At 40.2% G+C, this 70,808-nt stretch overlaps 6 protein-coding genes across 9 annotated transcripts in view; 2 read left to right on the top strand and 4 right to left on the bottom strand.

Annotated features, from left to right (window-relative positions):
• Nucleotides 1-19,521: 19,521 nt before the first annotated feature.
• On the bottom strand, nt 19,522-30,507 carry trmt11 (tRNA methyltransferase 11 homolog). Of its 2 annotated transcripts, none has more exons than XM_080470783.1 (13): nt 30,408-30,507; nt 29,341-29,414; nt 29,127-29,200; nt 28,860-28,941; nt 28,644-28,736; nt 28,051-28,185; nt 27,810-27,966; nt 27,529-27,609; nt 27,271-27,435; nt 26,826-26,898; nt 25,746-25,880; nt 22,295-22,415; nt 19,522-19,825 (listed from the first exon to the last, which is right to left on the bottom strand). In XM_080470783.1, exons 3-13 carry the CDS (start codon nt 29,147-29,149, stop codon nt 19,706-19,708), a joined length of 1,185 nt encoding a protein of 394 aa, XP_080326909.1. In that variant the 5' UTR covers nt 29,150-29,200; nt 29,341-29,414; nt 30,408-30,507; the 3' UTR covers nt 19,522-19,705. The 2 variants fall into 2 exon arrangements, with proteins under 2 accessions (XP_080326909.1, XP_080326908.1); XM_080470782.1 differs by having other exon boundaries at nt 29,349-29,414; nt 30,408-30,501.
• A 495-nt stretch (nt 30,508-31,002) lies between these two features.
• LOC308115066 (actin-binding Rho-activating protein) lies at nt 31,003-33,069 on the top strand. The gene is made up of 2 exons (XM_080472416.1): nt 31,003-31,123; nt 31,471-33,069. The coding sequence occupies exon 2, from the start codon at nt 31,476-31,478 to the stop codon at nt 32,016-32,018; it is 543 nt and encodes a 180-aa protein (XP_080328542.1). The 5' UTR covers nt 31,003-31,123; nt 31,471-31,475; the 3' UTR covers nt 32,019-33,069.
• On the bottom strand, nt 32,995-36,865 carry hint3 (histidine triad nucleotide binding protein 3). 2 transcript variants are annotated; one of them, XM_080472415.1, is made up of 5 exons: nt 36,711-36,865; nt 35,267-35,384; nt 34,850-34,919; nt 34,363-34,489; nt 32,995-33,971 (listed from the first exon to the last, which is right to left on the bottom strand). In XM_080472415.1, the coding sequence occupies exons 1-5, from the start codon at nt 36,840-36,842 to the stop codon at nt 33,924-33,926; spliced, it is 495 nt and encodes a 164-aa protein (XP_080328541.1). In that variant the 5' UTR covers nt 36,843-36,865; the 3' UTR covers nt 32,995-33,923. The 2 variants fall into 2 exon arrangements, with proteins under 2 accessions (XP_080328541.1, XP_080328540.1); XM_080472414.1 differs by having other exon boundaries at nt 33,006-33,971; nt 34,760-34,919.
• A 2,239-nt stretch (nt 36,866-39,104) lies between these two features.
• On the bottom strand, nt 39,105-42,175 carry ncoa7a (nuclear receptor coactivator 7a). The gene is made up of 6 exons (XM_080470832.1): nt 42,017-42,175; nt 41,661-41,804; nt 41,406-41,558; nt 41,217-41,312; nt 41,026-41,099; nt 39,105-40,787 (listed from the first exon to the last, which is right to left on the bottom strand). Exons 1-6 carry the CDS (start codon nt 42,119-42,121, stop codon nt 40,649-40,651), a joined length of 711 nt encoding a protein of 236 aa, XP_080326958.1. The 5' UTR covers nt 42,122-42,175; the 3' UTR covers nt 39,105-40,648.
• A 20,819-nt stretch (nt 42,176-62,994) lies between these two features.
• On the top strand, nt 62,995-67,562 carry LOC308114305 (zymogen granule membrane protein 16-like). Of its 2 annotated transcripts, none has more exons than XM_080471078.1 (6): nt 62,995-63,156; nt 63,291-63,369; nt 63,466-63,589; nt 66,238-66,337; nt 66,561-66,650; nt 66,739-67,562. In XM_080471078.1, the coding sequence occupies exons 2-6, from the start codon at nt 63,318-63,320 to the stop codon at nt 66,877-66,879; spliced, it is 507 nt and encodes a 168-aa protein (XP_080327204.1). In that variant the 5' UTR covers nt 62,995-63,156; nt 63,291-63,317; the 3' UTR covers nt 66,880-67,562. The 2 variants fall into 2 exon arrangements, with proteins under 2 accessions (XP_080327204.1, XP_080327203.1); XM_080471077.1 differs by having other exon boundaries at nt 63,091-63,199.
• The window catches only part of cmtm8b (CKLF-like MARVEL transmembrane domain containing 8b), a 4,084-nt gene continuing 244 nt past the window's right edge, over nt 66,969-70,808 (bottom strand). Inside the window, exons 2-4 of the mRNA XM_080471076.1 lie at nt 69,661-69,834; nt 69,186-69,305; nt 66,969-67,765 (exon numbers count right to left, since the gene is read on the bottom strand). Of these exons, the coding sequence (XP_080327202.1) occupies nt 67,679-67,765; nt 69,186-69,305; nt 69,661-69,834 (381 nt within the window). The 3' untranslated portion in view covers nt 66,969-67,678. The remainder of the gene's footprint in view (nt 67,766-69,185; nt 69,306-69,660; nt 69,835-70,808) is intronic.

The raw sequence follows: 70,808 nt of genomic DNA, 5'->3' as shown, positions 1-70,808 counted from the left end.
TTGCCTCGTGGATGTTCTGACACACACACACACACACACACACACACACACACACACACACACACACACACACACACACACACACACACACACACACACACAACACACACCGTCTCTCAACTGTGCTATGACCTTGTACTGACCTAAACTGGTATCTGGTTCACCTGTCCACAGGGGATCTCCTCATCCTGCCGTCTACTCATCACTGTCTGTCCAACTATTATACCCCTGCAGTTACACACTGAGCTCAATAATTGTTCTCTCTATTGCTGTTTATCTTGGTTTGAAAATGCTTTCAGTGCATTTTTCTAGGCTATGTTATCATACTATTAACAATCCCGACTGCAGACCTTGTTCATACAATACTGTACAACGAGAAATAAATAAATGCAGCACATATCGGACAGAGTTGCAATGTCTCACGTGGACACCTGCAAAGAAACAGGGGAATGATCACTGGGGAGAAATGTCCCATTTGCTCCCTCCTGTGGGCAGAGTCACACATTAACAAGTGCCGATCCTCCCCAGGTGACTCGAACAGACACAAACAAGTGTTTAGAGTTTCAAACATCTCTCAAAATAAGCAAAAATATCCATGCACACACACACACACACACACCCACACACACGCTGGTTATTGTGCTGGTTTTGTTTGTCATTTGAAATATCTTCTAAATCTTAACATATATGGTCTCAAACTGTCCCAAGACTTAGACTTGTGACTTTCTCATTATATAATTTTAATGAGTCTCCGTGATCCTAAAAAAAAAAAAAAAGTGAGATCGGCTCCAGGATGAAGCAGTATTGATGACAGAGGATGGACTGAAATATATGTTTAATAAAACCATTAAGAATTTTATCCTCCACTTATTTTTATTGTAATTTCTTCTCAAAATTTTAAATTACAAACAGGGGAGAAATACCTTTCCCAGACCTCGAGATTCAACTTGTTGTTGTGTCTCTCTTGAAGCGCTCTGGGCTGCCCAGGAGAGGCCCACCCCACATTTTAAAAACCACTGGATTAGACAGTGTTTGATAAGTAGTACAATTATTAACATATATGTAAACAAAACTGTCTTATTACTCTGTTTGATTTGCATTTGAGCATATTGTGTTTTACAAGTAAGAGCTGCTTGACCTAACGAACTAAATTAATAAGGAAAAACACATCTGTGAAGTATGTCTTAATGAAACTGTAACAGAGAAGCAGCTCGGTCTGCATTTTCAACCCGATCTTCAAAAAAAAACACATAAACAAAAAAGGTGGGGGTGAAAAAGCCCTTTCATGTGATATGATATATAGAATAGGAGGAGTTGTCTGGAAGCAATAGAGCATCATCCAGAGTTTTCAGTGGCTCCTGGAGCAAGAATTGAGTGATGTAGAGTGGAGAGCGCTGCCTTCACCCCTGCATGACACCCATCCATCCACCTTCGTAACAGGAGCGCATCAGAGCAGTGGCCAACAAAGGCAGCTGGACTGGTTTGAGCTGTGCACTCACCACAATAAAAGGTCATGGAGAATATCTCTGTGTGAGTGCATGATTGTGTGCGTATTTCATGACAGAGACATCCATGGTTTGGTCTACTTAGCCTCTGTCCTATCATCAAAGGACACAGGTGAGAGCAGCATTGTGGGTCCCGGGTTCTCATGTTACCCTTTCAGCTCAGGGAGGGCACATCAAAGAGGGGGGCTTGAAGAGTGCAAAATACATGCACACACAAACGCACACCCAAAAGCATAAAAGATGCAGGGACATATGTGCGCACATACATAGCACACAGAAGCGCACTGTCTGGGCAGAAGAATGCATGCACTCATGTGTGCGTGTGTGTGTGTGTGTGTGTGTGTGTGTGTGTGTGTGTGTGTGTGTGTGTGTGTGTGTGTGTGTGTGTGTGTGTGTGTGTGTGTGTGTGTGTGTGTGTGTGTGTGTGTGTGTGTGTGTGTGTGTGTGGTATAAGCATCAATTATGTAACGGACGAAGCACCACTTTGAACTAACTGGTCTGTCTCTATCATTCTAAAACCATCGTCTTATATAATCAACCAGTATATTTATCTACACAGCAAAAGTGTCACTGGTATTTGATGGATTCCAGCTTTGTAATCCTTGTCGAACACAAACTTTTTCACATTGGCCAAATCATGATTGATTGTCTCATATGAGTGGATATTTTTTTTTTGGACTATACAACCACCTGAAAAAAAGAAAGGTTTATTTGTTCCAGTTACTTTAGCTTATCTGGTTGATGTACAGATCTCATGGAGATTAGAGCAATGACCTGCCAACTCATCATTATGCACAACCCATCTTAGAGTGTTTTCCTCCTCTGGACCTGCATGAAGCAGACTTGTCAGGCCCTGTGAGCAAGCCAGCAAGGGTATGCCAGGTGCATCACAGCAGCAGCCAATGCATGTTTGAATCAATAGTTGCAGGCATGACTCGCACAGGAAAATAGACACACCGAAACTAATTTATAATACCACAAATCTGCATAAAACTACAAGTTACTGGAGAGCGGAGGAAATACTTGTTGCTGTTTCCAATCTGGAAAATGTTTGTCAAGTCGTAAAAAAGGACAGATAAAGATTAAAAGACAATAAATTTGATCAAGATGTGCTGACTTTATTTTGACGTTGTGCCAAAGAGATGACATTTTGTAAATGTGAGTTTTGCATCAGCTTCTCTCTGACCCAGAGATGAACACAGAGAGTGCTCGAATAGTCCAAAAACTTTGGTGCTTCTTAGAGATCAATGTGTCAGGGACACTGAACAATAAATATCACATATGTTTTTGCACGCTTACAATACCTCAGAGTGTGCAAATGAAAACAAACCATGCCTCAATCCACTTTCCCTGAAAGCAAGTCAAGATGTGATAGAACTTACATGTTCTATTTTAGGATGTAGTATCGTAACACTGAACCTGATGAACTTCCTGTAATTTGAAACGTGACGTGAACGTCCACATAGTGACTGAATTTAGCACGATCATTCATCTGAGCCTCCGTTTCCAAAGGTTACAGCAGCTTCTACAAATAGTCCACTACACGAGTCCTCTACATATTCATGATTAGATGCGGCTCACTGTCTGTGAAGTATGTAGTACATATGATTATTACAGATTTCCCCCCCAAAAAAAATATTCACATTTTTATACGCTACTATATTGGCTTTAGTATCATCACTTCAGTTAGAAAAAATAATGGATGTTTTGCAGAGTTTCACAGAAATATAATCTGAATCATTTAAATGTTTCTTTTTTTTTTTTACAAATAGGCTGTTTCGAGAAAAGTGCTCTTCTATATTTGTGGGGAAACAAAACTCATGTTTAATTGGGTTGCCAATTTAACATTACATCTCAAAGTTATTCAGAGTACATAGATATATGTGAATGAGTCCAGATTTATTTTCAGCCTAACATAAAACAGATTTAAAGGGAAGAGATTATTCATCCTCCTTGTTAGTTGCTGCGTTGATGTTTCACCTCTTCCTTGTAAACATCTGTTTGAAATGTTTTAAAGTATCAAGATTCATGTTATGAGTGCCAGGTAGTGAAACTATCTTTGTTATTGTAGACAATTTAACATGTTTGGGGTTTTATTTTGGTGTTGTTGTTTTGGGGTTTTTTTGTTTATTTTTTTAATCAGTCCTTGATTCCTGTTTTTGTTCTTTTTGACCTTTTTGAATGAAGGCCTGGTAAACTTTCTTCGAAGGTTTTTTTTTGTTTTTAATCCTGTGGATGTAATCGATTTGAAAATTGTTCTGTTTTCTGTTTTCTTTTTTGTTTGTTTTGTGTGTTTTTCTATGTTGTCAGTGCTGGGGAAAGGCCTGAACCTGGTCAAATTTACAGCAGTATGTATAAGTTTTTAGGAGCCAGAAACACTGTACTCCCATTTTTCTTTTCACTTGTAAAGGTGGTGGAGAACTTGATGTGCTCTCAAGGTTAATTTAAATACTTCTGCTCTACATGCTGCGAAACTCTTAAAGTAACCTCAGTTGTGTTTTCAACTCCTTCTAAACGCAGAGAGTTATACTCATGACAACCTTTGGCGCATTTTACAGTTTTTGAAGTCATTGGAACTCATTTCGGCCATGGTCTCCAGGACACTATCTATTGTATCATCAGCCACCAAATGTGCATTTGGACCAATATGAATCATGCCTAAAATGTGAATTCATCCCCTTTGTAGAAAATGTCTCCGACAAACTAAACAAGCAGCTATTTAAAAGAGTTATGGCTAAAAGATAACACTTGTCCTCCTTTTGAGGGCTTATTTTCTCCTCTTCCAAGTGTGTACACACGTCTGCTGATGGACTCTAATGTGTCCTTATAAAAAAATAAAAATAAAGGCTTTTCGAGTAAAACCATCCAGGCACATCATGCAGATAGTATGTTGATGTGGAGTATACTCGGCTTTAAGAAGATTAATTGATTTGGATAAAGATCAAGCGCTGGTGCGTGTAATGTGACTGTAGGACATTTATTGGAAATAGTTTCTGTTTTGTATCATTCCTTCACTCAATCTGCCCTTCAGTTAGTTATCTTCAGCGTGTGAACCAGCTTGTCTCAACATGGGATATGTGTTTTCTCTTCTCCATAAGTCAGATGCTACATAAGATTTACTTTACTATAACCAGGTCAAACCATGTCAGCTCTGAATGTTCTCATAGCTTGTTTTTTCCCCCCCAGATTGGTTTACTGATTATCCATCCATCCATCCATCCATCCATCCATCCATCCATCCATCCATCCATCCATCCATCTTATATACCGCTTTATCCGATTCAGATTTGTGTGTAGCATTCCAATATTTACATTACTCTTTGGTCCTCGAAAACACAAATTGAAGATTTTAAGGCCCAAAACATGAGCTGTGAGGTTTCATTCACTTTCTCAGTAATTCTAATAATGTTTGCCATATGATCGTGGCAGCAAAAGCAAAGAGAAGAAAACTGCTGCAGAAGTTTGTTTTTTTTCTCTATTGTTTCTTGTTACAGACACATCAATCAAAAGTCCATGTTCAGAGCCCAATAAGTGATGTCATTGCAGGTTTTTTTTTCCTTTAATGGGATCCACTGCACACTCACATTTTGTTTATGTGTGCGTGTCATGTAGCTGGTTCCACTGTGTGTTTGTCACTTTGAAAAAAAAACTAAAACCAAATCCCAGCCTGTAGTGCAGCAGCTCTGTTTTATTCCCGAAACATATTGTGTATCTAATTATTGGGAACAACTGTTAAAGTGATCAACGACCCACCGCTTGAGGAGAACCATAAGCTGAGTGCATTTCACAGTAGCAGGAGCTTTCTGGTTATACGAAGTGACAGCAGTAGTAAGCACTGTGGTGTGAGGAAATAAAGGCAGAAGAAGGAAATTATTGGTGGATTTGCAAAATAAAATGACAGTCTTTCCAGGCAATGGGCCAGGTAAGTAATTAAGTACATAGCAGTGAAAATCATCCAGATAAGATATAAATTGAAACAAAAGGAAATTTTACATATAGACTATGATTAAAGTGAAACCTGTGCATATACAGCTTGTGTTTTATGATAGCTTCTATGTTGTGACAGCTCTCCCACTTTTCCGCAGAGGGTTTGCATGTTGATGTACTTCAAACATGCATAAAAAAGAACATTACAGTTTCCTTCTTGTTTCACTTAAAATACAAACCGTATTACAATACTTTCCCGTCAAACTTCCCATCAACAGTTTCTTCCTGAAGAAATGGTGCGGAGAACATCACACATTTGCTTTTTCAATCCAAAACATGCTTTTCCATGAATTTCCAAATTCTGAATTAGTGACGCTCGTTAAAACCTATGAGGGTTCAATTATCAACCATTACTGCCCATTAACTCCACGTTAAATCACCGATTTTCCATCGTCAGTACATACTCTGGCTCTGATTCCTCACTAAAGAGGGTGTCCAAGGGAAATACAGCCCAGTAGTTCATTGGTTCATAGTTTCAAAGCTTTTGCTATGTAATAATAGACATATTATGGATTTTTCAGAATATTCCATATCAATTAGTGCAGGTATTTCATAGTGCCAAGTTGGTTTAGCTTCAAAAACAAAGGGGCGCAGGTGAAAATGCAAAACACATTACAAATGTATTGTATGTGTGAATAGCACCACCAAATCTCTTTGATCTTAACATATCTTTTTTTTTTCCTTTAAAAAAAAAAAACATGCTATGTTCTTTCACAGAGGTCTCCTGCATGAACAAGGCTGAAATCCCCTGTGGCTACCACTCAAACTCTGAAACACTTAAAGAGAACCCACTGCTCACCTGTTTGGGATTATCCAAGCTAATAGAGTTAAAAGTCCATGTAAGACAGAGACAGTTCCACACATCTGTTTGCATTGACCTAACTTTGTGTAAGTGAGTTTTACGAGGATGACGTGTTCTTTTACTGCTGTCTCCTCTACATCAGCACATCACCCTGGCCAATTTCCACTCTTTTTTTTTTTTACATCAAATTTCCCTATTCCAGGGGCTGCACAGTAGTGTGGTGGTAAACACTCTCACCGCACAGGGAGATTAGCAGTTTGAGATTTTATGTGCAGAGTTTGCAAGTTCTCCCTGTACATGCATGGGATTTCTCTGGGTGCACCAGGTTTCTCCCACAGACTAAAAACAAACATTGTAATTGTCTCTGTCTGCCTTGTGATGGCAGCTTCTGTGGCTTTAGTTCCATCCAAGAATCATCAACAATGTTAAATTGTTTTCCCTCAAAAATAGTGTTTTTCACTAAAGCAGTGGCACAAAGTGTTTTTTTGTTTAGTTTTTTTGCTTTGGTCCAGACTAGAATATCTCCACAAGTCTTGGATATATTTCCATGAAATGTTCTACAGACATAATGAATTCCCTCAGGTATCGAACTATGGGTCATCTCCTAAATTTTCCCCTTAGACCCATCACTAGACCGTAATTTAAACTGACCTTAAAATTTTCACAGACCGCCCATGTCCTCAACAGGCCTACATTCTCACAGAGCTGCTGAACTCCTGTTAGAGTTCAGGATTAAAATGGGAAAGCATCGTTGTCATTACAGGTTTCATATGGGGATTGTCAGTAAAACTCTGTTTACTGAATTAATACATTCAGAAGTTTATTAAGACACCGAGAAGGCTGTACATCACAACATATGTCTAGGACACATTCACTTATAAGGAAACAACACACACATGTTTTGTCTCACATTAACATGCAACTTTTGTTTGCACTTTCAGTTATTGTTAATATCCACATGCAATAAAATATGCAGCACTCTCGCTGCATGGGTTGGTACCCCTGTTTCCTCCAACAGTCCAAAAACATGCATGTGAGGTTAATTTATGACCCTAAAATGCCCCTTGGTGTAAATCCGAGGTTTCTGTCTCTGTGAGTTTGCCCTGTGATGGACGAGTGACCTGTTTGTACATGTACTACATTCTTCAAAAATTTAAAAGAAAAAAAAGTCATGTTGAGAAACAGAACCACCCAGATTTTCTCCGCTACCAATTCTTTTGCTTTATGCACATTTATATCAAGATTGAATATTTCCAACTTGTCCTGATCCTCAAATATCAAAGAAAGAGACACAACCTTTGAAGATAAACAAGCAGTCTTTTAAAAGCAAAGAAAACCTATAAACTTTCTGAACTTTTTCTGCTTTTCCACGTCCTTTACGGGACATCTACCTTCTGCTGGGAATATAATCTCAACATTTGCTTGGTGACATCTTAACAGTGGAAAAATGTACCTCAATTCTGGGAACATGGCAGTCGATGGTGATGCCATCCTAGCGAGAGCGTTCAGCTATTAAAAGCCAACCTTACTATGGTGCATTTGGTTCTGCTTGCAGCCTCATAAAAGCGAAGAGCATCTAAAGCTGCCTTTCTGCATCCAAGCCCTAATTCATTCCTTATAATGTAACATTTCCCCCCACCACCGCCACCTCGGGGAGTGCTGGCAGCAAATGAGACGTCACCTTCTAGCCTTCTACATGGCATGTCTGTTTTTTATTACAGGTTGAAAGTTTTTTTGTTTTTTTTTGCTTTTCTTTCCATTTTCCCCCCTCCAAGCTTTCATTACACAAATGGTTCTTTTTTGGAAATAAGTATATGATGATAAATGACTGTTGGAAGCACACACGGTGTTACACTGCGGGCACATGCACCTTTTGATGAGGACTGGAGGGGGAGAGGTCTGAGCCCAGTAAGGTGGAAGAGGGATGAGGTCCTATTTATCTCAGTGAAAACAGCTTCCCTTGAGACCGTTTCACTTAGTCATTGAAAGGTAAATTGGTCAGTTTATTTGACTGAATGAGAGCAGCTTTAAAGAAAGACTACTTCAATACATACAGAGTCAGGGAGGAATTTCTCACCCAACTCCTTCCTTTAAATGCTGCACTGTGTTTCCCATGTGCTGCCGGGCAAAATGTGTGAAATTGTGGTTCACACCATTCTGCAGTGGAGCAGAGCTGTAGTCATTTAGCTTTGTTTTTCAGAAGAACTTTAAATGTCTGATAACTTGAGACAAAAACGGACCACGGCCCATTAAAATCCATTATGCCTCATGAAAGTCGGCACCTTTCAGCAAGCTTTTCTGTTGACTGCTCAGATCACAGTGTAGCTGCTTTTAAGACAGATGTAGCCTGTTCTCAGTATGGTGTGGAGAATGCTGGGAAATATCACCAGTGGAAACACCCACCAACACCTGCCAGTCATACTTGCAAGGGCTGCAGGTTGGCACGCCTCCAGTCATCATTTTTTTACAGCAGCTCTATCTGGAAAGTTCTGATGAGGTGTTAAGAGTCTAATAAAGGGTGAGATAAAACTCCTTAAGTCAGGACACAACTCCTGCCATACTCCTTCAGCAATCGCTTTATCATTTGCCAAAGCCTGAACCAGACCGGCCGGAGACATGGCCAAGAAACTAAGTATAATTCAACTTTGTATTTTATGGACTGGACTCCAGTTTTCTTTCAGCTAAAGGATACATACATTTTTCAGGAACAATTATTTTCCTTAATGAATATAAATAATCCAGAGCCATGTTACACAAAGGATTCACATTTTCAAGTGCATACATAGAGGTTTTCCTCTCAAAAAACGTTGGTCCACCTGTTTGTTGTAATGGTTGGTGAAATACAACCATGAAAACTCATTTGCCTCCCACTGTTTTTTTGCTTTGCTGGAACATGTGCTCGTGGTACGATAAAAGAAAACTCGTCTTCTCTGTGGTCTCAATTTCAAGGTTTAACAAAGGGAATTTGTCACTAAACACTTTATGTGAAGTCTTTATTCAGTGGCAGTCTCCTTGACAGCAGCCAAGGCTAAAATGTATAGTTCCTGTCATGATTTCCAAACACTTCTTGTGGTGGTGTGCTATGATCAGTACACGGGCCACCTTACTCCGGAGTACTCTAAAAATCATCCTGCTGCGCTTCTAGAGCCCAAAGTCATCTGGCTTTGTTCAGTGAAACCACCACCTCTTCAACAGTGTGGAGCCTAAAGCCTGTGTGAAGACAGAAAATGACTAACAAGGATTGAATATGCATTTCTTTTTAAATCTCACTATACTTCAGCTTGATTTACAGAGACAGTGTATACAGCTGTTTCCCCGAGCGTGTAGCTGAGTAGTAACAGAAGCAGAAGAATTGAGTCAAACCACCAGACCTTCTCTGTTTACATATGTACAGAAATAATATATATGACTTAGAGAACCATTTATTTCAAATTTAAAAGGCTTCACTGGAACTATTTATCATGCATTGTATAAAACTGTGTATCGTGGCCTTAATGTTGTGTGCTTTGCAGGTAGAAAACCAAGAGCCACAAAGAATGAACGTGTTACACCTTGATTGAAATCAAATCCAAATAAACCAGAGTGGCGGTTAGAGACTACTGGTGCTGGTTACTATTTTTTCAGAACAACAGATGCTGGATCACCACAAGAGTTTGGCAGGTGGGAGGTAAAAACATTGGTGGGGAGCGCAGAGTGCCAACTTCAGTGGGGACAAGGGAAAGATGGTCTGGAAAGCCCCCGTGATATAAACTGTAAAGATTGTCAGACACACACAAAGGCATGCAAACACGGGCCTGGGTGTGCAGACACCTACACACTCTGACGTTCTCCCTGCATGCACACACACAGTACCTCACACAAACACACACTTTATTTATTTAGATTCAGAAAAACCTCAAAACGGTCAACAAAAGCTACGCAAGAATGGAATTAAAAACAACAACAACAAACTTTTCATCATGCAATATCCAAACACATAACGTAAACGAATGTAACCAACCCTACCACCAGCCTTATGTACACACTATAGGTTGTGATACGCAACTCACATTCACATCAAAGCCCTTTTCTTTCTTTTCCTTTTTTTTTTCTTTTGTTTTCCACGTAAATAACTTCATCTTTTTTCAGTGGATTTTCTCGAGCTCCCTGGCTCCTCCATGTCTCCCTCCACATTGTGTAGAATAAACACACACACACACACACACACACACACACACACACACACACACACACACACACACACACACACACACACACACACACACACACACACACACATACACACACACACACACACACACCAGAACATATGAGGGGGGAGAAATCTATTGCATTTTACATGTACTTGGATACCCCAGCAACCAAACAAGCAAGCCCTGATCCAGCAGCAGGGTCTTGTGCGGTCTGTAAATTGTTTATGTTGTTATGGCAAGAAGAGGTAGCATAGCAACATTGTTTAAAAATCATATGAAAAGAATGATAATAAACAGCATTTCCTGTGGCTTCTTTGGAAATGTTGCTTCTTTGTGTTAATCTGCCCATAACACTTAATTCTATATCAACTATTTATACCTGCAGCGGCGGTGCCTGTCATTATTGAGAAGCAAAACCGAACCATCTGAACGCACGAAAACAAACACACAAGTTAACTCGCTTTAAAAACTTTACAGACCATTGAACCTCAAGATGGCCTCATAATTTATTTATCTTCTCGACGTTCAACGGGAGACAACTAAGAGACATTTCACAAGATCCTAGCTCTCCTCGCTGCATCGCAGTGTAATAGAAAGTTGTTACAGCTTTGGGCAGCTCTGAATGCTGCACGGATGAGAGTCAGTGTTGGTCCTGGCCAGCGCCAAGCCAAAAAGCTGTAACAACAAGAACAAGCACTAACTCAAATCTACGGGGTTTATTTGGTTTGAGGTCCTCACTGTCAGTTACTGGCGAGGAAGTTTTGGCCATGTAGCACAGCAGAGAGAAAAATGAAGTTCAGAAAATACTTCATTTGTGTCTCTGGTGAAACAAAAATATGATGAAAGTAATTTTAAATCATCACGAAAAGTTTTTACTTTTGAGGAAAGTTGATTGCAAGGATATTGTGGTATTACTAAAAACGTAACCCCCCACCCCCCCTTTATTTTGTAAACTAGAAAACATATAAGTCATTAAGCTTCAGTTAACCCTGTATTAGGCAAGTGACTGTCTGGTGAACTAAGAATAATGAAAATGAAAAAGGTTGTGTGACACATTAAAGAGATACTGCTAGTGTAAATATTGACAAATCATCACACGTCTGAGTTAAACTTCTCTCATATGGACATCAACTGCAATATAAGTTGGCCCTCTGCCTTTGACAACTCTTCTTAACCCCATTTGAAGCACAAAGTCAACCCTGCTTTGACACTACATATATTGTGGGAATGTTTACCAACTGTGAATAACAATTTGTATTGAATAGTGAATAAGATGAGTCAATAAGATTTTACAGGCTCTGACAGTAATCCAATGAGAAATACTGTATATCTCGATCAGACACACTTGTAAGCTATAAATCATGCAATATGTGTGTGATTTTGGTTTTACTTTTTTCCCACGGATTTCTTATAAAAGAAAGTCACGTCGCGTTTGTTTTTTATTTTTGTGATGAAAATTGATCCTTAAAAAAAACTTTAAAAGGTCCCAGGCTTTAAAATGTTCCACATTCAAGTATTCATCAAAACGTTAACGCAGATATTGGAAACAAGAGAAAGGCGAGTCAGTGTTTATCTTAATTTATTCTTTAAATCCTCCTCTACTTGGAAACTCCATAGCTCATAAATAAGATAAAGAAATTCTGTAACGGGTATCTGCTGTGATTGCACAATCCACCTCTTCTCTGTCATTATCTCACTTCCAGGACATCCTGGGAGTTGAAGATCGACATTTCTGTTATTTAAGTGCTGGTGTCTGCCTGATTGTCAAGAATTGCATTTTGCAGGCTGCACATTGATATAGTGGTGAGCACTCTAATCTCACAGTGAGAAGATCCCAGGATCCCACCACACACATACGTTTGAATCCTGGCTGAGGGCCCTTTTGTGTAGAATTTGTATGTTCTCTGTGTGTGTGTGTGTGTGTGTGTGTGTGTGTGTGTGTGTGTGTGTGTGTGTGTGTGTGTGTGTGTGTGTGTGTGTGTGTGTGTGTGTGTGTGTGTGTGTGTGTGTGCGGCTTCCCCCCAGAGTATGAAAACATGCATGTGACCTTTGAATGTCCATGGAAGTGAATGTGAATACGTGTGACCACCTCACCTTGTTTTGGACCTGCCATGGACTCGTGACCTGTCCACTGTGTCAGCTGGGATAAGCTCCAGTGCTTTACAACCTAAACTTGTGAATTGATCGATACACATAATGTGTATGGAAAATATTTTTGTTACAGTCTGTCTTTACTCAACATAAGCTCCAAACACGTGCGAAAAAAGCATTTCCAAATTTTATGTAACTACAGACCTTAAAAACAAATTATGTTACTGTTACAGCCCACCGGCTGTATGGCCTCGCCTCCGCCTCTGTCCTGATGTGGAGCACTTTGATTGGAGGATGGCAGCTGATTGGCTCAGCTCCGCCCACCAGCTGAGGCCATTTAGCTCCAGACTCCTCATGGCGGCTGATGCAGGAGGTGTCTGCTCAGTCTGGCTCGAAGAACCTTGGTGTGTTTTTAAACTAGTTTGCTAGATCTTTTGAACTCTGTTCCACTCCGATCTTTGAGGTAGTGAATTCTAGTTAAACTTTAGTTGACTTAGCCAATTGTCCAACAGTTTGGTGAAGGTACCAGCTGTTTGGTATAGAGTTAGTTAGGTGTTTTGTTTGTTGTTTTGTTGGGCAGTACCTGTTTGGTCATCCATTGTTGTATGTGTCTTTGGGTTTCTGTTTCATTATTGTAAACCTGAGAACTACCAAGAAAACCCTCACTTCACCCAAATGCACCAGGTGATTGTTACTTCCGACACCTTCTCCTAGCAGAGCCGGGTCGTAACAGTTACAACTTTATTTAGGCAAAAACCCTTTATTTTTTTATGAGTGTTAATCTGTTTCCCTCTTTGCAACATAAGAAAATAATTTAAACTCTGTAATCCTGAGACGCCGGCTGAAAATGGCCTTTCACTATGTTTACTAACTAGAGAAAAAAGTGAGACAAATGGCAACTCACACACACTTTGGGTAAGGTGTCTTTAAACAGTGAATGACTGCTAAGGAAGAGTGACATGAAAACAAATGAGACAAACACAAAGCAAAACTTGCATAGAATAAGAGATTCACTCGCTCTCAGAGACACAGCCAGTATTTCTCTGAGAGCTACTGAATCTTCAGCTGGCTCACCTGTGCATAAAGAACAGGTGTGAGTGTGTGGAGTGTTGGGAAACACCTCACAAACTCACCCGGCAATGATAGGGGTGATATGATCTCTGTGGGTCCCAGAGGACAAAATATTCAACTGCTCTGCATGAATCCTGGCCTGGACTAACGCAGACCCCCATAGAAAACACATTCCACCAAACTAAACAACCATGAGAGCTGTCGCTGTGATGAGCAAAGCACAAATCCATGCAGCCAGGGATGCTCATAGACACAAAATTGGCTGTTAAACACAAGAACATATACACACAGTGCCCCTACACCTAATCCACCCACCCAAGAAGCACTGAGGTGCATCGCTGAAACCTAACTCTTGCATAGTGTGCTCCTTACTACTGAGGGGCTCAGCAGCTCATCCTGAAAGAAGTCATTTCCCAGGGAAAAGGGGTGTTTAGAGGGATACAGACCCCCATAAAGTGGGTTCATGGTACAAGAGATAAAGATGGGGGCTTTTTTTTAAAAACGAAATGAGCATCTGCTGCTGCTTTTGCTGGTTAAAATTCCAATGGAAATGGAAGTAACCAGAAAAATAATGAAACAAACGCTCTTGGACCAGAGGCAACTGTTGCATGAATCTTAAGTTTGTGTGGTTGTTTGAACTGGATGTCATGTCAGTTTGTCCTTTTTTCACGGATCATGGTGCATTTGATTGGGTCATGAGTGTTGAAAACAATGTCGTAATTTAAAATGTGCTAACACCACATCCGACTCTAAAAGGAAAAGGTTGTGTTGGTTAAAATGCAGTAAAACACATTCAAAACAGCTATAAAAAGTGTTCTAGTGAGAGCCATGAAGTGCACAAAAAACACCACACTTAAAAAGCTGGCAAATAAAGCAAATATATCATGCAAAGCAGAAATTATTAATATTTTCTCTTTGTGGTGTTCTTCCTGTGTTTGCAGATATTTCCTTTGGCACCTTCACTTCCTTCTCACTCTGCAGATACATACAAGTCTGCCGGGACAGGAGACACAAATTTGCTCATTAGTGTGAATGTCAGCGTGAGGGTGTGTGTCTTTATTTGTTCTGTGGCGGATTGCTTTCCTGTCCCGGTTGTTTTCCATGCTTTAAGCCCAGTACACACCGGGATTGGCTTTCAGAAGTTATCAATGGAAAAAGTATGAATGGATGAAAAATGTTCTCGTAATACTTCCTCACCAGTGTCTTTTATTAGGCTCACCCAGAAACATTAGTGCTTTATGGTCCTCACAAGAGGAGAAAAGGAAATGTGTCACATCCACAATATTTGCCATCTTGGCACTTTGTGTGTGTGTGTGTGTGTGTGTGTGTGTGTGTGTGTGTGTGTGTGTGTGTGTGTGTGTGTGTGTGTGTGTGTGTGTGTGTGTGTGTGTGTGTGTGTGTGTGTGTGTGTGTGTGTGTGCCCATTTGGCAGTTAGGACTCATTAAAAAAGGGTGTGAGGGAGCCATTGAGCGGTTTTCTGTCATTAATGAAGAACAGCACTGACAACCACAAGAACTCACACATATCCATAAACATTGTAAACAAAAAATGAGGGACATACTACACACCCAAATACACTCACTGACTGTTGCTCCCTGCTACTCTACGAAAAACATTTTTCCTCCTATTTCTGGTTGTAGAGTAATGACCCCATGAACACAAATACTGACACAGAAAAGCGTTTAGTGTTGTAAAACTAACAATGTGTGCGTGAAATGCTCTGGAGAACTTTAACGTCACTTTGCAGAACAACAGCAGGGGAACGTGGAGCTGCACAAACCACAAAGTGGAATTTTGTGTTGGCTTTTATAAAGTATATCATGAATAGTTTGTGTTGTAACCCTGCGTGATTATGATATAGCAGTCAGATGTGTTGACAAAGAATGGGCCGTGGATAGGTGAAGGACGGACGAGGAAGTTGTGTGACAAGCCGTTCACTCACCCCCTTTACTTTCTGGGCCAACAACCCTCACCACTTCCAGGCGAATATCTTAAAGAGGATGTTGTGCGTTCAGAGTTGCTCTGCATTTTCTCAACCGCAGCCATATCACTTCAAAGGCTTAGCCCCTGAACTGTTTGTTTACAAGCCGAACGGCATTGATTGTATGGCAAACAGCCTGTATGCAGAACTATAGTACATACAGCGCATACAGATCTGTGGCTATCGCTTTGGGGGAAACTTCGAGGCTTTCTCTGCTCAAGGCTGTCATCTAGTGGTATTCATTTCACTGAGGGGGGTTGCTTCATCGCCATCTGTAAAACAATTGGAAACTCTTCCGTCATAAAAATGTCCTGTTCTCCACTCTTCTCCATGTCTCATTTTGTTCTCGCACTTTATTTGAAGCATGGGTTGAGTTTCACACAGCTGCGTGAGATGCGACTGCTGCAGTGATTTGTAGCTCCATAATGACTCTTCCTGTTCTACTCGTCTCCTCCCAGACCTTGAGATAACAGCTCTCACCTTACCTCCATCATCAACTAGAGGAGCTGGGCAGGGTCTCCCAGGGTGGCTGAGGGCATTGAGTTGACCTGAGGGCGGAGAGGCGAAGAGGAGAGGGGTGGAGGACTTGCAGGTGTCCAAATTCCCGTGGCTGCGGACAGGTGCACAACACCTGTGCCACACATGTCCATGCATGTGTGTGTGAGTGTGCTGCTTGGACACTCCTGAATACCAGCTGTGTGTCTATGAAGGTTTTTTTCTCTCTCTCTCTCTCTCTCTAACCATCACACACTTATCGCCTTCACCTCTCACAGCAGAGACACCAACACAGTCTTTACATACGATCCTCCAGTCCCTCTTCCACACACATTCAGAGAGCTGGCCAGCGGCCTTTGGTGGAAACAGGCCGATTTTACAGGTCAACAGGAGGATAATTGCTCACTGTGGAGAATCATTGAGTCGGAGCAGATAGAGACATTGACTCCTCAACCTCGGTGTACATAAACACACATGTACGTAAACAAGAAAAAAAAAACAATGGAATGGTAAAACACAGTTATGGGCTGATTGGCTTTGGACAAATGGAACATTTCTATCGTGCTGCTATTTTGTGAAGTCACTAAACAGATAAACGTGCTAATATAAGCAATGTCTGGACATACCCAGGTCAAGGTAGGCAGCTAAACTGGCTGCTACCTGTCGTTTCATATTTAGCACACTAATGCGCATAATTATTGAAGCCCCATTAGCTAAGGTCACAGCACAGGAAACAGATTTTCCACACCGTCTAAATGAACTTTTATTGTTTCCAGTTGTGCTCCCCAACTTAATGGTCTGCTTCCTGAAGCAAAGTTGTGTGTTTCTGTGCTTTCATGATTTTTTTTTTTTTTAAGTGATTTTGAGAAACTTTGATTGTTCCTAACATCTTCAAGCCACAATTTGAGTTCAGAGTTGCTTCATAATTAGGTTTTGCTCTGACTCTTCTGTTGTGTGCATGTGTGAAAGGTCTTGAGAAGTACGAGCTGATTCAGCAGGTTGAAGGTTACTGCCAGACCAAGGGGAGTTTAATCAGGAATCACCGATCCAAAACGGTGGTCCTCTCCTCCTGCAGGGAGTTCCCCTTGAAAAAAAGCACATAGGAGGGAAGGGCAGAGGTGAAGAACATGACGCAATGAAGAAGAGACGTAGTGGTTGGTAGAATGGAAAGGTAAAAAAAAAGAAAGAAAAAAGCAGAAGTAGAAGCAGATGTATAAAGCCACTGTTACAAATCCCACTGAATATACAGTACACGGCATATAGAAAAATGAAAAAAATTAAACAAATCTTTGTTATTGTCAAGCAAACCATATTTGGGATTTGGCTGTTGCGTTTGAGTTAGGCCTCAAATCATTTCATTATCGCTGAACAACATCAGGAAACGACTCTGTTGCAGTTTGCATCCGATTTAAAACAAAACCAGATCTCATGAGTACACACATGCATAAACACACGCACAAACAGAATTTCCTCAACGTCTGGACAGCATTACGTGGTGTGTAGAGGAACCCCCCCCACACACACACACACACATACACACACACACACACACAACACCCCCCCCCCCCCCCCCCCACCTCCTAATTACAGTCTTCATCAATGGAGACTGAGGGCGCTTGAGAGCACGTTTTTTATTACTGTAAAACAGCGCACGCACGCACGCACGCACGCACGCACGCACGCACGCACGCACGCACGCACGCACGCACGCACGCACGCACGCGATACCAAGAAGAGAGGACAAAAGTAAGATAAGTACAGAAAGGTCTCGTGTGGAATCATTTCAATTTTGCTTGATGATGATGGACAACAAAAGGGCACTGTGGGAACTGTAAACAACACACGCCACAAACGAATGGTGAGCCGGGTATCATGTGATGGTGCCTGGAACTCTCTCTGTGAAGCAGGGGGGGGCGGGGGTGGGGGGGAGGGAGTGTGGTGGAAAGGCAGAGGCCCAACTGATAAACACAGCGAAGGGGTAACGTACATGAAGGCCTGCTACATTGCTCTCGGGAGATGAATAATGAGCCAGGCTGCATGTAAACTGTGGTTGGAAAACAACAAAAGCTGCTGACTAACTGTAGTGGTGTGTGGAGAGGTGGGGACGCCCTGTCATTTGCACTCCAGACTGAATAGGAGGCCTCCCTCGCCTAAACACGCTCCTTTTGTCAGAATTAAAATAGGATTAATCTAAATGTGCATTTAGACTGCAGGTTTTGTGACTTAATAGCAACAAAAAACATCATATTGTCAATCTAGGTCAGTCAAGGTTAGTCAGAAGGAAACAACTTGTCCACGTAGTACTTTATACATTTAATATGTATCCTTTCCTCTTTTTTTTTTTTTTTTTTTTCTTTTATCTTGGGCACCGGGGTTTCTCAGATATTCCTGAAGACTTAAAAGTGCAAGTGAGCACCTCAACAGTGAAGCATTCCTCTCCTGAAGCGGCTCATTTAAAAATGTGTTAACGTCCTTGAAAACCGTCATGAGCAGTGTGATTGCTCTTTTTCAAATGGACGTATTGGAGTGCAAATCAGGCCACGAGAGGTTTTTTCTGCAACATGTTTGACCCACTGTCAGCCCAGACTGATACGGAGAATATTATCCGGCTGTAATAGAAATTCTCGTGCTATAATTTATCTTCCCTCACCACAGAAGCATCTTCACAGTTGGCAGAGCTTCTCAACCAGAGGAGAGAAGAAAAAAACTGCACAAATGGGAATTAAGATTTTTCTTTAGAACACCAGACATACTGTTTTAAATTTGTCATCAATTTCAACCATAACAATCTCTTGAGATTATCGTAGAGTGGGGAAACGCGCTTGTAAAGTCCCATCTAGTTTTGGCAAAGCAGTGTAACGTTATCAAACCCTGTCTATATTTTTGAACTTCATTAATATCCCAATTATACAGATTCTTTTTCTTGTGGGAGAAACTGTTATCTATCCATCCTCTACACAAGGTTTTAAAGCATGGATGGATGATCCTGATCATTTTCACATTATGAGATATTATTACTGGCTATTGAGATCCAGACAGCATGAAAAGAGATAACTCGTCTAATGGTAGTTTTGGGAGTTTTAGATAGATGATTTTAATAAAAATTTTGCAACTCTCATAGCTGTTCCACCTGTGGTTGTGCACTCAAGTGTATTTAAAGAAAACAAAGTATGCGAGGAGTTTTCATGCTGCCGTGTGCCCAGAGAGCTCTCTGGCGTCCAACATTACATGTATTGAATTGTGGGAGGAAACCTCTTTTTTGTGGTAAGGCTGAATAAATTAACCATACTGCCAGCGATCTCAATGAATAGAAAGACTGCAAAACAATAAGACATGTAAAAAAGTAATGCAATGTAAAAAATCTTTCACCAGACATAAACAGGATAAAAGACTTTCACGGTATCCACACAATTTATTCAAATTATTTACAGTAGGATGACATTAATAGAAAAGTTTTCAAAAAATTGTTGATATTGACTAAAATTTTAAATAGTGCCTGTCATCTATAAGGACATGCTGCAGAGTTTTAACAATGTTCATCTCATCAAGCTCATCAATGTACTGACTCATTCACTGAAATCAGATATCCTCCCTGCCACTCTTCTTGTTAAGTCCACTAAAGTACTTCTCTCTGAAGGCGTTGTGTCCCTGGTAGGCGCTGAAGCGTGAGTCTGACAGATGAGCCAAGGAGTCCTGTTCCTGTAGAAAAACAAACACAGACGTTAGCTTTCTAAACATGTTCATGTGCATTTCCCCCGCATAGAAAATAATATGAGGTGGATAGGATGCTCCTTGAACTATGATGTTGACAGATGACCACGGAATCTGTGTCGAGAGTAAAGAGCAGGTGGAAAAGACCCTGGAGATGTGAAGTCTCCTCTCAACATGAGAGGTCAGTAGAAACAATACAGAATACATGTGTGAATGAGGGGCAGGTGGAAAAGTGAGGATGCCAGAAGGAGTAGAAGTAGTGAAGGTGGAGGAGTTCAAGTACTTAGAGTCAACAATCCAGACGAAAGGAGTGAAGGAAACGGTGCAGACAGGATGGAGTGGGTGGAGACGAGCATCAGGGTTGGCAGGAGGACAGCAGCAAGAGTGAAAGGAAAGCTTTACAAGACACCTGCTGTGATGTTTGGTTTGGAGACAATGACAGTATCTAAATGTCAAAAATATTTTATTATTAAAAATGTCCTGAAAGCTAAGGTGGAGAAGGTCAGAGATAAAGCATGGGAGGAAATAGGTTGACATGGTGCGGACATGTGCTGAGGACATGGTGGATGAATGGAATAACAATGTTGGAGCTGGAGCCGTCAGGCAGGAGGAGAGGAGACCTCAGAGAACATTCATGGACGGAGTGAATTAGATGGTTGGTGTAACGGTAGAGAATAGGGTGAGGTGAAAGCAGAAGCTCCACTGTGGAAGCAGCACAAAGATGAAGAAGAGGAAATTACAACTTTACATTGCACGACACATAATATCGAAGAAAAAAAAAACTTCCTTGAGTCTTGTTGTAATCTTATTTTACAAATACAATAAAGAAAAACTAAACCTGAGTGACGGTGAGTTTTGCTTTTGTTCCCTATTTCAAAGAAACATTACATAACTTCCACTGCAGGTCAGTAAAAAACTGCCTCGGATGATTTTCTCACTAAATGTCCTCTTACAGTTTCCATGTTTACGTTACAGGAGACAAAGTCGTCCTTGTCTGTATATTAATAACGTCTATCAACTGCTGTGAATTTCGTCTGCTAAACAGTTTGTCTTGGCTGTCAAGTAACTGCTGGTCATCAGAGGCACGAAGGGAGGAAGAAAGATGCTGGGACAAGGAATAATGAGGTGAGCTGAGCGGGAAGTGATGACTCCAACACCGGGTCTGTAATTTATCAGAGACACCTTTCTGTTGCTTGCTGATGCTGCCAAATAAACTGGAAACGGTTTCCATGACCAATCTGAGAGAAAACTTTGGGCAACAACACTGAAATGCTGACATTGATCCATGTATGATCAGGATGAAGGGACGTGACCGCAGTGTCTCCTCCTTGCAGGTAGTGAGTTACACATTTTTAACCATTTAAACTATTTAAAAGACACCAAATACTTGTCACACCTCGTATGAAAACAAAACCTGATGTTTCAGGGAAGTTTTTTTCTTCACAAAATGACTGTGAACCATCTTTTGGAGATGAAGGAGCTTCTGCAAACAGTGTGGACACACTCTGTTGTCATGGGCATACAAACGTGTTGACGTTGACACGTATTAAGTCGTGAACACATATTGACACGCAGATTGAGCCTTATTTGGAGAGAAAAAACAAACCAAAAAAACTCCTCCAACCTGAGATACCAGGCAGATAAGATCAAACAAGTGTGAGTTTGTGCGTGTGTGTATCAGACAGACCCATTTATGGGAGTAATTTGGGTTTTTGAAGTGGAATGAATGTCAGATTCAAAGATGGATTGTTTTCCTTAAGGTGTGTGATGAAGTCATTTAGAGTTCCAGTGTAAAAGAAATGAGCCAATCACAGCCAGATGGAGAGGATTTACCCCCGAAAGACACAGCGACACCGTCACTTCCAGAGGGATGACATGCTAAAAATACACACACACACACACGTACATGACGAATGCTTATACGGTCACATATATGATACATTTCTGGGCGCATGTGTGTGCCTGCATAAAAAACACGGAGGCACACACATGCTCTCATTTTACATAAACTTAAGTCATATCTGTGCTGCTGCTCATGCTCACACATAAACACAACAAGCACATTGGGTGGATCATGTAGTTCGGTGCTGTGCAGATACAGTATGTGTGGTCGGTTGTGTCTGCGCAACCACAACGCATAACTTTAAAAATACATGTAGGAAGTTGAGTTTCCAGTGAAAAGATTGTAAAGAATTAGATTATACGGTTAACTACAGCCATACACGTCAGAAGAAAAATGTATAGTTTAGCTTATTAGTTCCAGAAGAAGAAAGACGCCTGAAGGGAAAAAATGCACAGAGAAATGGTACATAAGACCAAAATTAAGAAAAATATAGCTCTACAACATCTCCACAAATCAATGCAATGTTCTTTACTGCTACTCAGAAACACACACACACACACACACGCACACACACGCACACACACGCACACACACACACACACACACACACACACCTCGGGCTCTTTGATCTTCTCCATGGTAATCAACCGTCGAGAGGTGTGGCTGGAAAGCGTCTGCTCACAGTTGCTGACGAGCCGAAGACATGGATGAAGAGGAACCATCTCCTCACAGTACCTGGAGAGACGCCACACACACACACATACAGCAGGTTAATGGTCCGTTTCTACAATGAAAGGCTTCAGCACACAGAAATACAAAGGTAGACCGACACCCGACATCTGAAGCAAAGACAATTTGATTGTTGCATATGAAAAGCTGTGCATGCCCCCTGTGACAACATCTCACGTTAAAAGTCACCGACTATTTTGACACTAACTTTTGCGCCGATATTTTTCTGCTCTGTCCATGTCTTTGTTAAAATAAAATAAAAAAGAAGAGGAAAAAAAGTTTTAAGCAGGGCAGTGCAATCCTGCCTGCTGTTGCTAACACATTTTGTTCCAAACAAAAAAGGTTGAAGGTGGAAAAAGTGAATCCAACCTGACAGATTGACTGCTGGCTCCATCATCACCGGCCAGACCAGGTTAAGGCCTATTAACAGCGGCTGATGGATGTGTTTGCATATTTGTGTCAGTGGCACTTTGTCCAAACCACCGCAGTAGCAACAGCACCGACTCAAAGCCAGAGTTGTACATTGCTGTTTACCTTGTTGCCATGGCCGCGTGTGGGCCGCTGCAGCAACGAGGAGTTTGGTCATCACAGTGACGAGTAGTGATGCAGACAGGCCATCGCTTTCACCTGCCAGTCAAGAGCGGCTCCGCGAGCGTGCGAGGGATTTCTCGAGGTGCTCTGGTTTCATCCCGCAGTCCAAAAACACGCATCTGAGTTTCAGGCTAATTGGTGACCCTGAATTTCCCCTACAGGTGCGCACACAAGTTTGACCTGCGAGGGAGCAGGGACCAGCTCCAGCAGTTGGTTAAGTTTATTCAAAAGGCAAACCCAGAAACAGACAACCACACACTCACGTTCACATCTAGAGGACATTTAGACTAACCAATTAGCCTGAAACACGCGTTTGCATCATGGGGGTAAACCATAATAACCAGAGAAAGGGAAAGAACTTTGCACAAAAAGGCCCCTGAGCCTGGACTCCTTTTCTACAAGAGGCCAGTCTTTATTGTACGACTCTTTCATTTGTTTTGTTGTGAGGAGTAACTAAGAGTGTACACATTTTGAAGCCCCGGTACACTAAATGTTATGTTTAAAGAGTGGACAGTGATCCATGTAGAAATTATCTTTCAAACCATTTTGTTTTCAAGTCATTTGTCCTCGTCACTAAACTTCAACTCAAAGTAAAAAATGAGGTCCTTAAAATGACAACATTAAACTAATGTATTCTCTCTGTGGCACGAGTATTGCCTTTCTTCAGACAATACGGCCAGTTCATATCTGTGCTTCACTTGTTTATGTTGTAATTAGGCCATTTTATAGCCACGACGATTGATACTGCGCCATCTGTCTTGATACTTTTTCCTCTTTCATTTATTTTTCAAGCGGGAGGAAGGGAAGAGAGTTTAAGCGGTCTGACCTGGTCTCGATGCTGTCTTTTGTTGACAGGGTTTTGTGATACCTGTCATCTCTCTATCACACGCACGTTGCACGCACGCACGCACGCACACACACACACACACACACACACACACACACACACACACACACACACACACACACACACACACACACACACACACACACACACACACACACACACACACACACACACACACACACACACACACACACACACACACACACACACACACACACACACACACACACACACACACACACACAGAACCCCCCATTTTCATAAAGCCAGGCCGACACACACACACAGTCCCCACTGTTTCTATCACAGCTTTTGTTGTGCATGTGGGGGCAACAGAAACCTGATATCTCCCCTGTAGAGCCCCAGATTAGACCCAGGAGACAGGCTAGGTCTGGGCTTACACACACAGACACACATGTCCAAAAACACACACGCAGGTCAACCTACAGACCATAGAGACAGATAGTTTATATATCTGACTCGCCTGGCCTCAGACGTTTATTTTGGTACTGCGCTCTGACAGGCACGGAGTCAAGCACCCACGAGATGAGTAGCAAAGACAAATGTGTGAACATGATGACACAAATGTATGTATGTGCTCATACACAAGACCACACACAATCCCGAGCGCATTATTGAATACAGAACTTCACTTGAAGTCAGAAGTATGCTAAGGTGTGTCTGAACTCATGTTGTTTGTGTCTCAAACACAAGCAGACACGAAAACCACAAGCGTTTTACTATCCCATGCTTCTGATCTTGTAATCAGTGATCAGAAACAGAGTTTGAGCCCTGCAGCCATTTTTCTTCCTCTCACGTCCGTTGCCGCCTCAGTCTGTTGTGGTTGGTACCTTTACAGTCAAACACCTGCACTTTACAGTCAGCATTTCCCCTCTGCTAATGCACAGAACACCTAACAATACACAACTTTGTTTCAAGAGAGCCGGGCCTATGTACTCCACCACCGTCAGTTGTGGTTTCCTGTGGCCCAGCTGTATGGCTGAGAAAACCTCAACACACCTGTATCGTACTCTGTCATTCACACAGGTGGTCACACACTGAGGACGGTGTTTTATGTGAGCAGGAAAGCAACATTACTAAAGACAAATGCCGGAAGCCAGAAAACCAAAGTGGGAAAGTGGTGTGGAAGATGCTTTGTGAATGTCAATCAGCTGGAGTCCCTCTGAAAGAGCCAAGGACACACCCAGTGATTTTTTAAAAGCTTTTAGCAGCTTGTGAAACTAATTAGTCAAAGCTGACTAATGAAGAGTCACGCACAACTGTCTGTTAGGTTTACGTTTCCTTTAATTAATTCCCGAAGGCTACTTTATTTACATGCAGCCGTTAAATAAGTGTCTGTTCTGCTGCTCTCTTTTACGGGGGCCGCAACAGAAACGTACAAATTGCAGTTTTCATTGGAATCTGCTCTTCCTGCTGCAGCCGAGATTCAAGGAGGGTCCCTCGTGTTCGAGGTCAAGTTAAAGTGCCACTAGGGAGGATTCATCTATTTACAGTCATTACTTTTGTAAAATGTAGTTTTATCAACTGCACAGTGTAATTGTTGCTTCAAAATGTTTGATCATTTAGAAAGTAAATTATGAAGTACAAAGGAGTAAGAGCTGTGCTCAATATAAACCAGCACTGTGCAGCTCAAGTTGATGGTATTAGTCTGCCCCCTATTGTTCCATCTTATTACTTTGAGAGTTGCAGCAAACAGTTCTGAATCGAAGCTTACAAGAGAAAATTAGTCTTTAAATCTTCGAATGATATTAACTACAATTTCCAAATGACAAGGACATAAATAAGCACACACCACTGAGGCTATAACAGAAACTGACTGCGTTAGCAGTTGTATCACCATGAAAAGCTTCATTATGATATGTCATTAGTTCACTCACTCCGGCCTGTAGATCGGAAGCCAATAGACGAGCCTTCCGCCAACAACCAGGTAGTTCGCCGAGAAGTTTAACAGATCGGAGAAGATGTCGCTGAGATGGTAAGCTTGAGAAACCGGAACGTGAGACTCGAGGAAACTGCACAGAAAATCAAGAGTTTGAAGTTTAGAGCAGAGCGATCATGATAACAACCCAATGTAACCCAGAGTGACATCTCGTGTGGTCATTCTGTGAGGGCTGAAGTCAGGTGAGCACAAGAGTGAAAACACACAGATTATTATTATTCCCTTTCTGAATGGAACCAAATATGTACTGAATATTGTAGAAGGACCAGCAGCGGTGAGAATGTGCTTTCATGCATGGGAAATTTACCAAATCTGCACAATGTCAAAGAGTTTTTCTTTGCTGTCACTATCGACTCTTTTTTTAAACTCTGGTACATTTGGATTGATTCCAGATTCCGTCTATGGCACTGAGATCACAGGGTGAAGATGCGGAGGACACTTTGGTTGCTGCAAAGATGAGGGTATATGTCTTGGTGGAGGCAGTGTGATGGTGTGGAGGAGCATCTCCCCCACTTCAAAAACGAGTTATCATCATTAGAGGCGAACTCAAAGCAGAGCCAGTGTAAATCCCATAAAAGTCTTTCACCAAACTTTATCCCACAAGATGACAATGCTTGGCTCCCTCCAGAATGCGGGAGAGGAGAAAATGAAATGACCTGCCATCACTTGCTGGGTGAGCTTATGCTGTTTGTCGTGGAAGTGAGACCAGCACAAGTACAGTGGCTGACCAGCGACAAATGCTAGTGGAAGTAAGGGACTAAATCCCACAGCAGTGTGTGAGCAGGCTGGGGACCACCATGAGGAGGTGCCAGGGCTCTATCAATTCATGGTGTTGATAAATGTCGCAACATTCAAAAGGGAAGTAATCAGGCAATCCAATAATATAAGTTTTATTGCCAAGAAGCATCTGTTAGGGCAAAGAAATAATCCAAAATGATCATTCTTTGTGCATAGTATGGTAATCTCTGCATTTCAAATCAAGACAATAAACACATGTTGAAACGTGAAAAGAACTTACATGACATCAGGAGGCTTTGTGATGTCTTTGTGGGAGCCTGTCTTCCTTGTGGACTCACGGATTCCATAAGGTGCTGAAGACAATGTCAATCAATCAATCAATAAAACAAAAAACAAAAAAATCACATATAACCAAAAAAAGAAAAATGAAAATTAGAAAAAGCAGAGTTGAGGTAGAGGAACATATTTTCCAGTTGACCAGTAATAGAGACAGGCAGTATGAATTTCAATCGTGTACAATAGAAATTGCTATAGGGTAGTTATACAAGATCCATATTTCTAATGAAACTCTTGATTTCTGATGTCACGGGTTTGAGATTACAATCTTTGACCGTTCATCTAACTTTTATGTGATGTAGCTTTTAAATGTTGTCACAGATCTCTACCTGCTCAAACATGAGCCTGAAGCACAACAGAAGGTCTTAAACTAAATAAACTGCACTTACGATCTGTGATGATGGCATCGAACAGAGCAGCCTCCCTCCACACAGGCTTGGACGCGTCAGACACCATCACGTCCACATACATCTTCTCTGTACCGTATTGCCGCAGGTTGGCTCTGATATTCTCATCAGGTCCCCGCCACTTCTGGTTTTTACGGCTCGATCGACCTGAGAATAAAGAATCCCGCATCGTCAGCAAATGTAGACAGATTTGGACGATGACCAACATTTGGAAATGAAGCGAACGGTCATAAAACTGACCTTTTCCATGAATGGTGTTGTAATCAATGTCAGTCCCGCACACGTACGCTCCAAAATGAGAACAAGCAACAAGCAGGCTTCCTGAAAGAGACCAAGCACCAGGAAGCATTTACTTGCAGTGTGTGTGTGTGTGTGTGTGTGTGTGTGTGTGTGTGTGTGTGTGTGTGTGTGTGTGTGTGTGTGTGTGTGTGTGTGTGTGTGTGTGTGTGTGTGTGTGTGTGTGTGTGTGTGTGTGTGTGTGTGTGTGTGTGTGTGTGTGTGTGTGTGAGGGAATAACATACCCGTGCCAACAAATGGGTCAAAAACAAGGTCGTTCTCTTTGACCCTGGCGTGGTTGGCCATGATGAATGAGAGGCCGGCGTCCATGCTGGTGTTCCCGATGAAGTGTCTGTTCTTCACACTGTGGGAGCGAATCAGTTCACGCTGACCGTCTGCAATCTATATTGCAAAAATTAAAAATGAAAATGCATTCAGCGACTGATCACTCTTTACAATGTAAATTGCCTGCCAACCGTGACTCACCCATCGGCCAAAGTAAATGTAGTCGGGCTGCTCAGGAATGTTGTTGGGGTCTGTGCCATAATCCTCCAACAAGCAGAAGATGTGCTGAGGACTCTTCAGACTCACAGTGCCTTCAAAGGGGAGATACTCCAAAGCCTGAGGAGAAAGATATGAATATATGCATTTGACGTTATAAATGCATGAAAATTCCTGGTTTCATCTAGTTTTGGGGGGAATTTTGTGATCTTCTAGGTTTTACTGTTGTTTCCATCTTTTAAGAAAGTCAGACTGTGATTTTAATGTGCATCAACTGCATCATGGAAAGACTTCAGACAACACTGAAGTCCAAAACAAATTGTGCCGTTGGAAACAGGCAGTGCCCCAGACTTTAAACTGCTCCTTCCTGCCCTCATTCTCACAATATTTAATTCTCATCAGAAATGTATCAAAAGATATTTTTCTTCTTGATAAAAAAAAAAAAAAAAAAGAAAGAAACATATATGGAAAGAATGTTAATTCCCAATTCCCAGCCTCCCAGGAGACACACCTGCACAGCCCTGCTCATAAAATGTTTTTAACGATTTGATATGCACTTGTCTACACACAATACTCACGTCAATCCTTTTAATTCTGTCTGGAAACTGCAACGTTTTGTTGAAGGTGTAGACGTTGATTCTGTAGGTAGAGTCTCTGTGCATGAAAGGCCTCTGTGGTGAAAGGAGGACGAAGAGAAAGTACATGGGTTTGGTATGTTTCATGAATAGATTTTCCACAATATGTCAGACGTTAGTGTGCAGCTCAGCATTAGTTCAAGGTGGTGCGTTACAAACCATGTTTTCAGATGGATACTTCAAGAGAGATGTTTTGAGTTCACTGTGTGTTTTTCCATGGCCCCATAACTCAAAAGCAGACCTGAAGAAAACAACAGACCTTTAATTTAACCACTATGAATCAGGCAATAATAGAAGGTTCAGGCACTGGGCTTGACGGCTTTATGTTGAGCATATTTTGCCAATAAACATAAAGTATAAAGTAGTACCCTTGCATCAGTGCTGACGCTGTAATAACTCTGACACAAACAAATCTAAAACACTTACTTGGCACACACTGATCTGGCCATGAGGCAGCGGACATCCTCCTCAGACAAACCGTCCAGACACAAGAAAGGACACTGCAGAGGAACAGACAGCATATTAGGAAATGAAGTGCAGAAACATTCAACTGAAGTTGCTCTCACACTATTATTTTACAACTAATCAGTTGCTGAGGAACAATACAGAAAGGGAAAAAGGCAACATTGCAAATCTTAACTTGGAAACCTTTTCTCTGGAGCTTTCACAAGGACGAAATGGTTTTCCTCTGAGTGCCAGCAGAGCCTTCATTTCCTAAAAAATAAGATAAATAAGAAACAAACATATAAACCATAAATAAATACACAACATAACTGACAGTCACGTTTACAAGTGTGCAACATCAAGAGCCTTTTATAGTTCCTATTTTGATATTTCTGGCTCACGGCTCATGAAATCAAAAACCCAGTTGAAACGTATTAAACTAAATGAATAGATTACAGAAAAGATAGTATTATTATTATTACTAAGAAGTCAAACTAAAAAAGTATGTTGTTTGTTGCACAAAATGTTTGGTTAAGCATCCTTTGGCACTGATTACTACATCAATGCAGCACTGAGTGAAGATTACGGTATCAGATTGTGGTACTTTTGAAGTATAATGGAAGTCCAGGCTGTTTAAATAGCAGCTTCTCTGTATTGAGCCACTGATAAATTATTTTGTTTTTCTTCTATCCTATGTAGGGTGAATCTACCGCCTCTGGATGACACAGTTGACCTGAATATGCTTCTTTGACAATTTGCTGCTGCTGCAATTTACTATAATACACGTTGTCCTTCCACCTGTATTTTGACTCATTATGAGCAAATCTTTTTTGTAAGTTGGGCTCTAAATATGAAAATCAAAACCAGAATTGCCCCATGATCACATTTCCTGGGATAAACCTGCATTTACAAAACTTTCCAACTATCTAAAATGCACATCCATGTGTACTAACGTGTATTACCGTGTCTGCCTAAACGAGGTTGTTATATGGTGGTGTGTAATAGTTGTTAGGAGGAAATCGACAAGCGAAGACAGTGGAAGTGTTACACAACGGATGGAAAAGTGTTAATGTGTCAAAATTCAAAATGATGTGACAAAACCCCAGGAGGCGATATCTGATGCCATGTGTTTGACTGGAGCGTGAATAAGCAGGTCGCTCAGTCAGTAGACACTGTGGTCTGTCAAACATCTTTCGTTTCACACAAAGGGCATTTGTAGTAAAAGTGAGAAGAAAAAAAATCGATTCCGTCTTTTAAAGTTACCGGTATCCTGAAGTCCAGATTATCCTGGGCAAGATGTAATAAAAATTGGAGGCATGATCGACCAGTGGACGCCGCCATTTTTGTTGACATTTCAAAATACGTCCGACTGGAAAACGGGGTCCGAAACAAATGTTCCGCTTTGGACTCGTATTACCATAAATGGCAAAAGAATGTGATTGTCGGTCTGTATTTCATGGAAACACATGCGACTGTAATACATTTACTTCCCATTTACTACAGATGTTCATAGTTGGAAACCTTGCTGTTTTAGTTAGTTGTTTTTTTGTTTCATATTATTTTATATTTCTTTGGTGGAGGGGGGGGGGCATCCATTGTCATTTTCAAGATAATTGTGAGATTGCAAACAGTCTGTGTTGCTTCTCCACAACTTTTTTCAGGCACAATTTTCATCTGTTGTAAACCTGAGCGAGTGAGTAAACTTTCCTCTACATTCAGTCCCTAATCTCCTTTACATCATGAAACACCTCTCATGGCTGCTGATTGGCTCGCCAGCTCTTCTCTACCAGGTTATTGGTCAATAAAGATGTCCATCTAAGTGATTTCGCTCTGACAGAAAGTCATCTGTACGCTTATTGCTGCCGTCAGCAGTGCTGCTCTGTTAAGTTGTTTCATAGCTTCAGTGTATTCAGGGTTCATGTTCAAACATTAACTGAAATGAAGCTTCACTGCAGCTGAACCGAGGATCGAGTCTGTGTGTAAGTTTGCTTATGTTAACTTTTCACTCCAAATCTCTATTGCAGCATTGTTTTTGAAGATATTTGACAAAGCAGGAATTGTTATTGGTTTTGTTTTGTTTTTAATGACACGTAGTTAACGACATAAACTGATCCAAGTAGTCTTTCTATTTTGTTAATATATATTTATATATATATATATATAGTATGATGTAAAATCAAAACTAGGTTTGATAGTGTCTGATAGCGAAGTATGAGATGTATGAAGTGTAAAAACCAAGAAATAAATTAAAGATACATCAAGACAAATAGTAAGATTATCAACTCTAAACTTATCAAATAAAGCCGTGCAATCTTGTCCTGAACAGAGTCCATGATGGGGACAAACAGCAAGATCCCCGTTGCCATGGAAACTGAAGATGAGGTCCAAGAGCCTGCTCAGTTAAGCGATGACACTGCCACGTGCATCGTTTCCGTCAAAGGCTTGAAGGAGAACTGGCAAAAGTGGTCCAGCGAGCAGCAGGAGTACCAGAAAAACAACCCGTTCAGTCACGACAGCAGACTGAGTGTGCTGGTCCCTCAGAGGGGACAGTATGATTATGGGAGACCACCGCAGGGGTCCAGGACAGAGCAACGAGGGAAGGATGCTCACAAACACATCAGCAGAGAGGTTCAGGAGCTGTGCGAGGTGATAAGGAACATCGGAGAGCCTCCAGACACAATTGTAACTGGAAGCAGAAACACGGGGAATGTGACAAGTGTGACATTTGGGAAGCTGTTCGAACATTACGTCACTATCTCTAATAAGCTAGTGGGAATCCTCCTACGGGCCAGAAAACAGGGACTGGTTGAATTTGAGGGGGAAATGCTGTGGCAGAGGAAGGACGACCATGTTGTTATTACTCTGGTGCAGTGAACAGCAGAGTAATTTGAGGCATGTTGCATGTAGTACATGCAGATACATCTGCTCAATGGCAGCACTCACAACACTAAATATTGTAGTTTCCACTATTTACTCAACAAAACATGGCAAGTTTCTTTCTTCAGAGTAAAATTTTTGAAAATATGTAAGTAGTTGTGTCATCTATACAATAACTTGCCAAAAGAGATTATTAAAGTAAACAAGAGATATTTAAATAAATATGAACGTTTTCAAAGTAAATATGTACCTAACTAATATATCGTATAGTTGTCAAGGAGGACTTCAACCTGTAATAAGTGGCTCTTTGCAAAAGGAGCTTTTTACACCAAAAAGAATAGTCGTCTAGTCACATGATCTCACCCACTCGAGTCAACAGTGACTAAAATGACCAGCTCAGAGCTTCACAGAACACGTCGCTCTGCAGGGTTTTTCCTCATGATGAAAGTGGAGGAGGAGCAGAAATGAAGAGTGAACCAAAGCCAAAGAGAACATGAGGCTGCCTGTGACAGACAATATGGTGTTATAGGATGAACCTGATCCGTGTTGGCTTGGCCTCAGAGCATGTATTTATTACCAGTGTGCTTTGTAGTCATGCAGTCTTCCGGTGGTTTGAAATTCAAGATCAGAAACTGTAAAATAAAAATGCTTCATTGGAACTTTACTACATAGTTATACAGAATATAAACTGAATGATTTATTTTGCTGTTAGTAAAAGGCTCATGGCTTTATTAGTTACCTTGGGCATTAATAGATTTAATAACCAACTGCTTAGTAATCAAAGAAACATTTTTCTATTGGCTATTGTGTTACTGAACGATGAGAACTGTCAGTAACAACTGATGGAGATACTCTTAACAGTGTGTGTGTGTGTGTGTGTGTGTGTGTGTGTGTGTGTGTGTGTGTGTGTGTGTGTGTGTGTGTGTGTGTGTGTGTGTGTGTGTGTGTGTGTCGACTAGATATTACATCACTTAGTCAACAAATACAACATATATTATTTATTCTGCATCAACATGATTAATAAAGTACATACCTTTTGTACAACACACAGAACTGAATTACATTTTGTGAATATACAAAGTGTGGCATTTCTGAACGCTCCATGTCATAGTGCACCTCTACATCTGAATGTGAAGGAGACTTTCTTTCACTGTCAGGCAGCTTTAACCCACGAAAATGTTAGCCACATACTTTCAGACATGCCACATATATCACTCAAATTACCAGTGCGTGCACATCTCGTAGGGTTCAAACACACTTTAAGCCTTTTCCTCATAACCATACTTCAGTTTTCACGTGCTTCAAATCAAATCGAGTCATGAAACCAGGCAAAGACTCTGAGAAGTCAAGCACCATGTGATCTGCACGTGTTTCTTTTAGAAGGTTGAACATCAAACGGTGAGATGCCGACAGACACCTTCCTCCGATTACAGATCATTTAAAGGTTTCTTTAAAACTGATTATGTCTGCACGGACGTGTAGTGGTTAGCGTCTTTGTCTCACAACAAGACGTCCCTGATTCGATTCCAGGCTTCCCACACGTGTTCAAGTCGCCTCCCATATAGTGGGGTTACATGGGTGCGGAGAAGCACATGGACACAGCAAGTCAATGCTCTCAATGGTTACAAAGAAAATGAAGGCTTTTGTCTTCTAAATTCGGTAAGATCCTTGGTCCAAAAAGTTGATTCATTTTTCTTTCCAGCTCATAAGAACCCAGTAATTTCAGTAAAACCTTTTCTTAAACGTCAACCTTCAAAAACAATGAACAAAGTTAACAATTACGTCACCAAAATACTGTCAGTGTCAGCAGCTGTGGCCAAACAGTAGCGTGTGTACCACCCCGCATGACCTCTGCACGAAGCTGGTGCCGCCTCATCACAGTCCGGTTCTTAATCCAAGTGATCAGCTGGTTTCTCCTTTAGAGTTGAGAAGCTCGATCAGCTGATCGGCCTGTAAAAGATCAACACATGTAGGCAGGACAGGAATCAGACTCAATCAAGTATTTTAAGGAGATAACCGAGAAAAATGTAGTATTTACGACTTATCAATGCAGAGTTGTCAAATCCACTGATTCTCAAAATGTGCGTGTGCGCCCTCTAGTGGTACATTCAGGAAAGTCAAATGCTTTTCATATACCGGTGATATACTTCAGATATCGTTAAGAGAAACTTTTGTTACAGCGTACTAAGACACTGTCAACATTTTTGAAACTACTGTGTAACACAAAAAAATATTTATTATCAAGGTTGACAGTGAACCGGGATAGAATTCACACGGAAACATGGGAACTGAAAAGGATAAATTCAACTTTTATTTCTCTCTTGAGAAAACATTGACTTACAGTAATGAACCAGTAGGAGTTGAGTCGGTAGAAGAGGCGGGACATGAAGCCCATTTGACTGGCAGGTGCCAGGACATGAAGGTGTAGGTGTGTGACAGAACAGAACGGAGGCCAGTGGAAACCAAACCTGCAGACCGAGAGAAGAACGTTCATGACTTCACGACATGTGAACAAAGATTAAGAGCCAGATACTCTGTTTTCATAAAAAGTTGCTTAAGTCGACGAGAGTTAGTTGGTCAGTTGATGAAGACTAATTCAAGGTGTAACACTTCACCTAACCGGGTGTTCAGTTTAAACTTCGGTTTATAGACTGGGTGGTATGAGTGTATGCCTCTAATCTAATAACGGCAGAACGGAAGTTACGATCAACTTGAGGATTATGTCATTAAATAACAACCTTTTAAAAATGTTTGTGGATGTCTGAAGCAGCAATTCAAAAGGTCTGTGGAGTTGTGAACTGGAACATGCACCAGTGGATGTTGCCCACCTGACATCACTGAAGTCTGTAATGTTGCTTTTCTGCAGGATTTCCTTCCCAGTTTCAATCATCTGTTTCACTGAGAAACAAACACAGAGCCCATTAGAAGCGTCACTTCACCTTCCGAGGCAACTTAAATGCTTTAAATAACAGCCAAGACAAAATCCCGTCCAGTCGCTTTGTTAGTAGCCTATTTCCATAAAACTGTGAGCTGAGTGGAACATGCACATATCGTCTATACCATTTCTACAAAGTGTCTGTTAGTCTGTTATTTCATTCTCTATTCCTAGAACAGTCATTGCTTATCTCTTTATCCACGTACATATTAATATTAAATATTACTGTCTTTTTAATTATTGTTTTATTGAAGGTTTAACTCTATTCTATTCTATTCTATTCAGGCAGTCATGCAGTATTAACACTTACCCAGAGGTACATGTTCTTTACTAAGTGATTTACAGTTTCCTACATGTTTGGTTGGGACAACCAGGTAGTGGTGAGCAGCAGCAGGTTTGATGTCTCTGAAACATGAAATGTCTTCATCCTGCAACACCAATGAAGGACAAAGTTTAGTTGAAGAAAAAGCCATAATCCATTCAACATGGCTCTGTAGGGTCTAAACAAGACATGTTTGCATGTATACAAAACTGTACGTAGTCAGTGTATCAGCCAGGTGCTTTATATAATGCAGCATACTTTGTTCTGAGCTAAAAACTACTTTAAAATGCACATACAATGATATTTTAGGGATCAATATTTTTCAACAATGACAGTTACTTTATAATAGCTGATAACTAATATAATGCAAACCATGTTTATTTTTATGTCTGACCAAGGATGTAATAAAATCAACTGCGTATACAGTATTAATTCGCTTGTCTGTTAGCGAGATTATGTCAAAACTGCTGCACAGATTTTGTCAAAATTTTCACCGCATATAGATGTTGGGCCATGGAAGATTCCTTTTAAACTCTGGAGGTGATCTGGATCCGGATTCTGCATCAGGATTTCATTTTATAGGTTTTTAAGGATCACGTCAAAACTATATGACCAGAATGTCACCAAATGTTCACCACACATGGATGTTAGGCCAGCGGAAACCTCTTTAAAAGTTAGAGGTGATCGGGATCCAGATCCTGAGTCCAGGTCAACCTTTGGCGGATGTCACAAATGTCTGATCGCTCTTGTTCACTTGTTCTGTGCAATATGTCAAACATTGCTTTTACACAGCAATGGGTAAATTCTCAAGTAATTAAATGTAGTACTTAATACAATAGTGGAGTTTTTGCCAATATCTGATATATATATATATAAGATCCTGAGAGCCATATTCACACTTTTAGGTCCATACCATCAGAAAATATCACACATGACGATGATCAAATACCAGGAATAACTGTAGTTAATGTTCATATAGTAATATAGATTTGTTCAGCCCCAGGTTATTGTCAAATTCACATAATATCAAGTAATAATGATGATTTCACTGATATTCAGCCTCCTTTTAACCCCGAGGACTGCCCCACCCAAAGGGTAGGGAGTGATTGCTTCCTTTCATTTATACTACTGCGTCGACAGTACGCACAGCACAGGGCAGTGCGTCGCCTGGACGCAGAGATTGTGCGTCAACGTATAGCCTTCGCGTATCGTTTGCGTATGGAGCAGGAATTCGGTTTAACACAGCAGCAAATCGAAAACAAAAACTTTTCCAGTCGAAACCAAAGCACTGAATGCATATATGTCAACCTCGGGCCAAGCTTGTTTGTCCGAAAAGCTTAATCATGGCCAACAATCTCTTTCTGGAAAGATCACAATGGGATCACATTGACAAACTAAAGTGTCTTTTATGGGATTATGACTATATCCTCACACGATGAAGAAGCTCCGTGTCCATTTCGTTGTTTACAATCTTGCAGAAGATGCATTTCTTGTCGTATCCCTCCGCCGGAGCGCTGCGGCTGGGGGAGAGCTCCGCAGGTGACGCCGCCGCCACATCCGCCATTGTTGTTCAGAGAGCTGCCCAGTGCCAGAGAGCATCGAGAGCATCGATCGAGCGGAGCAGAGCAGACACAACCAAACCAATGTCGACCGTAAAGGTGCGAGTTTCACCCTGCTGCCACCAGATGGCACTGCAGTGCACGCTGCTGGGTCACGACAAATTGGGCTGCAATGACCACTGCTGCCACTAGAGGTCACTGCAGCTCAAGTTTGTTAGTCCACTCTTTTAACCCATAAGAACCCGGACCCATTTCTCCTTAAAGGAAAATGATGTGCAATAGACCACATACTAAGTGGACTACAAATAACACATGTCTGATATATTTAAAAAAAAAAAAAAAATACCAGTAAATGTCAAAGACCTTTGATGTGACATATATATTTCACGTTGGGCCTTTATGGTACATTTATTTTGCATTTGAAAATAAGTCAACAAGACTGTTATTACAGTTTAATAACAAATATTTACCTTTTTATTTGCATTTTCACAATATATATATACATGTTGTAATATAGATATATAAATTAAGACTTTGATAATGTGGTTTATCAAAAAAAAACTTTCAGATTTGCTTTTTGTCTCAAAATAAGTGAAAAAATGATAATAAATAGCATTGCCTCATTGAGGAGCTTCTCAACAAGGTACTGCAGGTGTATAAACCTGAACGACAGACTTCAGCACTTTAGTTACTTTTTTTCCACTAAGAACTGCTGAAGGAAAACCATGACTGAACCAATACAGAATTCTGTACACTGTACAAATGTGTCTGTTCTCTCAGTATTTCAAGCATTTCTAGTGTTATAAACTTTCTGAAATATTCCAGAGGAGTAAGGACTTTGTCTGGAGGTGTGATATGTGGTCCTTTGAATGTGCACTTAAGGGCTTCAAAAGGTTTTGTTCTCCAAGAAAATGTTTTATTTCCATGGACAGTTCCTTGTTTTTGTCCTGACTGTTGTATTTTGTTGTCTTGTGCCCATGTTTGGTTGTGGTACCTCCTCTAAATCACTTGATTCGCCATTGTCTGAATCACCACTGTCACTGGACTCATCACGCTCCATGTCTTTGTTCTTGGGAGTGTAATTAGGGTCGTCAGGATCTTCTGTCGTCGCATCCCTCAAACTTGCTCTCATCTCCTAAGATGATGTCCAGTTCATCCTGAACAGTGTAGCACTTTTTTTTAAAATCCATATTAAAAATAAACAATAAAAGTAAAACAATTACAATAACATTGGAGCTGCATTGGATAGGGCATTTATGGTTTTTTTTTATTTACACACCTGCAAAAAAATGTTTTGTTAGCTATTTTATTAATAGCTAAATAATTTCCTTATTTTGTGTTTATATTTGTTCAAATGCACTTTAAATAGAACAACAGAACATATTTGAATTCAAAACAATTAAAACAGTTGAACTAATTGAGAGGATTGTTCTCATTTTTGTTATTGTGACACAATATATACGTCACATCAAATATTTTCAGGCTGAAAAGCCTGATGTGACGTGTACGTCACAGCCATATTTTCTTAAATAGTTTTATATTAATGAGCCCAAAAACTTTGGCCAGAATAGGTTAACTGTAATGCAGGACTTCCTATTAAAGCATTAGACATGTTAAATGAGTTCAAATTCAACTTTAGTATAAAAACAAATTCCTCTGACCAGCATTTTCAGGAAGTCACATCCTGCCACAGTCACATGACTGTCACATGACAACCACACCAGGATGTTAAGTAGATGTTACTTAGGGACTTAATGAGTTAAGTTCAAGCATAAAGGAGTATAAGGAAGATTTTAGGGCATTTGAAGTGTCGGTGTCACAGTGCCGTGTCACAGTGGATTCTTGTGGGTTAATTGTCATTTCTTGTCACTTATTTTATTACTCTATAGCTATGTTTCAAAAAATGTCCTTATCACACACGCGCACGCACACACGCACGCACGCACGCACACACACACAGACACGTCAGCTTTTACAGTTTGTGCTGAATACGGTCATGATTTCTCGTTTTCACACATTATTATTACGACAAAATGTCATTGTCACTAAAGCATATAAAATCTTTACATGGTGCCGATTGGTGAAACTCACATTTATGTGTATTTCTGTCAGTGTGAATGATTTAAAATAGAAATCATACTAAAATTGTACATCTTACACAATAGTTGTGCATTAACCCAGTGTTGACTTTTATGTAATAATGATGGAAGTGGGTCACTGGAACCAACCGTGGGTCAAACCTTTAAAAAGACTTAAAACAGCTGACTATGTACTTCCTCAGTTTATTGAGTTAAATGAAATACATTGAAATATTTCCTTTAAGGAATTCGAGAAACATGAACCTACATTTTTTTAATATAAATCTTCTTTCAAATAAGGTGAAATGTAGTGACATAGCCCCTCTTGAAGACTGCAGGCTTTATGTGTCCATACTGGAAAAACCTAAAACCACGTCGGTTCAGTCAGCAGCTCACTTCCACCCACCTGTTCACCATGTTGGCTTCAGGCTTCATTTCCCTGTGATGGTTAGATGCTTATCGACCACAATTTTTATTTTGCATGGATTTTTCTTTCTAGCCGAGATCTTAACACAATATTGTATAACCACTTACAACACATGAGCAGTGGCGAGCGATCAAACCTCAGACCTGCTCCACCACTGTAACAGCTCCCTGTGACTCTCCATTTGTGTAGATTTATGATGCTGTGGCTCTTTTTCTGTTGTTTTCCACTCTATCACACAGGAACTCATTGGTATTTATTTGTGGTTGAATAATGATTTAAATATTACTTCAGTGACATTTGGAGTTGAGGAAGTCCGTTCATAATGAAAACAAGTTTCAGTTTCAACGATAAAAAATATTTATTTTTAAACTTTGATGAAGGTCTACAACAAGAACAGTGGCAGTGCCAGCACGGCCTCGTAAGCTCAGTGTTAAAAATACAAAGTTGATTTTTTTTTGTTTCACTTTTGGCATTTTCTTATCAAACACACACATTAAATAGATTTTTAATAAAAACAAAAGAGAGATGCAAAAAAAAAATCTGAAATGTTTTCTCAAAATATTGTCCACTCTCAAAAGGAAAGCAGGTGTCTCACTCACAAAAACAAAAAGGAAGTGACAGTTGACAGATGGAGTCCCACAAATGCCACACTTCGCACAACATAAGCAGTTCATAGTGCATTTCCGACTGGTTTGCTCTTCACTTGCAGAAGCAATTTTTCAAATAATTTCAAAACAAATTTCAAACCAATCCTTATATGAGCATGCAAACAGGCACGTCTCAGTCCGATAGTGTTCCAGTGTTGTTGTCGTTTTTTTTATATTGAATAATTTAATCCTGAGATCTCATGCACACTCGAACACGCTTACTGCAAGCACACAACAATCATTCTTTATAAATAGCATTGTATGTCTGGTTGTTCAGGTGTGCAAAGGAAAAAATCTCTGAAATAGTAAATGGGCTAACCGCTGCACCTGTTTAATCTCTTTTTGTGAACTTTGTATTATAAAGCTCCCCATTATCAAAAGAGGCCACGGACCGTTTCAAGCTTCAGACACCAGTGACTGACTGGACTTAGCGTAGTGCTGCTGTTGATCAGCCAGTAGTTTCAAGTAACAGGGCCCAGAATCACAGGATGCCATCCAGCCCCTTTTCAACAGTCGCTGTGCCGAGGATGATCTGAGCCGGGCGCTCAGATGATAGCTGCGGCTTTATCAGGATTACGCCTCATCGTGGCTCAGCCTGACTCAGAACAAGAAAATGAGTTTTCACTTTGTTTTCATACTGTCTTTTTAAATGTGTCCCATCAGTTTGTTATGGTCCACACTTCCAGATCTTGCACAAGAAAGTCTTCATGTGTGGAAAGAGGCGCATTTAGGAAGGTGGGACAGGAAAAGCTTGCTCCGTGGTACAAATCAGCATCCAGCCACAGGGCAAATCCACTCCTACAGACCAAGGGAGGAAGGAGTTTAATCTCTAGTCAGTTAAAAGTTAATAATCACTTGAACTATATAAAATGTGTAACTGCTGTTGTATATTGAAACCTCAAAGGTAAGTGCTAAAATATACTTTTTATGGTCTGGAAATGTATGACTTTATGACTCTGGCAGACTATTCCGCTTTTGTTAATGGGGAAGAAATCTGAGTTCAGTTGCAAAAAAATTTAAATAAACAAAAACTTACCCTCCTCCACCAATCTGCAGAGATTCCAAGTTCCCACTCACAAAGTAGGAGTTTTTGCCACTCCATCTGTAAGTCTGGATACGTTAACAAAGCAAGACATGTAAATGATATAATCTATCTTATATATTTACACCCTCAAATAAATGTTATATTTTCATGAAATTGTTCTTCGCTTGGATAACCACTCTTACCTGAAGGTCAGGGTTGAAGCTGAACAGGAAAGTTTCTCCTGTACCGTAGCAGTATTTACTGACTTTGAATGGGTCGGATGAAAAAGCCCCAAACACCTGAAAATACATCGGACATATTCCTGTGAGACAAGGTTTCACTTTGAGGACATCTTGACATTGAGAATCCAGACTGAAGCTCAAAATGCAAACCTTTTTCTGCATGTCCTTGATGACCAGCAGCACAGGGCTCTCCAGACAGGCCATGTTCCTGTACAGTGTCTTCAGGCTGCTGCCGTGGATGGCCGTGCTGTAGACCAGTTGCCATGGGTAGCCTTGCGTCCTTGCTGGCATGTGAGCACCGAGCTGATGAGACAAGTTCCTTATTAGAGATGTCCAAACAGATATGATGAATTACATTTTTTGATGATGGCTATCACCGATGCAAAAATTGTAGGTGTATCTTACCGCCTCTAAGTGGTGGTCTTCTAAGAGCTGGCTGTGGTCGGTCAAGATCGGGAGACCATCATCAACCTCTTCCTGGTACTCAGCCTCCGACTCCTCTGAGCTGCACAGACTAATGCGCCTTTTGTTGTCCTTCACCTTGATAATCTGCAGAAGAGCGCAAGATATGAACAATTGATCATAAAACATTTTCACTTTCAGTTCACTTACTCATCAGTGCAGAAAAATATCACAACATGAAACCTTTAGACTCTACAACACAGAGATGCTACTGAAATTCAATCTGCAAACTAAAGTATATTTTGCCTTGTGAGGCAGTACTCCTTGCAACATGATTACTTCCACCTGAAGCATCTCACCTCAACGCGCGGCTCCAGATTGTCATTGGCAAAGTAAAGCACTTTGATATTATCTGGTAGTAGCTTCATAGTTCCTGATTTCACCACCTTCCCTCTGCACCACATGTCTGCTCACACATGGTCTTTGAGTCTAACCACTTTTGTACCCTCTGATTTACTTTCGCTGCCTGTGCGCATGCGAAGTGTTATTGGTTGGAAATCTGAGAGGACTCCTGCTCATTGGTTGGCCCTGATAGTTTCTTTTTCCTCTGAACAGGAAAGTGAAGAATGGCTGTGGGCTGTAGACAAGGGGGGAGAATAGGATGTCCATATATAGACACCCGGTTTTCCCATAAACCCTAATCATAACTGCCAAGCTCTTTTGTTCCCTGAGTCACTGTATGTTAAGCAGAAAGTATTTTTATGAATATATAGAAAAGAATGATTAAGGTGGCTTTGACCTGATATAACCCATGAATTTCTTCTTCAATCACTGTTGTGCAACTAAACTCACCTCCCAGTTTGAACTGCCAGGGTGGCCGAGGACCTTGCTGATCATGGCCATGTCCCTCTCCATTGTCAGATAACAATTCTTATGTCTCTCCCGGATGAGGTACTGAGGCGGGCAGTGAGTCTCTGTGTCCGTTATGGACATGTTTGGAGACCATTCTGCGAAGAAGGTGTAAAGGTGGTCGACCCTGTGCCAAAAAAAAAAAAAAAGGAAGAAATCAGTGGGATCAGCGGATTTTTTAAATTTATGACCAAGTATCACTTTTTTGCGAATGAGTACTCAAAGCATCAAGTCAAAATTAATATATATCAGGGGTACAATGACAAAGTAACATATGAATGCATGCTGCATGTCTGAAGTGCTAATAACAACCCACACTGTTCCCACGAGGGGAAAAAAAAACAACTTATCAAAAGCTACAAACGGTTTGGATGTGCCTGAACATGAATTGCTGGAGTCTGAACTGTCCATGCAATACTTTAAGCATTAGTCATACTGATGTGAACCCATCTGAGAAAATGAACCTGTATTTGGAGACATGCATGAATTAGCGTAGTACTTTCTCCAGTTCTCTTAACTTTTGTTTTCTGAAAAATTAGGTGATGAAATCAGACTTTAATTTCTCTCTTTCCCTCTCTATTATTATTTGTTTCCCTTTTACACATGTACCCTCAGACTTTGGCTTCCAGAGATGCATTGCAATCACTTCTTTGCTCACACAGTCATTCCTAGTAAATAGCCACAGCGTTCTAACTTTACGTCTCCTTCACATTAGAATGCAATGGACACTTTCACAAACACAAGGCTACTCTGACAAGCTTTTTTTCTTTTTAAAATCCTATGTAAAAAAAACTAAACCAAAAAGTTTTTGCCTCTTACATTTCTTTACATTTATTACTGCAATGACCTAAATGAAACAAGCGAACCATAACTAATAATCAAATCAACTATATAACACTACTATATTCAAAACTCAGCCTCACAGAGTTGACAATAGTCTTAACAATAAGTGTAACTTACTCCCCAACACTGTAGGCAACTCCCATGACTGACGGTGGGTAAAGGTGTGGGTATAACACAGAAAGCCCAAAGGAGAGAGCAGTTGGTCCGAGTGCTCTTTGCAGAAGCAGCAGTAACTCTGAACCTCTGCCATTCCTGCCTTATATAACAGCGGATCAATCGTCCAGATAAGCCCTTTTGACCATTAACCCTCTCTTTCCCCCACGACCTGCACGTATTCATAAAAAGATTTCACAACGATGCATGAAAGCCAAAGCTGGTGACTTATTAACTCTGGGTCCCTGTCCTTAATTATGACCAGAGTTCACAGAGTCACTGTGTCAGAGTCGTGTCTCAGTGACAGGATGAGATGACTTGACCGAAAGCTGAAGCCCTAGAATGTAAAATGATTAATTGTTTCATTGTCTTCTTGTTGGGCCTTGCTGTCTCACTTGATGTCTGTTTATACCTCAACAGTGGCAAAAAAAAAAAGAGTAGATTATTTCCATTATTTCCTACAGTCCTATTCAAATGAATAAACCTAAGTTTTTAATTATTTGTAGGTGACGCTTAAGTGTACCCATGTGTGTCTGTGTTCGTGTGTGTGTGTGTGTGTGTGTGTGTGTGTGTGTGTGTGTGTGTGTGTGTGTGTGTGTGTGTGTGTGCGCACACTTGGAATGGGGCCTCGATGTCTCATTCCTATAGGAGTCTATTTAACAGCAAGAGGTCATTAACCCGTTTGAACGCTCTGAATACAGACTTAAATCAGGATTTGAGCATATAAAACGCAGTTGAAGATTTCAAAACTTAAACTGTGTCCTATTTTAACTAATGACTGTAAATACACATGTATAGACATTTGAAGGACATTCTAAATGTAGATGTATTGCTGAACTTTGAGAGGGGGCAGCAGCAGGAAAAAGGTTTGGAGGTGAAGGGGGGCATTTTCCTCGCATGCATTTTTTCTTTTGTAATTATACCATAGCATGCTCAGTCATAATGATTGTTCGTTTGTATCAACTTTTAACGAACAGAGCGAAGAGCTTTTCCAGGTTACAAGTTTTGAGAAGCTCAGATATGTCTCAGGGGATTTTAACATCATATTTAGTGGGGAGTTTTAAAAACTTTATTTTAAAAATAATGATGTTTGTTTGCGTGGAGTAATTTACACTCTGGCATGAGTCCTGGATCCTTCCGCCACCCACCACTTCATTCCATTACAACTTCCCTTCTGACTGAATAGTGACAAATGTTAGAGGAAGGATGATGAGCGTATAAAGGAATGTTTGAGGGCTGATGAGGAGGTCCTTGAATTGCAAAAGTTGTAAGGTTTAATTGGTTTGATTTGTCATTGGTATGCTTGTTAAGGAAATATATCATATATAAACTTTCTACTGATAAACAGTATACACACTAACAGGAACACGGGATTTTCTTTGCATTTTAAAGTAAAAGAATGACAATCAGTTGAACTTTGATGATCTATAATAATGGTTCCAGTACTCAAACACAGGTTTGTTCATGTTCTGATATCAAGTCAGCAGATTACAGTAACAACATTCTGGGTCAACAATCAGTACTGATGTCACAACAGAAATAGGATGGAAGAGATCAATTTGAGACGACCTGACACAAAGGCCAGCTCAATAGGCCAACACAGACTCTCAGACCCCTGGACGCTCACACTCAGCAAGTCATGCAGCTATGCATGCGCATCTGCGTATCTGTGCAGCAGACAAGCATGCTCTCCCACATGAGCCCCCATAGTTGATGCGTGTGGCAGCCTCACAAAGGCACACACACTAAGGGAATTTCCGTTTTGGGTTTTTTTGGGGAGACTTCACATCAATTCTTGTCAAGACACTTTTTTTTCTTTTCTTTTTTTAAACTCCTGGTGGACATTTAAGCGCTCAACTCAAAACAATAGAGACATTCAACAAAAGGCAAGTTTGAAAAAATATTCAACACAAAATGTTTTAGTTTTTTTTCTTTACCTTTACATTTAAGAGTAATGCCTGTGTCATCACAGGGCATAGTATGTTCATGTTTAAATTATATCTAAATGTGCAGTGCTTGTTTGACAATATGTCCATTAATTAATTTTAAATAACAACAGAATTCAGTAGAACAAGTTATTGCAAACTGCAGTGCCATAATCAATCAATTGCATATTGTTACTTGAATTGCACTCAGGCTTTCTGTGTGAAGTTTAATGATCTTCACATGCATTTCCCCCCAATATAGACGCCAGTTTCCTGCCACTGTTCAAAAAAGTGCATTTGAGGTTAACTGGCCACCAGTGTTATTATAGGAATGTGTACTCTGCCTTTGCCCATAGTCAGCTAAGATCAGCCCCAGCACCCTGAAACCTTGATTAGATGGAGTGTCATAAAAGGATGGACAAACATTCTATTAAATACCAAGACGGAACATGCATCTTTCTTTTAACTTATCTATTGTTTACTCAAAACATTGTTCACTCTGGTGAGACAAACCAAAATTTGAAATCTCCTCTGATTCAGTATTCACAGGCCCTGACCCTAACATGACATCAGACTTTAAGTGGGTCTCGGAGAAATGACGCCAGTTTGCACAAACTCAGACTCACACACTCACACACACACACACCAGCATGGAGGCACGCACTGAAGAAACCATGCTTCCCTGGGTTTCTTGGCAGCTGCCTGCGGTGGGGAGTTGTTACTGCTTCACCCTTCCTCCAATTCCTGTAAATCCGCGTGCAGTTGGAGGGGATGCGAGAGGAGCGGCCACTGGAGTCCGGGATGATGCAACGTAAACATCCATTCCGCCGGTCCTTCCTCCCTGCTGCAGTTAGACTCTTCAACCAAGCCTGCTCCCAGTAGACCACAGACACACTACAACTGGACAATATCATTCCACTCCAACTGTGCAATAAGTGGTGCTATAACTATAATAATCTATAAGAACGTATTTACTGTGTAAAATACATCCACCCCCATATTCTGTACATGTCCACACTTATAGGCACCGTGTGCATATTCTTCTATTATATTGTATTTTTATCTGCTTTTTTTTTTTTAGTTCCTGCTATGTGTGCTTCTTTCTCTTTACTATCCTGTTGTACCACTGCAAATTTCTCCACATGCGAGATAAATAAAGGGATATCTTATCTTATTCCTGAAAACGTGTGGCTTTGTCAGCCTGGTGCCTCGGGGACTCCACTGTAGGACAGTCGTTACTGTGGATCGTGCAACTCGCCCAGTATCCCCACAAGATCAGTGGTGTGATAACAACAAAAGATCTGGCACGTTGCAGGGCGAACACAAAACATTGCGCGCAATTAGATAAGGTGTAGACACAACCCAACAACCCAAACACAGATAAACAATAAACACTGTTCAATGTTTTCAGCTCGATCACCAGAAAAATCTATTTATATATATATTCTCATGACTATTTTCACTGAAGGTGTCAAAACTCGAAATGAACACAAACCATTATGTAGTTAGTAAAACAGTGTGAACTAATTGAAACATGCTTTAAATGGTGGATTCTTCAAAGTCGCCACCCTTTGCGTTGATTGGCGCTTTGCATACTCCTGGCATTGTCTGGATGAACTTCATGAGGCATTCACATGAAATGGTTGACAGATGAATCACAGAGCTCCGTTGTTTTTTAGCCTCCCGCGTCATGGCTGAGTTGCTGTTGTTCCCCATCATTTCCACCAGTGGCTTCTTATCACTGTATCACAGTGGAATTCACAGAGCTCCTGAGAGTCACCCATTCACTCACAAATGTTTGTAGAAATAGTCTGCTTGCAGAGGGTGCTTGACTTTATACACCTGTGGTGATGGAGGCAAATGGAACATCAGAATCCAATGATTGTGGGAGCTGTGTGAATACCTTTGGAAAGTGATACGTACCATCAGTCTTATATGTTGTCTTTTCAGGAGCCATTCCCAAATGACGATGTTCAAAGGAAAAATACGCATAGGTTACTAGTCCATTGGAAGACAAACAGAGATACAGGCTACACACAGTCACATTCACACGTACAGACTGTTTAGGGTCAGCATTTAACCTCGTATGCATGATTTTGGATTGTGTGTCAAAAGCTGAGAAAACCCCACTCCACACAGAAAGAACCTCCTCCAGAGTCCAAGTCAGACAATACACCAAACAGAAGGCAAAAGAAATCCAGCAGCAGGTAGTTAATGGGTCAGGAAACCATTGCATGTACTAGTGAGATTTTTTATTATGGAGACCTGGAGTTCTGACTCGGTGATTAAATTGTCATTATTGTAGATTTTGTAGATTATTATACCTTGTGGGTGCAGTGTGGAGTGAAAACTTTGAAAGCAAAAGCCTGTGGCCTTCACTTTTGTAGGTCCTAACCTGTTAAGAATTATTTTATTCCAAATTTGCAGGATTTCCTGCATCCATATCAAAACGTACTAATTAGTAGTGTTATCCAATGAGGCATAAATATGAGTATCAATTCATGTACCACTGAGCTAAATGTCCACCCTTTTTTCAAATATCTAAATATGATTATGCTTGATCTAAGTAAGTCTTAGTCACAATTTGTAACAACAGCAATGGCACAAATTTGTTATGATTTACATCAAATCTTTGCCAATTTTCTGCTACAGCGTAATGTTCCACTTTGAGTGATGAGCTTAAGTTATGGAACTCTTTATGTCTCATTAAGAATGATGTGAAAATTTGCAGTCTGAGCTTCAAGGAAGACCTGTGTTAGCACATTTGGAACCTCTGTGCAACATTTTGGAACCTTGAGAGTCTCCAGTGCTAAAAGCACATGAATCTTTCTCAAAACAATTCAGCCTTTAAGAAAGCGCTGTCCGACTTTATAGTTAGACAAACACCTGGACAATCATGCAAAGGCTGTACGGAGACATTTTGTCTCTTCTTGCAAGAATAATGTCATAAAATTGTCTTGAACTTTTTAAATCGCTCTCAGTCTGATTCCTGTGTATTCTGTCTCCCTGATTTTTTTTACTTGGACATTCTAATGATAACTTGGTCCTTCAAGCCGGATTCCAACATGCCTCTCACCACCAAGATCGGGAGTGAAATGTGCACGGGGAAAAGGAAAGTCTGGTCTTTCCTGGAGAGAAGTCCTCCAGCTGAATTGTTGCAGAAGAGGCTGGTTTCCACTGGAGGTGAGAATGTGGCGGAATTCCAAATAACAATTTATGAATGGAGACAGATCCAGGATCAACTGAGAGTGAGTCGGTTCTCTTTTGAGTGAAAGTTCTTGTGTGGATGGGACGGTGTCGGATAGCCGTCCATAGTTCTTAGTAAGGCTGTACTGTTAAATATGGGGTAAAAGCGAATACAAGGTTATTCCAGACTAAAAATATCAGGTCATACTTGTCCTACTACTATATAGGCCATAGTCACTGGAAGAAGACTACAGGAAAAAAAAGACTTTGTCCCGGACGTTAAAGATTTCAATTGGTTGGGTATCACCTTGAGAACTGGGTGAATGTGACACACAGGACATGGAAACACTCTGACTTGCCTGGTTCATCTGAACTTGACTGTGTCATGCAAACCAGTGGCCGTCGGAGGGAGAGAATATAAAAATATTCTTAAAAGAACTCAACGAGTATGTCCTCAAATGGAGGCAACTAACATGAGAAGTGGTGTAAAGTGTGATGCAAATAAATCTAATAGGCTTTGACTTTCTTATAAGATAAAATAGAAGAAGTAACAGTTAATTTGAGACATTTTACAGACCAATGTTATGTTTAATTGTGACTAAAACTGACAAACTCGACTCCGGCGGACTGACTGACTGGTGGGAGGAGAGCAGACAGGGGAGGGGGGGGCTCATGTCGTGAATTCGCGTCATTACTCGTACACAGAGCAAATGACTGTGTGACCACACACACAGCACATCCTCTTTCTGCCTCCAAGTTTGATATACAGTAAATGTGAATGTGATGTGAACAAAGAGCTTACACAAGCATACACACACATAAATAACATGCACCAATTCACTTCCTCCTCTGTCCTTAGAAATATTTTGGGTACCGTTGAGACATTTTAAAAATGTTCACACATTTATTTGGCTCATTGTCTTATCAAGTGTTTCTTTCAGTGCGGTTGTTTTAGCAATTTTGATTTGCTCGTTTAGTTATTTTTAGGTGTTTTGGGTGATTTAGAGTCGTATTCTTAGTCGTTTCAGCCATTTTGTCTTTTCAAAATCTTGTCTTTCTTCAGCCCTTTGGCGGTACAGACAGAAGACATACAGTGACGGCTCAGTGTGTGTGTAGGGGACACTTCGCCACACTGAACAGCCCTGCAATAGACAGCATGGAACTTGAAACGAACACAAAACAGAAGCCTTTGTGTGTGAATGAGATGTGATTGTAACTGCGGCATTTTAGTGAAAACCACAACCTACCAGGGCTTGCACCAAAACTAAGTAATGTGTGAATGATAGATTTCAAAAAGACTGGAAGCTGAGTGCTAAACTTGGTTAGGAACGATCTTAGTACTAACCATAGTAATAATAACCTCAATCATTTATTGGATATTTAAACTAAAAACAAAATAAAATAGATAAATCACTGAATAAAATTATCTGATGAACTAAATAGAGCAACAAGGGAATTCTTTACATTTTGTGTGTGATGATATGCATGAAGTAGACAAGGTGAGTTCACTCCACAGCTCCTGCTTATCAAACGGCTGTTGAGGACGCAGAACAAAAAGAACCATGGAGGCACACAGCCTAAGGTGAGAATGTGATTGGTTCACCTATTGCATTGTTTAATAGAGAAGTATAAAAAAAAAGAAATACTAATGTTTCTTTTTTCTTTTTCTTTGAGTTTCTTTTTTTTTGGGGGGGTGGGGTGGGGGGGTTAAAATTATGTGTAGGCAATGGCGCTGTCTTCCACCATCACCACCAGACTGCAGGGGTGTGGACTTCATTGCAACATCTTTTCTGCCTTGTCAAGACTATTTGCAGGAGAGGAGATGCTTTGACTGTATGGACGCGTTGTGAACTGAGAGGGGGAGCTGCACCCAGAGGTGTGATGGTGGTCGGGGGGTGAAGAGGCTTTGGAGGCAGTAGATTGGACTACAAACATGGAATCTTCTGACGTGATGACGACATGACAAGGTCGAACACACACACACACACACACACACACACACACACACACACACACACACACACACACACACACGCACACACAGTGGCAATAACATTAAAGTGGGAACAAATAAACATTCATACTCACTTGCAAACTGAGCGTAAACTTCAGATTTTTTGAGACTCAAATGATTAGATTTTGATTTATGCAATGAAATTCATGACTTATTGCAAATGTACAAAAATAAAATGGTTCTAAAATCAAAAATAGATTGATTACTTCTAAACTAAACTTAACTAAACTAAACTAAACTAAACATTTAGATGATGCTTAGAAACAGCCATCAAACAAAAAGCAAAACCTCAAATGAAGAAACTAATTAGGTGATTCCACCTAATTTTGTAGATCATGGATTGTTACCTATGCTGAAACAAAATAATGGTCATCAGACATAATCTATACATAACTTCAGCACACACGCATAGAATAGATCTGAGAAGAAAACAACTTTAACAGAGAGCTAGTTTATGATATGTTGCTAAAAATGAGCCATGGATTATCTCATGTCTCAATAGGAGGGAAGGTTAATATTACTCTCAGATTTAAAAAATTTAATTGTCTTCGACTTTTTAAATCGCTCTCAGCCTGATTCATGTGTGTTCTGTCTCCCTGAGGTTTTCACTAGGAAATTCTCCCGACAGTGATGTAATGTTTAAAAAGAAATTCTGATCATAGAAGTTGACCTACAGGGGATCAAAAGATGGAAACACAGCCGGAAGAATGCAAATGATATTTACAAGACGTTGGTATTTCTCTGCATTTGCGCTGCACATTTACATATATACGCAGCTATGAGTCACCACAAACGATGATTCCTGAAAACTCCGGCCACAGTGGAGATTTAGAAAAACTCTGTGTATCTGTTTGCATCTAAAAGGGGTAGACAGAGATTCACGTAACAATTTGGGACGTTGTGTTTTTTCCAGGATTCTGTTGGCTATCATAGCTTCATGCTTCTCGTTACACTGCCCCCTACAGGTTTGGCATGCTGGTAGTAGCTCTGAGCCAGGCGGGTCCCCATTAATAATGATTTTTTTTGTAAACGTAGAGGGAGAACTATTCGGTTTTGTAAAAAGCCGAGTGTCAGGTCTCTGGGTCTGCCTGCCCCCGTGTGTCTCACCTCATGTTTTCAATTATCCAATGGTCTTCTCCCTCTGTGTGCACCTATTGTTATGAGTTCCACCTGTGTCCTCCCTTTCCCTGTGTCTTTAAACTCCTCTCCCTCTGTTGACTGTGTCGGCTCATCGCTGCCGTTTATTTATGTTCCCTGGACTTTTTCATCAATAAAAAAAAATGTATGGGACCTTGTGTGTCTGCGCTTGGGTCCATCCTCACACGTCCTGGCACAGAGTACGTGTTTAAATACACTCATCAAGCTGATAAGACACAAGCTGAAACACTTGAACAGTAATCAGGGAGCGAGAGCGCACAAGTGCAGAGTCACAAGACGCAAGAGAGGATGGAGGAGGAAGTACATACACACCATGAAATCCATTACTACAATAGATATATACAAAATTCAGGCCAAAACCAAGTATGGTAAAAGTTGTGTTGTGTTGAAAATGCAGGAAGTCAAACTTGCAGCCAAACCAATATTACCTATCATGACCCAAATGCAGCTTGCCAGTTCCCTCAGACTTCATATTTCTAAACCTTTTTTTAGAGCTGCAGAGCAGAAGTAATGGCAGAACAATTCCCCCCGTTTTTAAGACTCCTACACACAGCTATTCTACGGTGTTGCCTGTGTGTATAAAAATTATACTATATGTGTGAAGAATTCAGGTAAAATACTCAAAAGTACATAGTGCATATCTTTCTCATCCTTCCCAGTAAGTCGCACCCTGGCTATGCCACAATGACCAAGTCTTGTTCTGACAAAGTAGCACATGCTGGTGTTGATCCTATTCTGAAGGTACAACCTCAGTCCCAAATCCTTCAGTGCAAAATGCACTTTACCAAGCAACATTACAACATTATGACTGAAATACAATAGTTTGCAGATCTCACGAAGCATTGTTTTCCCATGTTGAAAGTAAGACATTTTACCATGTCATAAAAATGATAAGGTTATTGAGACTCTGATGACAGCAACACATCTCAAAAAAGGTTCATTGCATGCTTTCTGGTTGCTTCAGGGCCCGCTTCAGCAAAAGCTGATGAATGTTTGAGACTGGTTGCCAATTGTGCAAAATATACAATAAACTTTTTTTTTTTTTTTGGTCAAACAAAGCTATACCCGTTTCAGAAGTCTTCTGGGTGTAGTTCTTCCCCGATAGAGAATATCATACCAGCATAATTGGAAATGTTAAACTAGTTTCCCAACCATGAATACATTGACTTCATTGGAATAATAGAAAATAATGTGTATAATATCAAAAAAGAAAAATTTTCATCACAGTTTAACCTCATGTTCTTTTTAAATGTGTGACTGTTTCCTCCCACAGTCACAAATAATGATTATGAGGTTAAGTAGTGAACTTTAAATGCCAGTAGATGTGAATGGAAATTAGTGGTTATCTGCATTTCCTTCATCATCATCATCATCATCATCATCATCATCATCATCATCATCATCATCATCATCATCATCATCATCATCAACAACAACAACAACAACAACAACAAATATATATTGAACACCTGTTAAAAGAAACATTTTGCAGTGCTTCAACAGAGAAGAAATGCAAAACGAAATTGCACTTATAATGGTTTTGTCTGAATGGGCAGAGAGACAGAAGTAGGCATTTAAAAAAAGACCTTTGCCAAAAAGCAAATCTGTAAAAGTGTCTTCCTTATCTTCACATGCAGACTGCTCCGGAGTGGAGGGGTTCTGCTGGGGATAAGACGAGGCCAATTGTGTTTTAGACCTCGAATTTAGAACAGACATAAAGGCTCTTTCTGATTATTTGAGGCTGCTCACTCTTTGTAAAGGATAAAACAGTTTCAAGCCAAATGCAGTGACCTTGATGCAGGTGTTGAGGGAATTGATTAAAATATTGTGCTCCACACTGTGGATGGATAGCTGAACAGAACAACACTAGATAAAAAGACAAATGAATGGATTTTTTTTCTCGTCCTCTTCTATTCATTACAGATATATATGTTTGAGTTGCACTTTGATCATAGTTGATGATGTAAGCATGTCAGTGAAATGTCATGACCACCAGTTGAACCACTGCGAGGTATTGATTTTCCAGTATTTGTAGGTTTGCTGAGGAGTTTCACTCAACTCTGCAAAGCTTAGGTTTTTGTGTCTAACGTGGGTACAAGTGTGTGGGCATTTCTGTCTGCAGGAAATTGTCTGCCCTGAATTCATCTGGTTATGAGTGTGTTTATATGTATATATATATATATACACACAGCTGGTGTAGCCTTGTTTTACAGTAAACAAGTCCAAATGATTATTGAACAGGACAGTACATTTGTCAATCAATTTAAAGTTTATGGTTACAGTTAAGAGGCGACAGGTGAAAGTGTATCAGCCCTGAGTACACATGAATACACTCCAGCTGCAATGCAGTCAACCGATGTGGATTTATTTTATATCGGTTTGTTGCGTGAATGGGCGTCTATTTTGCATTTCCCCTTTTCCACAGGAAATCATTGCAACTTGCAACATGAATGCAACTGGTGCAACACTATCTTGGATAATAAAGTCTATATGTATATGCTAGTGAAGGAAACAAGACATGTTTAGCCAAAGCTATTGTAGGCCAATTGAAAATGTTCATTGGTGGTTATTTTTAACAAGTTTAAAGTTAAAGGTATTCTTTAAAAGGGTTTCAAGATGTCTTTCACCCCATAATTATCTTTTTTGTGATCCCCACATTGAGTGTTCAACACTGTTTCCACTGTTTTGTCCATAGTTCAGTGCAAATCACCTTCCCTGTATTTATGTGATTGCGCATAGTCCAAGTGTTTTCTATTTTCTTTATGTTTTTTTTTCCATTGACTGCTGGCTGGGGAGCTTTAGTCTGCAGAATCAGGTTAATGCTTTCATGCTTCAGTGCTTTTTCGCTTGACCGCTGCAACAAATCTCAGAGTTCAGATAAAACTGGTTTGTATTGGATGCAACACTGCCTGCCTGTGTGTGAAGCCTGTGCTTCTGTTGGAGGATATAATGTAGTGAAGAACAAAAAAATCGTTGCAGCACTGCAAAGAGTGAATTCTTTACCTGGGGGATTGGAACCCTGCATATTTATATGGCATCAATTTTCCCCATCTTTTTTCCGTGTCACTCCCTCTTCTCTCTCTCTCTTGCCCCGTTGCCCTTTTCTTCAAGGTAAACTGCTTACTTAGCATTTAAGTAACTGAGACATTCAACTTTAAATGCCATTTAGTGACCTACTGATGCAACAAGTGAAGCAACAGACAGTAAAGGACAGATTTAGGCCTGATGACAGAGTAATAGCTGTGGCACCGGGTTAATCAGTGATGTTTCTGAGAGACTAAGCTCTTCACTGACACATTAAGAACAGCATGCACTGATGTTAACACAGATTTAGAAATGCATGACAACCGCAAGAAGAAACCAAACTGAAACTTTCTTTGCAGTGTTTTGGTGCATAGGAGGTTTGTGGTTGTTAAAAAGACTGTTGAACCCAGGAAATGTACGTCATGGTTCTCTACAGCTTGTTCCCTGTGACAATTCATTGTAAAAAGAAGTGATGATGAGCAGTACTTCACCTGAACACTGAACTAAAATAACCAAGAGGCCTTTTTTTTTTTTTTTTGCTGAAATCTCATTTGTGGCACTGATATGAATTCAAAGTATTCAAAATCAAAAATCAGCTTCTCCACCATTTTTCTTATATTACTAGTGGTACAGCCACTAAGTAATGACGGTTCCAATTAACCTATAACACATGACCTTCTATGAAGTTTAACTGTAAGGACACAAAGTAAAGACTAGAGCAGGGGTGAGCAACTAGTTTTCCAAAGTGGCACATGATACATTCGCAACACTATTGAGGGCCGGGACATAAGTTGACTTGAGTTTTGCTCAATAAGAATAATCTCTTGATAAAAAGCAGGTGTTTTTTTTTTTTTTTTACATTTTTATGAGCGACTGTTGCTCTGTGTTATTTTTTTCTTTCCCAGACTTTCTACATTTCATGTTCAGTAAATGAGTAAATGAGAACTATATCTTTAATCATCTTTTTCCACTGTAAAACACAAATTTTGTGAGGTAAAGTATGCCGGGTCACAATCAGTAATGTAAGAATGTCCAAAAATGTGAAGAATGTAACATTTTTAGATTTAATAAAACCAAAAATTACAGCAGATTTCATTTGATTCAGGATTTTGCAGTGACACCCAGAGGGCCCAGGTCTGGAAAAGAACAAACAAGTGAGATGTGATTCCTGGGCAAAGCAAACAAAAGGTTTTCTTAATCATACAGAGCAAAGGGCGACAAGATCCAGTCATCTAACCTACATCTGGTGGTCACTCTTAAATAGTAACCACACAGCCATTTGGCGCATTTAGAGAATAGAGGTATACTTCGTTGAGTTCATTGGGTACACATCACTAGCACAGTGTGTATAATAAAAAAATTACAGATGTGAGCCTCTTTGCTCAACATGACATGCTTAATGGAAACCTGCAGCTTAACAAAAATGTTGTTCTGACAAAATGCTTTTTTTTTAGTCAACAGTGTAAATTCTAAATCACAAATATTTCTAATGAAATCTTCAGAAGTAAAACCGATAAATCACTGTTTTCCTATAGGACGGGGGTTCAGTTTAGTAATTACTACACCCCAAGCCCCCGTGCTAATCTGCCCCCGTTTACAGGATATGCCCGTGGCATAGTGTGGATTCAGGATCTTTATTGGGTCATCTATCATCTGCCTTTTGCCACCAATAAAATAATATATTTTCTCACTATATTCTCCAAAAATAAAAATAAAAAAATCATCAAAGAGTGCATTTTGTATTACTGTATGTTGTGGGTGTGCTGGGGATATATTGCAGTGAGAAAGTATGGTTACAAAACCTCCAGTGTAACACCAGTAGTAAAGTATGAAGACTTTTAACAAGCACGAGAAGAGTCATTAATCTTAAGCTCTGTGATCTGGGTGGTCATCCTCCTGTACTTTGTGTTTTGATAAAATCTTTCTTTTTCTGTGTTTCGGAAGGAAATTTAGAAAGAACTGTCTCTTGATTTAAGTCCTTTTCAGTCTGTTCACTGCTGTTAATGTGTCAAATCAAACAGAATATGGTGGCCTGCCAAAACCAACCAGACTCAGTAAACTAAACTGCTTTTGCACTTTAGACCTGACTGGACTTTACATAGAAAGAGCCATGGTCAGCTCAATTTTCTGTCACTCTGTTCTTTTATGAACTCCAATAATGCTAGACATGTCTTTTTATGAGCAAACTAAATGGAGCAACCACTTTACATTATTGCAAAACATTGATGTGAAGCTAAATTGTGTTTGCTGTTTGTTTAAGCAGGTACAAAACCTTAAAGTGTAAAGAGAAAAAAAAAAGGTTTTCAGTGAAGATGTTGGCAATTTACAAAAAATAAAGAAAAAAAAGGACTGAAGAGACACAATTATGTAAATGAAACTTGCAACAATCAGCATAGAAATTGAAAATATGTTTAGAAATAAGCAGGAATTCACCTTGTGTTCACCAAAAGTTCATTAGCATGATAATTAAACAATGTATGCATATGTTGTTGTTTTTTAAACTGCGTAAAGCTGTAGCACCATTACCTATTTTGAAGTTGTCTACTGCAAATGAAACATTGAAAATCAACTAAATGAAAACCCACAAGTTGTTCTGTGTGGGATACACACAACGTGTGCACATCAAATACTGTAGGTTTGCTAATCCTGCTTTGCTCATTTTATCCCGCTGTCAAAATGAGAGAAAGTCTGCAGTGTACGGTCAGCTCCTCACAACTTGATGCTGCCTGATTTGAGTTTTGCACATGCACACTGGTGGCAGTTCATATCAGAGGTCAGTGCCAATGGCCTACTTTTATGATACAGTTAAAGGTGTTATATGGCAGAAGTGCTGACATTGCAGGCTGTATTCACAGATGTGAAGTACTTGAAGTACGTGTGAAGTCATCTGGTAAATGTCGGCAGATTACAGAACGATCTCATTATACGGGCCGGAGCATTCTTTTATAACAAACTTCTGTTTATGTAATCTCGGCTTGTGCTTCACCTTGGCGATAGCATCTTTTTAGTACATGTGGTAGAGACCCGTCGAAACACCAAGTCACTACAGAGATATGGATATCCAATGTTTGCCAATATTACACCAATCAGACCTGTGACTCCAAAGATTAGCTGACAGAACTCAGTTCTTTGAAGCTGATTAAGTATTGAAGGTGCACAGCTTCTTCACATATGATGTTGGGGCCGTTGTGGCCAGATGTTGGCGGTTCGATCTCCCATCTCGCGCTGTCCATATGTCAAGGTGCAAGACGCTGAACTCTGAAGTCACTCCCTATTGTGTACAACAGAGTAGGTTGAATGTGTGATAATCAGAGGACGTAAAAGCAGAATGAAACTCCTGAAGCAGTGAAATGCTGTTTATAAGTTAATTTACCTTTTTTTAGTTGACTCAAGAAAATAATATTCAACTTTATGTTACTTGATGAAAGGTCTTTGTTATAATAAAACATGTGCCATTGAGAAAGTGTAGAAGACGTTTGTGAATCATTTAGGCTTATTGAAAAATGGGATTATTTACATTTCTCTAAATGTATTTTGTTGGTTAGAGTAAATTATTAAAAAAATAAAAATCTGTAGAAGAAAAAGTCAAACATTTCATGTTTGCTATGAAACCTGTTCTTCCTTCTAAGTAAATGGTGTCCTAACGCAAACACTTCCTGAGATTAAAGCAACTTTTCAGAGTAGAAGAGATTCCATTTCATAACTGAGCTGCTCATTTAGCTGGTTGTATCAACAAGTTTTGTAATGTGATTACTTGAACTATTCTGGGGGACCGTGATGCTGCCAATAACTGTGCTATTGTTGTTCTCAAGAGGGACTTTAATAGTGTTGCAATCAAGCACTGCAGTGCTATTAAAAGACAAACGGGGAAAAGTATCATAAAATGTAAATCAAAATTCATTTAAATGTATTAAATAATATTCATTAATCAATTATTGTGGCGGCGGTGAGTGCCTCTTTGTAAGAATAAGAATTAGAATTAGAATTGGAATTACAAGCTGACCATTCTCTCGCTCCAGTTGTTGTGCATTATTAGATTTATCTTAGTAGCCAAAGTAGTCCAGATTAAAGCTTTAGGGGACAAAGTCAAAATACAAACAAGCAAAACCCAGAATGAAAGGTCTTGATGGAAGACACGAAAGTAGGCCGCATCCTGTGATAGTCTCAAACCACAGTGTGAAGCCACACGTCAGTGGGTCCTATTCACTTTCAACCAGGGACAAACGTAGGTGGAGGAGTGAAAAGAAAAAAAAGTAAAAAAAAAAGAAAAAGAAAATAAACGTTCGCATTTCTGACTTGGGTAAGTTTAAAATATGGGTCAGTAAGACATTTGCAACACATGTGAATAGCAAAATGGAGAAAAGTGTTTACTTTGATGACTCACAACCGGCGAGCTCAACTTGCAATCTACTGTAATGGCCACAGCCAGGGCCGTGTGGAAATGAAGGCACGTGTGCAGGTTTTCTTGGCTGCGGAAGCTCAATAGGGGCATCTAGTGGAGAAATGAGTGATAGGAAGCATTGTACTTTAAAAATAAAAAAAAATAAAAACATTTACAGTAACTGGTTGAATCTTCCTGACCTTTTGACTTTTTGAACCCGAAGACATCATTAGCCACTGATAAATGATATATTCACTAATGACATCAATAAGGTAATTCAATAATGACGATCAAAACAGAGGGGGATATTATTCAATGACTTGGGTATCAGTTTGATTAATGTTTGATAACAACTGCAGCCATAATAATCGACCAAAATAAGATCCGAGTTCATCAAGATGTTCAAAACATGTTCACCTCAGAAACTGTACAGGGAAAAGGAGATTGGCAGAGGACTTCAAACATACCTGCAAAAGAGCAATATAAAGAAACTTCATCCAACTAAAATGACAGAAAACAAATATATAAAAAAAAAAAAGATGAATTAACTGACATCATAAGGAAAGGACAGCAAGATCATAATAATAAAGTGTTGTCAGGGTTTACTTTATTCCCTGTTTCATAATTAGAAAGGAATTAACAAGGTATACTAATAAATGACAGTGTTTGAAAGCCCCCACATTAGGAAACCATGTTATGTCAAAATGAACCTAAAAATTAAAGTTCCTTCTATGAACCGAGCTGAGCTCATCTTATCACATTGGTTTCTTATTGGGGGCAATTTACACATATTGAGTACTTATATTTAACTACGTTTGAATAGAAAGTTTCAGTTGTTTCTCAACCAAACTTTCCCCCCAAAAATGACCAAATTTAATTTCACTTTAAAGTGTTTCACAAGACAGAACGGAGCCAACAGTAAAACCACCAGGTTAAGCTATAACGCATGCTTTCAGGTGCACCCAGCTTCTTTTTGCGTGTGAAACTGGGTCCACTTTAAAAGAAACGTATGATAACAACATATTATAATTACCTATAAATAGTAATGGTATGCTTATTTTAGCTGTGATGCTTCTGTTCTCATTCTATCAGCAAACTTTCAAGCGAGTCAAACAAGTATTTCTCAGAGAGTCGGTGGAAGCTGTACTTTCCCTCCTCGGAAACAAAACAAACGAGATGAGTCATCTACATCTGAGAGGAGATCCTTGATGTTATTGTTAATGTTAATATGCAAAAAAGCAAAGAGCAACAACTTAGTAAGATATACAACTCTGCAGATGACAGTCACATGAGTGAATATATATCTAAAACTCAACTAAACTAGTCATACTTTATTAATCCTCTTGAGGAAATTACGTTTTTTCCCCACATTGACCAACCCTCTATGATGCAGCGGTGCGACCACATCACGGCGTTCCAGAGAGCTGATGGGGGTCAAGGGTCTTGCTCAGGGTGCCACAGTAGTGACACGATATCTGTGGGATTCAAACCTGCAATCTCCCAAATCCCAAGTCCTCTTCTCTAACCTCCAGGTCACCTCTGCTCTATTCTTGATTGAAGTACCTACAGCAGCGGTGGTGTCGAGCTTGAGAACACAGGTTTGCTGGTTTAAATCCTGAGCAAACCCACGTAATCTCCAACCGCCTCAAAGGGGCTCCTGGTCTGTGTCATTAAAGTTAACAATTGATGGGTGGGCTGAATACAAAAAGCTCAAAGGGATATAAGTAGTTTTTGCTTAAAGGAATCATGTTTTTTTGTCATTCAGGTTGTTTTTTGATTTAGTTATTGTTTCGTTAGTTTGGTCACTTCCCATATTGGTGCATGTATTTCTCTATTCCCGAAATTCTAATTGATTAATAACAAACTACATCATACTTATAGAATACATGTGGTATTTGGATTTGCTGTCACTGTGTCATCAATATTTAGCCAACTCTAAAAAGCTGATATTTCTATTTCTATTCATTTGAATTTGTCTCTCTTCGCCCACTTTGTTCTCTTTGAATACAAAAAACATCCATTCATTCAATATAATGTATATTATGTATTTAGATTAGTTTTGTTTCGAGTTCTGTGAGTGGATCTTTTGTGTTTTCAAACTGATTATCTTAAAGTAGTTCATTATATTGACTTTATATATCTTAATTTTGTTTTTAATTGTAATACAATTACATCTGCGCCCGACAGCCGATCAAACCTGTGTGCTTGAAAAACACTGACTCTGATTGACACTGACAAATCTTGCCAACAAACCTTAAACTACAAATCAATACACATTGCTAAGTGATCAAGACTGCCGTCTTCACTTCAAGATGTTTTAAAGGTGTTGAAAGTTGAAGGGAAAATCACAGAAGTGAGATGAAAATAGCTCACAATGTTGTTGTTGTTGTTGTTTTGGAGGACAAGGAGTGTTTTCACAGGGTGATTTATTCATTCGTTTTGACATATTTTCACGATGAGTCCAGATAATCAACGTCCCTAATTTTACTGTTGAATTCTGCCCTCTGTTGAGATTATTTCTAACCTTTGAGCTCTTCCTCCTGCCTTCCCTGTTGTTGTAAAGCGTAATAAGAGAAGCGTGTTGAATCCAAACACCTGCTGCTGCTGCTGCTGCTGCTGCTGCTGCTGCTGCTGCTGCTGCTGCTGCTGCTGCTGCTGCTGCTGCTGCTGCTGCTGCTGCTGCTGCTGCTGCTGCTGCTGCTGCTGCTGCTGCTGCTGCTGCTGCTGCTGCTGCAGGTCGAACATTCGGCTCTGGAGCTCCGGGAAATGAGCTGCCAGTTGATAACAGAAGTGTCATCTTTGGCTCTATTGTTCTCAGAGGTTTACAAGAGATGCAGCATGCATTCTTTAGTGCTTCGACTGTTTGCAGCCATACGCTTCTTTGGCTTCCGCAGAACATGACTTAAAAAACAAACAAACAACAACAACACATAATACAACATTTCTTGGCTCTGCATGAAATTCTAATAATCTTTTGTTTGTTGTTTCTGTGTTGAACTGTAGATTGGATAAGTGGCTCAACCGGTCAAGTTTGAATATTATGTTTGGGCTGAAAGCAAATAGTTTTTTTTCACTCCGGTCGACTTGCAAACTTTGTCTCTGAAAAGTCAACAATCAGCTGCCGTCCATCCTCTGACTCACAATTTGGCAGCCAATGAAGTTCGATCAGTGTCATGTAGATCAGGTGTGATGAGACTGCTGCTCCTTTTCTGGGCTCAGATGATATTTTGGATCTGGTGCCACCTTGCAATGTTTGTGTACTGGATGTTTTGTTGAAGGCCGACTATAAACTCAGAACTTCAGAAGTGAGGACTGTGTTAATCAAAACCAGCAGGGTTTCCAGTAAAACCAGTTGGAATGAGGTCAACGTGACAATTTCTTTTGTGCGTTATTTCCTGGTCATTCATGTGAAATATGAGGAAGCTTCAGAGCCGGCTCATCAGGAACAACACTTTGAGAGTTCCTTCAGGTCCAACTCATGACGTGTTTAACTTATTTCTACTATGTTAAGAGGAACCCAATCCAAAGTTTACTATCTCTGGTTTAGGGTGTCAAAAAGTGAAAAAGGAACATTCATGTTTCCTCGGCTGATGAAAGCCATTAAATACAATTAAAAGCAACCTTCAATATGAGAAAACAAGGCTCTGAACTACTTTCAGAAAAGGACAAACAAAAGTATTCATTGTGTTGCACACAATGTTGGTTTTGGACTTCACTGGGAACTTTAATAGATGGTATCGTCTTAGATTCCAGTAATAGTCTCACCTGCTTAAAGCTGCCAGGTCGGTATGCAGTTGGGTGTGTTGGGGGAGGGGGGGGGGGGGGGGGGGGGGGGGGGGTAGATGATGGATAAAAGCCTTTTCTTCAGTGCATGCTCCTTGTATTTGCTCAGGATCTCGACTGCTGGTAAGTTTGAAGATCTTAACGCAGGCATCAAAATCAACCGAAGGTGTGTTCACTTTCAGCAACTTTTTCTACGACTAGAGGAAAATGTCCCTAAAAAAATAATCTTCTTGCTTTGCTGTAATTGCACTTTGCAGTTTTTATCCCGGCTTTGACACCGAACCATGTTTCCCCTTCTGGTCTTGGTTGTGCTCTGCACCAGCTGCCTGGCAGAAAGTAAGAACTCACCCTCTCTGCATCAGTCATGCTTTTAAAATTAACATCCAGCCTCTAATCTGTTGATTACTGTTTTTTTTTCTTTTTTTTTACCAGCAAATGATTTCTACTCCTTCTCTAATGCTGTTGGAGGTGGCAGTGGAACTTCCTTCTCCACAACAGGAGAGGGAAGGATCACCGGAGTCCGGCTCTGGGAAATTTCAAGCGCCTACATCACAGGGTCAGTCTCAGTTCGTTCTCATCCGTATGTGTCGGACAGTGCGGATGTCTGATCCTTTAGTCTCCTCCTCCGATGAAATGTTCCATCGATGAGCAGGACAGTGGTGTAGCAGGGTGTGAAGTGTGCTTGTTCTCCCTGGATCAGCATTTAGTCTATTTCCTTATATTAGATCATACACCTCATACATGATATCTAATTCATCGTTTTTAAACCAGAGTCACACCTGTGCAACAACAAGTTCCTGATGAAGATTTGGGTCAACTCCTGAATAAATGCTTTACTTTTTGTGAAAAAGACCAGACAAATAAAAGACACTGATATCAAGGATGTGGAATAAATGTTTCCCACCATACTGCTTGGGGTGGCTCCAGATACACAGGAGAAAACTCACCAAAACACGTTTCTACAAGTTAGTTGTTTGGAAGTTTTAGTGTAAGGTTATATTGGGGGAGGGAAGCCATACTTAAAGCTCTTTTTGTGAAAGAGAGACGTCCTCGTTGGTTGATTTCAGTCTAACAATGTGTATTCGAACAGTGATTATTTCATATTGTATTACTAAGATCTTTCCTTGTGTTGGGGTTTATGGTTGGATATTAGCATATAATTACTGTAAGTAATAGATTACTAAAAGTAATAAATCACTGGAAGTAATTTATGAAAAATTGAAATTATTAATGGAAGTAAACGGTCATTTACTCATTAACAACTCCTAAAGTAATTGAATAATTACTTTAAAACAAAAAAAAATGAAAAATTATCGAAAATAATTTTTAATAAAAAAATTATTAATTTGCATAAATTTCTTATTTATGTATTAATAATAAATCGGGGCACCACCAGATAAACTGGAAATAGCTAATACCAAAATATCAGTCTCGTTTGTAAAAAGTTTATTTAAGTTAGTTAATATTTCTGCATAAAATATAGCCATCTTAAATAGATTGGAAGGTGTGAGATCCGAGCACAGACTGTTACAAACCAGTGAATTGTCAACAATAAATACACAATAATCACCAAGAAGCGTACAATTCAGCTAACAGGCGTTTATTAATAAAGATGTATTAATTCATAAATAATTTGGAAATCATCTCATAAATCAACACATTCAAATAGCAAACTACATCTAACACGGAGATCTAATCTATTAAACAGCAAACACTATGTACAAAGAGTGTGTGTGTGTGTGTGTGTGCGTGCGTGCGTGTGTGCGGGTGTGATGACTCGCTCTTTCTGGGGACGCGGCGGTTGCTTAGCGGCCAGATAAACAAGACGTCCGTCGAGCGCGCGTGCGCGAGGGCGGTCTCGGAGCGAGTTAGTCTACCGAGGGCGTAACGAACGGGCGGTTCCGTTGGCCCGGTTCTGAGCACCTAAGTGGAGGTCGGGACCGGCAGTCAGGGCTCTTGTGATCACGGCAGATCTGCCCTGCAGCAGCTGACATGTAGGTGTTACATGCAGTGGTGTGTGTGAGCTTATCTTGATCAGGTAAGGGGGGCGCATTGCTGCGGGTTAATGAAAGAGAGGGAGAGATGAGAGAGGATGAAGACAAGAGAAAGACAGAGAATTCTGTGAGACTCGGTTCTGAACCCTGGTTCCTCCACACAGAGCTCCTAGTGGGCCTGGAGCTCACTTGGACCTCTGGTTCTGAGGTGGAAAACCAGAGTTCTGGACTTGGTGCGCGTGAATGCGCATTCACAAACAACATGAGATGCTGCGGCCTTCTGAGCGGCACATGGATACATATTGCATTTTCAACAGAACATCATTCTAACTATTCTCTGCCCAGACAAAAGCGCTCACCCTCCAGTTCTGGACAGCACCGTCCGTGGTGCTGTTGGTTCTGGGAGGTGGTGCTAACTGGTTGTTACCGGGTCTTAATTTCAGCGTCCTGAAATTCAGAGGCCTGGCTCCAGCTGCGGGAGTGCAACTGAGAGGATGATCTTGGGAGGAGACGACACTGGCTCTGGTCTCCAGAATCTCCCAAAAACAGGAAAAATAGCGGAAAACAGAAGATGTAGTCCAAACTGGGTCCTGCTCGTCCAGCGGGCTGGCGTTGGTTCTGTCTCTTTGTTTCTGCTTGGTGCTCTCTTTACCATCCTGAGGCAAGCAGAGACATGTGTCTCCGCCGATGGTCAGTTGAGAATAGCCGAGAGCTTTGATAGAACGTGAGTCCCACCAACTTGGGTCTGGACCCCTGCTGTGTTCGGGTCGGATTCAAGCGTCCTCATTGGCCACTTACGGGGTCTGGCTCGCTCCCCTGCTGTTTTATGGCCTATCCATTGTTGTGGTGTTTTCCTTCGGGGGAGCAAGCTCTGGAGGAGTTCATGGAATCTCTGGCCCCAACACTTGCGATATATATATATATATATATATATTCTTTGCAGCCTGTTTCTTGCTCCAATAACACCTAATATTTCCTCTCTGCTCAGGCTTTTCACATCTTCTCACTGGTGCAAGATACGATTTTTTGTCATCTGAATTCTTCTTGTTAATAGTATCTTCCCTTTCATATTTTACAAATCTTCCCTCTTTTTCCACATCTGATTCAAAGGCATCAGTGCCTAACTCGCCCTGCAGAAGCCTAATAATGATTTGAATCAGGAGGAATATGACAACTCGGACTGAGAATCTGTTTTGCTGTCTTGTTGTAGCCTTCAGCTGCGTTACGGTTACGCTTGGACACCCATTGTTGGACGGGAGGTTGGGAATCCACAAGAGCTGGAATTACATGATGACGAAACAATTGTTCAGGTAGAAGCCTATGACTTTCAAAAAACACCCACAAAAAACCAAACACAAATGTCAATATTATTAAATGATTTAAGCCATTATAATGGATATTGATTGATGGTATAGATATTTAGGTTGCTTTTTAAATAATTACTGTATCTTTTCAGGGTTAGATTTTAGCTCATACTGTCATTATCATCATCATCATGTACAGAATATGTCATTTATTGATATTTTCCTGCAGGTCTCTGGAAAGTTCCACACCAACTACATCTATCAACTATTCTTTGTGACCTCTGAAGGACGCTTTCTGATGGCAGGCAACCCAACTCAGGTCACTCAAGACATTTTTATTCAGTTTGAAAAAGTTAATAAAAAGAAATTCCGAAGACTGCGTATTAACATTTGCTTTTGTGTTACAGAGCTCCTTCAACATGTACCCTGAACACTCGAATGCGGAGCTCAAATTGCTGAGTGGGCGTTTCAATAGCGCAGGGATCACGTCGCTAGGAGCTCACTGGGGATTGGTCTACTTGAATGAGAACATCACAATTACTCCATAAGCTATGAATGATGAGAGCAGCCATTAATAATCCCAGATTTATTTGCTTGAATAAATAATTCCTTTAGGAGACGATTGCTATAGTATAGGTTTGGTTTATTTAGCATTTTCATCCCAATGTAAAAACAATGCTTGTGAAACAACGATGTGTGACTCATTTAACAAACAGAACTGATGCTGGTTATACAAGATAAATCCAGTGCTTTATATCAAACAACGGCAATAAATACATTTTGCAAATTCACAGCAGTTAAAAACAAAGCTGCTGTTTTCTCCACTGCTAATGGAAGTTACACACGTTGTAGAGACTTGAAGACATTACAGTAATATCAGTATGGTTTATATTCAAGGATAACTTTACTGCAAACGGGATGTTTAACTGTGTTTTGTCATGGGATATTTTGCTTTTTGGCAGTTATTTGAAAAGAACACAACGAAATAAAGCAACTTGGTCATTTGTCAGTCTTTCAAACAAAATGCTATTTGAAAAGGTAAACTGTTGACATGTATGCACAATTGATTTTTACACTCTGGACAAAATGCTCTAATAGTTAAATGATTTCCATGACATACAAAAATAAATAACAATCTTGCTGACAAAACCATTCTGCTTGGTCAAATTCCTATGGTTTGTTTTGGCTTTAAAAAATTTGCTTTACCATTAAACACACCCTCCTGACTCTACTCTCGCTTAGCATCCGTCAAACTTTGAGGCTATAAAGTCACCCCTTCACCTCAGCTGCTGTTCATCCTCAGGCTCATAATTGAATTGGGTCAAAGCACAACAGGAAGTGGTGAGACTACTGCTCCTCTTCTTGGGCTTTCCAGACCTGGTAGCTCAGATAACTGCTTCCTGCATAGCAGACTGTGGTGAGCGATGAAAAGAACTGAGGAAGAGTAGAAAACAAGGTTACATTGTGGAAAAACGGAGAAATAAGATGGAAACAATGAAACGTTTTCTCTTTGAGTTCTCACCAACACAAAGAGGGTGGAGCACATTACACCTGTGCTCCAATCCCTGCACTGGCTGCCTGTGGGTCAAAGGGTTGACTTCAGAATCTTACTTCTGGTCTACTAAGCTTTTGAAGGGTCTCGGGCATAAATACATCTCAGATTTACTTGTAGAATATAAAACCTCCAGACCTCTGAGGTCCTCAGGAAGAGGTTTACTCAGTGTTCCTAGAGTCAGAAACAAACAAGGTGAAGTAGCTTTTAGTTCCTACGCTCCCCACCTGTGGAACAAACTTCCTGAACACTTGAAGACTGCTGACACACTAATTCTTTTAAATCTAGACTTAAAACATTATTATTTGCACAGGCTTTTGAATAAAAAATTGATTTTACTTACTTTATTAAATGTATCTTAATAAATCTCTTACCTGGTTTATTATACTTTTCTTCATTATTTGTTTTAATGCATTTCTTTTATTTCTTCTAAAGCTTTAATGTATTTCTTTAATTTCTTTTATTTCTTTGTGAAGCACTGTGAATTGCCTTGTGTTTGAATGGTGCTCTATAAATAAATTACCTTGCCTTAAAACAGAAAAATCTAGAATGACCTTCACACATCATGTTTAGTGTAAAGCCAAAATAAATAGTAGTCCCAGTTCACAGGTGAGAAGTGTTACATGCTGTATGTAATGCCTTTTCCACTAGTTGTTACCTTGACTTTTTCTTGTACTGACAGAATCCAAGGGTTTATAGGTTGTAATGTCCGTATTCACAGGAATGTTTTGTCTTTTCTGCTTCTCCTATTCAACTCAGGCTGCTTCGGCAGAACATTGTTGTAAAAATGATTATACATAGTTTTTGACAAACGTATTGAATTAATTGTGCCACTAACATGACATTTATATTGAGCCTATTGTGTGTTATTGTTCCCATGTGGTGACAAAATTAACGTCATACAAAGTACAGCGTTCTTAAGTACTTTATTTGTGAGAAAATTTGTGAAATCCTCCCTGCTTGGGACTTTCCAAGCCTGATGTTGTCGTCACAAGTGAAATCAGTAAATGAAGGCGTCATCCGGCTGGGATGGGTTGAATCTCGGTTTCAGAGACCACAAGTGTCTATTTTTACAATGTTGACACACACATCTTGTTTAGGACATCAACATATCTTTGATGGTAGACAATGCATTTAGTTACGTTTAAAAAAAAAAATAGAAATAAAAAAAAAAAAAAACTCTCAGCAGCCTTCTCTTAAATTTTACGGAAGAGTACTCTGTATTACGTAACTGTATTCCATTTAAAAAAATATATATTTAAAAAAAAAAAACAGTTTTCTGAGCAGATCGTGGTGACTTACTGCTGATGCTGCCCAACAGTTATAGTTATGTCGCCCCCTGGTGGCCTGTTTGACACAGAGCGCGGTTACCCCTGCTGCCACCAGATACAAGGCTGTGGCGCTGCAGTTCATGCACAGGGACTGGAGGAGACAAACGACACAGATAGTCAGATGTAGATTCAACAAAAATGACCAAACAGATATTTACTACAGAAGAATCTTATTAGATGAAATACATAAGTGCTGAAATTGATATAACTCTTCTTGTTCGCGTGTAGAATAAACATTTACAAATAAATGTTGAACTTTTTCAAGAGTCTTGAAAACTTTACTGTTTTTATTAAACCAAAGATTTTGACACTAATGTTGTTTCACACTCTGTGCTGGAGAAGAAAATCGGTGATAGCAGTTATTAATGTTTTATAAATACAGGTGTTTGGTGAACCGCAGCATTAGTGTGAGTGTTCTGTGAAAACATTGAGATTGTGTGTATTACCAAGGTAGTCCAGGGGACCCGGGGTATCCTGTGGTGGACTCCAGCGAGGTAAATGATAAATAGGCAAACTGTCAGAATCCAGAGCAAGATGGAAGAAAACATGACCCAGCAGAGAGCCGACAGTTGGAAATAATCTGTACCGCCAACAAGAATCCACACCAACATACCACACACCTGGAGGAGAGACGGAGTGAACTACTGTAAACACAGGTACACACGATGAATCTTTTTAGGCAGAAAGATGGCAATAGTTTGGGCCAACTGATAGACACACAACAATCCATCATATATATGTTATCACTACAACAACACTGATTAATATCAGTATTGTTCGTATTTGTCACCAGTGAGTAATGTCCATGTTGAATACAATTCATCTTGCGCTGAATAAATGTGCTGTGTTGGTGACTAACTGACTCTCTTTCCTCCCATATCGACTCCAAAGCCCACCCTTCCTTCTTCACAACAAAAGATTCCTGCTGGATGTTTCATATCACAGGAAGTAAGTGTTTTTGTGGTGTGAAACCGGAGGGCGAGCTGAGCATGTTTCCCATAGAAAGAAATCACATAGAGGACCTTCAACTGTTGAATAAATGCTCCAGTGTATTTGTTAATGCTTCCTTGTCATCTATGTGACTCAACCCCCCAGTTAGTGTTGTACTTTCAGGGAGAATTCTTTTTTCAATATTTTATCGACATATCATGTATCTATGATTACAAGATAAGCAAATGTAAATGTAGTATGTCTCGTACTTTCTATGATTTCCATAAATATGCAGGTTTGAGCAAAATGACAAGTGGTGCATGAAAAACTTGTTGCAGTGTTTTTGAATCGGATCACGGCGCTGTGCCCTGCCCGGCTCTCACATGGCAGCCAGCCAGGCTGTATTTAGAGAAAGCCTATCCTCACTTATTTTCCCTTCAGTTGATTTTTGAAAGGAAGGGAGACAATGAGGGGGAGAAAGGAGGAAGAGTTGGTTTTACTCGGTGTTTATGGCGAACTTCCTATTTTCAAAGAGATGTAGTTTCAGGATTTTCTGTGACTCAGTTGAAAAATGCCACAAAGATGTCATTTATTTAACGATGCTGTTACTTTATTTCATTCATCATATATGAAATGTTAGTGGTGTGAATGTCATCAGAATAAT

The sequence above is a fragment of the Lipophrys pholis genome, assembly GCF_963383615.2.
Source record: "Lipophrys pholis genome assembly, chromosome: 9".
NCBI classification, from domain to species: domain Eukaryota; kingdom Metazoa; phylum Chordata; class Actinopteri; order Blenniiformes; family Blenniidae; genus Lipophrys; species Lipophrys pholis.
The sequence above is the reverse complement of the archived record's forward strand: the minus strand, read 5'-3'. Positions and strand labels throughout refer to the sequence as shown.

What these genes read in the sequence shown, in the direction of transcription:
- trmt11 (XM_080470782.1), bottom strand. Translation starts at nt 30,497, where the DNA reads ATGTCAACAAAAATGGCGGCGTCCACTGGTCGATCATGCCTCCAATTT. An exon ending in ACAAAGCCTCCTGATGTCAT is followed by an intron (nt 25,881 to 26,825) that starts GTAAGTTCTTTT and finishes TTTTCTGTGCAG; the next exon opens with TTTCCTCGAGTCTCACGTTC. An exon ending in AGAAGATCAAAGAGCCCGAG is followed by an intron (nt 19,826 to 22,294) that starts GTGTGTGTGTGT and finishes GTTTTTCTACAG; the next exon opens with GAACAGGACTCCTTGGCTCA.
- LOC308115066 (XM_080472416.1), top strand. Translation starts at nt 31,476, where the DNA reads ATGATGGGGACAAACAGCAAGATCCCCGTTGCCATGGAAACTGAAGAT.
- hint3 (XM_080472414.1), bottom strand. Translation starts at nt 36,842, where the DNA reads ATGGCGGATGTGGCGGCGGCGTCACCTGCGGAGCTCTCCCCCAGCCGC. An exon ending in TCCACAAACATTTTTAAAAG is followed by an intron (nt 34,490 to 34,759) that starts GTTGTTATTTAA and finishes CTCGGTCTGCAG; the next exon opens with GTTTGGTTTCCACTGGCCTC. An exon ending in ACTCCTACTGGTTCATTACT is followed by an intron (nt 33,972 to 34,362) that starts GTAAGTCAATGT and finishes GATCTTTTACAG; the next exon opens with GCCGATCAGCTGATCGAGCT.
- ncoa7a (XM_080470832.1), bottom strand. Translation starts at nt 42,121, where the DNA reads ATGTGGTGCAGAGGGAAGGTGGTGAAATCAGGAACTATGAAGCTACTA. An exon ending in ATCTGGAGCCGCGCGTTGAG is followed by an intron (nt 41,805 to 42,016) that starts GTGAGATGCTTC and finishes GCTCTTCTGCAG; the next exon opens with ATTATCAAGGTGAAGGACAA. An exon ending in TCAAGGACATGCAGAAAAAG is followed by an intron (nt 41,313 to 41,405) that starts GTTTGCATTTTG and finishes ATGTATTTTCAG; the next exon opens with GTGTTTGGGGCTTTTTCATC.
- LOC308114305 (XM_080471078.1), top strand. Translation starts at nt 63,318, where the DNA reads ATGTTTCCCCTTCTGGTCTTGGTTGTGCTCTGCACCAGCTGCCTGGCA. An exon ending in CACCAGCTGCCTGGCAGAAA is followed by an intron (nt 63,370 to 63,465) that starts GTAAGAACTCAC and finishes TTTTTTTACCAG; the next exon opens with CAAATGATTTCTACTCCTTC. An exon ending in ATGACGAAACAATTGTTCAG is followed by an intron (nt 66,338 to 66,560) that starts GTAGAAGCCTAT and finishes ATTTTCCTGCAG; the next exon opens with GTCTCTGGAAAGTTCCACAC.